The 71875-nt window shown below is 42.2% G+C and overlaps 1 protein-coding gene across 8 annotated transcripts; it reads left to right on the forward strand.

Moving 5' to 3' along the window:
* Positions 1 to 7673: 7673 nt before the first annotated feature.
* On the forward strand, positions 7674 to 41319 carry LOC140690711 (uncharacterized). Of its 8 annotated transcripts, XR_012065978.1 has the most exons (9): positions 7674 to 7947; positions 10345 to 10625; positions 11151 to 11229; positions 34017 to 34075; positions 34308 to 34425; positions 34962 to 35085; positions 39655 to 39714; positions 39813 to 39970; positions 40249 to 40369. XR_012065978.1 is itself a non-coding variant. In XM_072952632.1 (8 exons), the coding sequence occupies exons 1-8, from the start codon at positions 7875 to 7877 to the stop codon at positions 40341 to 40343; spliced, it is 921 nt and encodes a 306-aa protein (XP_072808733.1). In that variant the 5' UTR covers positions 7674 to 7874; the 3' UTR covers positions 40344 to 40369. The 8 variants fall into 8 exon arrangements, 1 of the variants encoding a protein (XP_072808733.1); XM_072952632.1 differs by lacking the exon at positions 34017 to 34075 and having other exon boundaries at positions 39880 to 39970; XR_012065980.1 differs by lacking the exons at positions 7674 to 7947; positions 11151 to 11229; positions 34017 to 34075; ... (1 more) ...; positions 39813 to 39970; positions 40249 to 40369 and adding an exon at positions 35367 to 35638 and having other exon boundaries at positions 10440 to 10625.
* The last annotated feature ends 30556 nt before the right edge of the window (positions 41320 to 71875 follow it).

Genomic DNA, 71875 nt, shown 5'->3' on the forward strand with positions numbered 1-71875 from the left:
CGACTTCCACGCTCTGCCTTTAGCACGTTGCTTTGCCTGTCAGGGTTGCCACCCTTTTAACTATAAGGTGAGGAGTCTGGAGTAGATGATCCACCCCAGCTCTGCTGTTTTGCAAATTTCTGATTTCGTATTCGGATGAGTCTGGGATACACCCAGAGCAGTATAAACCAGGCCCTACCTCCTGCCTATTGCTGGGGCATCCCTCAGGTCTGTGCCTTCTACTCAACCCTTTACTGAGCCCAGCTTTTGTCAGGAGCCCAAGTGCCTACCGGGATGGCAGGGGACTTGTCTTTCGTGGTCACGGTGGCCAAGAATTCTATTGGTGTGCTGAAACAACTCTTCTGAGATCCTCCACCCACCCCTGCTCAAACCTAATGACAGCACTACAGTTTCTTTCCTAGGAGGAGAATCAATCCATGGTGCATTTTATGACAATCCTGTCCCCAGGGATGCACGGAAGTTTATCAGCTGAGTGAGGGGAGGTGCCTCTGTGTCCCTGTATCTCTGTCTGCTCACAGTTCGCTGCCACCGGCTACTGAACAAGAAAAGTGCTATTCACCATGTTGTGTGTTTTCCAAATGTGTAGGTGATGGTCTTGTGGCTCGTGCGTGGGCTTTGATTTGGGATGGTGAAGGGCTTATAAATACCTCATCAACATGTATTCGAGGTGGCCTGGTGCCACACAGATTTGATTCATGAAGGCATCAAGCCTGCACACTGGTTTGGAAACAACTTGGTTTTGATCATTCACACTGCATGCATGACTCGCTGCTAATCTCTGGGTGGTTTTTTCATTTCAGATTTATTCACCCCATGTCTTGCTTAAGCTGAAAAATACATTTATTTCACCAGAATATTCTCTGATTCTTTGTTTACACAATCCAGTTTTTTTAATTCCTTTAAAAATGATTCTGTGTTTATAATGCCTCCTAATTTCTATCATCTCTATGTTGCCAGTGGCCTGAGACATGCACCAGATTTGATGCCGGAACAGTTCCACCAAAAGAAATCCCTTTGCCGTAATATCTTTTGAGGAAAATATTATTCTTTAAGGCTCTAACAGTAAATCGTAGAAGAAAGCATGGAACATTTCTTGTAGTTAATACATGTTCATGCGAAAAGAAATGATATTTTCATTAAACAATGTTGATTTTAATAACTTTTACAAATGTGAACATTATTATTCATAATTTAAGTAACCAGATAAAACCACAGTTATTTATTATGAAGATTGAAAACTATTTACACGGTCTCTTAATTAGAAGTAGCTTTATTAGAAGACTGAAGGGTATTTAAAAGATGGAAAAATACCCATGATGACACCATCATTTTTATTAACTAAATATCAAGAACTGTGCAGGGATAAGATTTAACCCTCTGCAAACTGCCAAGTTAGCATGAGGTAGTTTGTGGATGCTGCCAGAGGACAGGACACTCCCCCAGGATCAGAGACAAAGGACTTCCTGCCAGCACAGCAGGCAGCCTGTGGTTCAAGTTCATATTGGTTCCTGAGTTCCTTTCCTATTGCTGTTGTAACAAAGGACCACAGACTCAGTGGCTTAAAGCAATACACATTCATCTTCTCACTGTTCTAGGGTGCAGTAGTGCAAAGTCAGTGTCAGTGGGCTAAAACCAACGAGTGGCCAAGGCTAAGTTCCACACCGAGGCTCTTGGGAGGGATTCGTCATCCTACCTTTCCCAGCTTGCAGAGGTGCTCACACTCCTTGGCCCAGGGCCCTGTGTCACTGTGACCTCTGCTGCCACTTTACATCTCTGTCTCTGACTATATAGATATAGAGGAAGAGTCTTCTACATCTGGTATGGACCCTTTTTCCTACATGGACATTGTATCCCTATTTATGTGCAGATGAAAACCCCTTCCCTCCAGGTTGCGGTGGCATCAGCTCACAAGATGACCACTCTGGGCTTTAAGTGTCCACTTTGTATTGTCATCAGGGAACTTCTCTCTCCATAGTTAGCTCTGTGTTAATTTGTTGTTATATTTTACCCAGAATTACTGAAAGTTTTACTTAAAAGGGATCCTAATTAGCTCTGTTTACCTGTTTCCAGAGCTGAAAGCTTCAGTTCTAGAGTATCAGTTTGATTTTTCCTAAAAATACATTCCAGTATATTTCTCTGGTGAAAGTCTCTACCCTGTTATCTATTCTCCCATCATTTCCTTATTTTCTTGAATATATTAAAAGTATTTTATAGCCTTTATTGGTAACTCTGATGCCTACATCACCTGGGGTTTGCATCCTTTGTCTAATGCTCCTTATTCTCATGTTATCTGTCATATAGTCTGGACATGTTGCATGTCTAGAAATTCTTTATTACATGGCAGACATTGCAAATGAAAAATCCATGTTATCTTCCGTGAGAGCTTTTCTACCTTCCCGTTAGGCAGACAGTGTGAGGGACTGATCATGTCACTCCAATCAGGCGCTGAGGTGGATCAGGACTAAAGTGCCTTTTTTCTTAAAACAGCTTTGAGGTATACTTGGCAAAATAATTTTCACACGTTTAAAGTGTACAGCTTAATACGTTTTGACGTAAGTATATCCCCAAGGAACCATGACCACACTCAAGACAGTGAACATACCCATCACCCACAAAGCTTCTCTCCTGCCTTTTGTTGTCCCTCCCTCCCTCCCCGTCTCTTCCCCTGGGAACCATTGATCTGCTTTCTATCACAACATATTGGTTTGCATTTTCAAGATCCTTATATGAATGGATTCATGCATTATCTACTCTATGTTGTCTGACTTCTTTCATTCAGTGTAATTATTTTGAGAATCATCTGTGTTGCTGTATTAATAGCTTATTTGTCTTATAGTAGAGTATTGTTTAGTGCTGAGTTTTTACTGAAGAATTTATTGTGAGCAGTGTTTGTATAGACCATCATTTCTTTCTGCATTTACTTCTTGATGGGTGCATGGGTTATTTACAACTTGTGCTATTATAAATAAAATAGCAGTGAATATTTGGTTACAAGTCTTTGTATGGACATATGCTTTTCCTTTCTAAAGCACCAGATGAGGAATGTCTGGATTATATGGTACACAGGTGTTTACCTTTTTAAAAGAATCTGTTAAAGACTTTTCCAAAATGGTTGTACTATTGTAAATTCCTCGTGGTGTGTATCAGTTCTGGTTGCTCTACTTCCTTGCCAGCACCTTGTAAGGTCAGTCTTTCTAACTGTATTCATTCTAGTATGTATGTGAACTAGTATCTCACTGTGGTTTTTAAAAGTATTTCTCTAATGACTAAAGACACCTTTAATCAGCATCTTTTCATATGCTTATTATCCATCTGGATATCTTTACTGAAGTGTGTTTTCTGGCCTCATTCATTCAGGTGTTTGAATTATTATTGAATTTTGAGACCTCTTTATTCTGGATCAGATACAAAGAGAGACCTTTATCAGATATATGATCTGCAAATAGCTTCTGTCTATGGCTTGTCTTTTCATTTGCTTAGCAGTGTTTAGAAGAGCATTGAAGAGTCTTCATGTTCATAAAGTTCACTCTATCAGTTTCTTTTTAAAATAGATGATACTTTTGGTGTCATAGCAAAGAAAAATTTGCCAAACCCAAGGCCATAAACCTTAAGCCTATGCTTGTTCTCCTAGCTGTTTTATAGTTTTAGATTTCCTATTAAGATCTATGATCCATTTTGAGGTAAATTTTGTATATTTTGTGAGGTGTGGATCAAAGTTCATTTTTTTTTTTTTGCGTATCACGATCTAATTGTTCCAGCACTACATGCTGAAAAGATCCTTTCTCCACAGCATCCTTTTTGAGAATCAATTGTCTGTATAAGTCTTGGTTTAGTTCTGAACATTCTATTGTGTTCCATTATTCTATTTTCCTGTTTTACACCAACACCATAATTTCTGATTACTGTAGCTGTATAAAAAAAGTTTGAAAATCAGATAGTGCAAGTCTTCCAACTTTGTTTTTCTTGTTCAAAGTTGTTTTGGATTTTTGGGATCCTTTGAATTTTTATATGAATTATAGAATAAGTTTTTAAATTCCTTACATCCTGTTCTGCCAAAATTCCACCCATGTCTTTGGCTGTCTCCAAAGCCACATTTTCTGAAGAAGTCTCTCTAGATCCCAGGTGAAAGGAATTTCTCTTTCGTCTGTACTCAAATCACATTTGATATTATTTGATTACATTTAATCATATTTGCCTGTATGTACTTGTCTGATCTTTCCAGCCATTTAGTAAATCTCAAAAGATTAGGAATCTTGACTTGGTTCCCTCTGTGTGCTGAGAAACTAGTTCTATGCTTTGCAGGAGTGAGCTCTGCAGTAAGAGGTATCTGCAGCACACATCTAGCTCATTGCTTGAATATTGTCAAGGAATTCTGCAGATTTAGAATTGTTTATTGATTGTTGTCTCCAAGACGGCTCAGTCTTTTTTATTTCTATTGCTACTGCTGCAGTTTCAAAGAACAATGGGCTAGTTATTTTCCAAATATCAAATCATACTCTAATTGTGTTGTCACGCAAATTATGTGCTGCTGTGTCTTAACAACCTGCTTAGTGTTCACAGGCTCCTTCACTCATGGAAAATTTGGGAGAATGTCATATCCTTAGAGATAGCAATGCTGTCTTTGGCGACCTGAGCAGCAGTATCTGAATTCACTCCTGCTGTTTTTCCAGTGTCCCCTCTAGACCTCCTCCAGCCCTCCATGGGGGGCCCTGCAGGTCTGCCCTAGAAAAGCCTGTTGCTTCTCAGGAAGACTTCCCTATGAAACATAATCATGTCCTTCTTGTGGGGACATTCAGTCCAGAGACCTGAAAGCAGGGGAAAATATTTAGCCTGCTTTTGGTAGAACCTAAATTCTTCCATACTTGTTAGAAGCAATTTCAATGAGGAAACTGTTTTGGCATCTAACAAATCAGCATAAATGACTGATGAGGAAGATCAGCTTCCCCATCCCACTCAGTCGTCATGTTGATGTGACACACACATTGGCAAACATTTTCTCCTGTGAGCAACATAAAGTTCAAGACGTTATGAATGGCTTTTTGTTTTTATTTCTTAGTCTTTCCACATTCACTGTGTCTCGTGAGATTATATGAATCCTGCTTATTTTCAGCCCAGCACTAAACTTTTTAAAAGGATCACGTGTTTAAAAGGCTAGTGGACAATTTTTTAGAGGACAGAAATCCTTAGATTTTGGTCCCAGAGTTGAATCTTGGTTAGTGGTGAATGAAAATTCCCGTTAAAATTTTAAATTCAGTGATATAAAGTCTTAAAAATAGTTAAATATTAGTCAATTTCATTAAACACTATAAGAGTTATTTACCTTTAAGCCTGTTTCTGGGGCAATTTTGCAATGATTCTCTCCCTTTATCGATTCCCTCTTTATCAGAATCCTTGAGAGGCCCCTGTCATCATTGTCAGTATCATCATCATCATCATGGAACTGATTCTTCTGGAAGATTCTAGGAAAATAAACAGATGGACGGGATTATGTGTAGGTCAGTGTGTGCATATACAATAAGAACAGCTGTCAGACATTAGATGCAAGATACCCATTTCATTTAGGGGAGAATGTGGTCATGAAATCCTGATGTGGTGAATGAAGGAAGCGGTGGGAACAGGATAGTCAATGGAAAGGAGGAGGAAGTGAGTGAATTGGAGAGCATAGATCCTTGGTTAGTTGATCAGCACATTGGTGAGAATGAGGGGAGTGTGATGGCAGAATCATGTCCCTCCCCGGCCACAGGGTAGCCACCTGTGACATGTTACTGTACATGGCAAAAGGGATGACAGATATTTTAGGATTAAAAATCTTAGAGGATTTCTGTCTCCTAAATTGTCTATTAGTTAGCCTTTAAACCCATGATACATTATTATAGATTAGTGCAGGGGCACAAATAAAAAGGATTCATATAATCTCACCAGACAAACTGAATGTAGAAAGGATAAGGAAGAAAAACAAAAAGTCACTTATAAGTGCCTTGAACCATAAATTGCTCATGAGGAAATGTTACACAAGGTGAATGTCACAGCCACATACATACTGCCTGAGTGGGATGGGACAAGGGGATCCTGAGATGAGACAATAGGGTGAGTAGTCTGGATTGTCCAGGTGCGCTGAATGTAATCACAGGGGTCCTTAAAATGGAGGATATTTCCCAGCTGAGTTTAAAATCAGAGGGAGGTGTAGCGATGGAGCAATGTTCAGAAAGGCTGCTGACCATGAAAATGGAGGAAGTTGAGGGGCACAAGCTAAGGAAGGTGGGTGACCTCTGTAAACTGGAAAAAAAAAAGGAAACATTCTCTTCTAGACCCTCTAGAAGGAAGGAACCCTGCTGGTATCTTGAATATATCCCAATGAGAACTGTGTTGGATCTCTGACATCCACAGCCATAAGCTGATAAGTCTGTGCTGGTTTAAGCTATTAAGCTTATGGGAATTTGTTACAGTGGTAATAGGAAAATAACATAGTGAGCGGTAGTGTAAGGGATTAAAGGTCTAGGATGGGGTGTGGAGAGAATTCTGACATTTACACCTAAAAAACAACCAGGTGAAGTGGGAAGGTGTTTTAAGGAAGACCTACCTGGCAGGGCTGTCAAGCAGACTGGAGTGAGTGAATCCTTGGAGTTAGAGGAATCAATTAAACCTCACAAGGAAAATAAGAAATAAAATGTAGCAGGGCTTCAGTGTTAGTAGATGTAGGAATGGAAATGGGCAGAGAGATATAAACATTATTTTGAAATTAGCTACAGGTTTGATGACTGCATGTTTGGGAGAGTTAGCTGATGTGTGGACTGAATGCATCCCCTCAAAATCCATATGTCGAAACCTCATCTCCCAGGGTGATGATATAGGGATGCGGGGCCTTTGGGAGGTGATTAGTAGGATAAAATGAGGTCATGAGAGTAGAGCCCTCATGAATGGTATTAGTGTTCTTATACAGGGCCCCAAAGTGCTTGCTTCTCTCTCCTCTCTGGGCCATGAAGATAGTGGGAAGACAGCCATCTTCGAGCTGGCAATCCTCTCCCAGATACATTGACCTTGAAAGCCTCAGCCTCCAAACCATAAGGAATATGCTGGTTGTTTAAGCCACCCGACACACGGTAATTTGTTACAGAATCCCAGACTGACGAAGACAGTGGAGAATGCCACTGCGTTTTGCACTGATTGTCTGGAGAATGCTGAAACCCAGGGAAGTGGGCAGCACAGACGTTTACTCATTTAATCCTGCCAACACTGTAGGGGATAGAGTCTACATTTTCCTCGCTATATAAAAGGTAAGGAAAAAGAGGCACAAATAATAACAATGACAACGACAACAACAACAACAGCAACAATAATTTGTCCAAGATTCACACAGAACTCCCTGGAGGGAGAGTGAGAATTAATACTTATGCAGGCTGGCCCCAGAGCCCCTGCTCATAACTACTAAGTCAGATCACCTTGCTTATTTAATCAGTTTTTTTCAACTGTGATATGAGTGTACTGTGTCCAGTAACTTATAATTTCAAAATACCTCACTGTAAGGCAAACATTAGTCGCAGGCATTACAACCCACAGAAAGCTAGACATACAAAAATAACTTGTTAGGGCAAGATAACCAATAATGTTTTTAAATATTATACCTGCTGACCCTTTGCAATAAAGTGTTTATTTATAATTCTGTCTGGCTACAGAATAACATCATAATCCTGCATGTGGCTGGTGGCTCCCGTGTTGGACAGCACGGGTCTAGAGAATTTAAATGACTTGCCCAGCCTTGCCCAGGAAGCTCGTGGTGGGATCAGAGCTATAGTCTGGGACTGTTCCTTCCTATCCAAGTCCCTCATGGAAGTTTAGAAGCTTCTCCTTTGGTGCCCAGCTGTCTATCCGTACTTATGACATCTTGTCAGGTGCCCCGGCCTGCTCCTGAACATCAGCCAGAACCCACTTCTGCTCTTTTTTGGCCAGGTAATACCTTCTAGCAACTTCCATTGCCTTCTTGGCATCAGTTTTTACATGGAAGGGTAGTGGCTAGAGAAGGAAATGTGTCCACATGACAGGTTTTTCATAAATATAGTAGGAGTGGTCAAGAGAAGAAAACCTCAGGAATACGAGTGGAAGCAGGTCATTTAATATACCAAATGCGTACTTTCAATGTATGTTTGTGTTTCCGAGTCCACGCTTGTTCTACTCGTGCATTATAGGCCAACACATCAGGAGACAAGGATTTGGGGCAAGAAATAGCGGCTTTAATTTGTAAAGCCAGCGGAGAAGATGGTAGACCAATGTCCTGGAGAACCATCATCCCAAGTCAGAATTCAGGCTCTTCTTATATTAAAAAGGGGAAGCGGGAATGCTTGGTTGTTGCAAACTTGGTGTATGAATTCTTTGTTGTTAGAATCCTTTGTTCTTGCAGCTCTTCACCTGGGTCAGATCCGTGTAAACCTCCAACAAGCAAATGTTATTTTCTATTCTGTATCTTGTTATCTTTATACGAATGGAAAAGTGTTAATATCCTTCAAAGTCAGAGCCTTGAGAATAGGGTCTCCTGTATATTTCAGGATCTAGGCAACATTGTTTCACAAAAGGTGCAGAAACAGCAAGACTAAGCCTAGGAAACAGGGCACAGGTTTAAAGTCAAAGGAACAGATCTAATATGGAGTCAGATTTGTTCTTTCCTATTTCAGTAGTGCCATGGAGAAGGCACTGTGGGCAGCTTTCTGTAGGGTCCTGGAGGCTTTCTCTCTCAGCCTCTGTGCGCCTCTATTGAAAACCCGTCATCGCTATCTGGCCTGCTGGAAAACCAGTCCGCCTGTTTTGCCCTGAAGTTGTGTTCTGTTTATAACTCATCTCTACTCCTTGGAAAACAACTCAATAAAAACTCAGTTGGTTTCCCACCAGCCCTGAGCAGGGGTGAGGGATAGCATGTTATTATTTTATAAAAAAAAATATAAAAAAGTTTTAAAACAGCACTGGGCACATAGGAGAGAGACAATCAATGCTTCCTGGCTTAAATCGAAAATGATGACTCAGTGAGTCTATGGCTGCTGTATTTGCTGAACTAGTTACTCCTTTGCTCCATTACACATTTATTTTAACTGAAAAAGAAATATATGCATATGGTTAAAAAAATTCAAACAGAGCAAAAAATACTCAAGTGAAAGAAGTTTTCCCTCATCCTCTGTTCTTACACGCCTCCCTGGAGATGCCAATGTTTACAATCCTTTGTGTGCTTTTCCAGATATGCTATGCAAGTTCCCACCAATGTGTGTAAATTCCTTTAAAGTTTTACTTATTTTTAACTTAAAGGGATTTAAATCCTCAAGTGGCTTCTGCCACAGTAATAGAAAAGAAGAAATCTGACTCCATATTAGATCTGTTCCTTTGACTTTAACCCTGTGCTCTGTCTCCTAGGCTTCTTCTTGCTTGTAAATCAATGTTGCCTAGAGCCTAAAATATACAGGAGAGCCTATTCTGAAGGCTCTGACCTTTAAGGGTATTTAACACTTTTCCAATCATATAAAGATAACACGTTGCAGAATAGAAAATAACGTTTGTTTTGTTGGAGGTTTACGGGGATCTGACCCAGGGAGATAGCTGCAAGAACAAAGGATTCTAACAAGAAGGAATTCCTACACCAAGAAGTTTGCAAAAACCAAGCACATAGGAAAGCAGCCTGAATTCTGACTTGGGGAGATGGTTTTCCAGGACATTAGTTTGCCATCTAGGTCTACAGAAACTTGCTATTCCATGCCCCAACACTTGGTCTCCCAACTTACTGGCCTGTCCTGCACTGAGGAGAATGAATTTGGACTCAATAACACTTCTACCTACCTAGCAAGTTGGACACTGGGACTGAGGGCAGCTCTCCCACACACAGGGGCCTACGGTGAGCCCTTGATTATTCCCCGAGGTTGGGGTGTGGTTTACCCAGGAGGGATGGGGACTCTACACCAACACTCAGGCAGTCTGCTCCTTCTGGGGCTCTGACATTTTACCTCCCGCTCCCTGCCAGCCCAACATTTGGGACAGTGGAGCTAAGGCAGAGATCGTGCCTGCCTGTTTCCCAGCGTGTAAAAGGGGAATATGTACTCTTCCCAAGGTAGTTCTGAGAAACAACACCTGCGGGTGCTTGGTTCCCTGAGCAACAGTAAACCTAGCTCCTTGTGGGGGCAACGGGTATGATACCCGTAGGGTTTCTGCAGAGACCTTAGCTGGAGGGCTGGGCCAGGGACGTAAAATATGAGCTGTGGGCAATGACGGGTAAGAGAAGGGTGTATAGGCAGGACTGCTGCCTCCTTCGGGGTGCCACAAGAGGTAAAACGCTTCTTCTCCCCATCTCTGTTACTCCCCTCCCAATTCCAGATAACTGCCTTCCCTCTGCTCCTCCTGTCCATGTGTCTCCCTCCATTTTTCCCCGCCTCCCCTCCTCCTCCCCTATTCTCCCTCCCTCGGTTCCCCTTCTCTCTCAGGACCCAGAGCGGATCGCTGGCCCTCCTGCGCATGCGCAGTTGCTGCCAGCTGGACCGCGGGTTGGAAGCTCCAGCTCCGAGCCGGGGATCGGCCCCAATGGCTTCTCAGCTCTGTCGCCCTGTAGGCCTTTGGCTACTGCCTGGGGCCGGGGCCTCTGGCTGTGGAAGTGCAAGGTGAGGGGATATCGGGAAAGGGGTGAGGCGGCTGCGGGAGGGCGGTCGGCGTGTCACAGCCCCCCAGGGCGCCAGTCAGCGTGTGTTCAGCTGGATTGCTCGGGCCAGACCCCTCTGCCCGCGCCACCTGCCCCGGCGCCCCGGCCACAGCTGTCCAGGGCCAGGTGTGCCCCTGCCGCCTCTTGGCCCAGCCGGGCTCCCCTCAGTCCGCGGCTGGCGTCCGCTTCCCCTCTCCCGCCCGCGAGTCCTCCCCTCCCGGGCTTCCTCTCCTAGGCCGCCGACCCGTCCCCACCACTGGGCGGGCTGTGTCCCGGGCGGGCGGGGTCTGCACACCCGGACGGGGCGGGCGGCTTGGGCTGGAGCTGGGGCTGGCCTCCGAGCGGGCTACAGCCCGCGTCCCCCACCCCGCTCTCCCTGCCCCGCGACCCCGGGGCTGCCTTCCTCTCCCTTTCCCGATCCCTGAGGTCCAGATTAGCGGCGTGGGCGCTGCTCCCCAGGCTGAGAGCCCGCGGCTGTAACTCCCAGCTTCTCCTGGTGGAGTCGGGAAAAGGGAGCGGCAGTGCTGAGGGAGCTTCTGTCTCCTTGATCAGGATTTCTGCCCCAGGTAAGTACCTTGAACACTTTCAGGTGTTATGATGGCGGTGCTTGTTGATGTCACATGTTTTTATACTGAGAGGGATTACAGTGGTGAAAGCAGGGCTTGGTTCAGTTAAAAATGAGCTGAAGGCATGAGGCTGTCTCATCCTCCATCATTCACTCTCCCAGGGTGAAACGTGAGACCGTCGATCTTAAAAAGATACTTATAGTCCCTAACTAGTCCAGCCCAGCTATTGTGTGTTAACAGGAACAGCACAACCTGAGGCGTTGGAGACCCAGGGACATTGCACTCCTAAAGAGCTCCTGGCAAAATCTGGTTTGTTTTGTTTTTTTTTGTTTGTTTGTTTTACTTAAATTGTGGGACAGACTAGTAGTATAGAGGGAAAAATAATTGGCAAGAAGGATTTTTTCATATAACAGCTTTATTGTGATATTGTTCACACACCATGAAGTCCACCCATTTGAATGTTACAATTCAGCAGCTTTTAGCATATTCACATTTGTGCAACCATTATTATTCCAGAACGTTTTCATCACATCAGAAAGACCAGTTGAAATGCATGACCTATCCACCCCTTCCCAGTGGTGGTTCTAAAGAAGTTTCTTGGCTGTTCCTGACCATAAATTAACTTGTTACATTCCATGAAATATCTAGGAGGAATTCTAATCAGAATTGCAATGAATCTGTCTATCAAAGCAGGAAGAATTAATGTCTTTATGGCATAAACTTCTTCTACACATGAATATATCTGGGACCCTATCTTTTCATCTGTCCAGAGCCAGGCCTATGGGAAATCCTCATTAATTCTTGGGTTTGTGAATGATGAGATTCAATACATCATTAGATGCAACTGTAGCCTTTCACTGAAGAGAAAAGTAACCTTGTAGAAGCCAAGTGATTCTCTGATGGTTAGAATGAGTGACCGCCAGTGCTGGAGTATTCGAGTGGACTTGGTGCTTGCAGAGTTCTCCACCACCTACAGCTAAGGGGATTACCGTGTTCTTTTACTTTTTTTTTTTATGGCGTTGCTTTTATTTTTACTTATTATATAAAATTATTTTTTATTGAAGTGTTGTAAATTTACCATGTTAGCTTCAGATGTACAGCAGAGATTCAGTTATAAGCTTATGCATATGTATATAAATGTTTTTCAGATTGTTTTTAGTACAACTCATTACAAGAAATTGAAAATAGTACCCTGTGCTATATAGTAGGTCCTTGTCATTTATTTTATATTTATTAATGTGTATCTGTTAATCCTCCCTTTCCTGCCTGCTAACAACAGTTTGCTTTCTATGTCCATGAGTCTATTTCTAGCAGCACCGTTTTTGCTAGCAATATATGCTGGTTGGCTCTTTTCTGTTTCAGTAGTTCCATCTTATGTGTGGGCGTTTTTCTTCTGGTGGGCCTGTGTGTGGTTTGCACACGTGATAATAGAGATCTGTATTTGGGAGAACTCCAGGCCTCGTGTAGTCCCTCGTATGGAGCGCCCACTGAACTGATGCTTGAACTTGGAAAAAAACAGTAAATGTTGGAATTTCCACTATGGTTGAGACTTCCAGGTTTCTATAACCTCTTTAGCCCACCTAAATTTTGGCTGCACCCAATACTGGATAATTTGGTGGAACTTCATGGTATGGTGATGTAGAGACAGGGCCTTGTATGCTTCTTCTCTTTCCTTTTTCTAACAATCATTTTCCTGGGCCTTCCAGGTACTCCCCCAGAAGGGCCCAGGGCTGGCTTGGTGCTGCACTGAGGCAATATTTGTTAATAAGTCCCTTTCCTCATCTCTTCTGAGCCTCCATTTCCTTCTCTGCACAATGAGGGCTTAGACTAGATAAGTGCTTTTCAGTTTCTTTTAAAGCCATGTTTCCTTTGAGAAACAGAAAATTCAAATCTCTCCTCCCATCACAACCCTTTAGATTTTGACACGTCCTCCAAGGAGTCACATAGCTCTTTGTGGTAAATTGACGTGATTGTGATTCCACGTGGCACAGAAAAGACTCTTCAGAGATTTATTGCAGGGAGAGGGCAGGAAAGGGTCAGTATGTCACACTTTCTTGTGTGAGCACTGGAGCAAAGGCTTGGGTTTAAATACAGTGTCTGATGTGGCATCTCTCTAATCTTGCACAATGTGATAAACCTCTATCCCTAGTTTCTTAATGTGTCAAGTTGGGGTGGTAATGTTTTAAGGCTTTTGTTAAACATTATACACATAAGCCATTTGTGTCTCGGTAGATACAAGACCTGCTAGAGAGTTGGAATTTCTTTAAAAATACATATATATTGTCCACATCACTCTGTCTGTGTGTATTTTGAAGTTCCTGGAGGGTGAGGGTTGAGTGTAATGTCCATCGTGGGACAGGTGGCCCATGGGTCTGTGTGCCTCAGATTGCCCCCTCCTCCCCAGTCCTCTTCCTCTCAGTCCAGGATGAAGTTCCCTAGTAGATTTACACAGAGGTCTTGTGGAAATGGCTTTTCATTTTATTGTTTCACCAAGGAGGGTTGCCATCATGATCTCTGTGGTCAGGTTTTGGTGACCTGAAGGCTATGCAATTGGGGATTTCTATTTTATAAAAAGAAAAAAAATTACAAATACAAAATTAGACCTAGGTTGGTGGCAGGGGCTTTTGAAAGTGGGGACCATTAGCTTTTTTAGCTTCAGGTGCAGTGGCCTCTGGCCACGAGGACACATCCTCATGCTCTGAATTTGGAGGGACCAGTGGGTTCAGTGGGAATATTTACTGAGTGCATCTCATGGGCTGCGCATTGTCTTATTTGTACTGTGTGTTCCTTATTTGAGACGGTGAGCTGATTTAAACTCAATAGCCTCTTTAAAATAATAGACTTTTTATTTTTAGATGTAATGTAGATTCCCATGTAGTTGTAAGAGATAATATGGAGAGGGCCTATGGACTCATTGCCCAATTTTCTTTAATAGTTCCATCTTGCAAAGTTGGGGTACTATTCATTCGTGACTCACTAACCCTTTTAGGTTTGTGTTATTGCCCTCATTTCTATTTATGAATAAACTGGTGTTGAGAGAAGCACACAGTTCTGCCCAGGTCACCCACGTGGTTAGTGAAGATTTGGGTGGAACGTGGGCTTGGCATTTCCAAGCAGTACCATTATGATGGTCTGTGGCAGGGAGCAGCATTCACTTTGCTTGTTTATTCATTCATTCAACAAACATTTACTGAATAAACTCTGTGGGTCAGATGCTTTCATAGGGTTATCTGATTCTTCAGCAGTATGGAGAATCAGGTAATGTTTTCTTTTTCTTTTTTTTTTTTAATATGAGAAAAATATCTCTGAGAGGTTATAATCTCCCCAAAGGAAAAATAGCTCATGAATGAGGGATAGTACATTTGTACAGTTCCTTCTTCTTATGCAGGTGGTACCCTAGGCATTTTACATTTGCAAACTTCCATAATCCAGATATATTCTTGTAAGGCAAGTAGTTTTTTTTTAATTGAAGTATAGTCAAGTTTACAATGTTGTGTCAATTGCAAGGTGGTTTTTTTTGAATTTTGAATGGAGAAAATATTTTTTGAGGGGGTTAATTAAGTTTATTTATTTGTTTCATTTTTCTAAAATGAGGTACTGAGGATTGAGCCTAGGTCCTTGAACATGCTAAGCATGTGCTCTACCACTGAACTGTACCCTCCTCCCCAAAGCAAGTTTTCTTACCCATTATTCTGCACCTTAGGAGTTCAAATAAATTGGCGTTGAAATCCAGATATTTTGATCCTACTATGGTTCTTTGCATTATATCCTGCTGAGGGGTGGGGAAGCAGTTCCTTTATTCATTCATTTATTCAGCAGTTTTGAGCACCGACTTTGCATCAGGGCCTGCCTAGGTGCTTGGAAACAGAAAACAAGAAATGATCCTTTTCTGCAGGGGATGGAAGCCTAGACCAAAAGCTGGGTAATGTGATCTGAGTTTCAGTAGCCATGTGCAGACGCTGAGGACAAAATTATCCCCGATTTGCTTGGACTTCCCTTGCCTTCTGGCTGGTGCACACCAGGTTGCCGCATCCCAGTGAGGCCCGCAGCCCACAGCCCATTATGTACATCGATTTACCCTCCCTTCTTGGCAGGGCCTGCAACATGAACGCCCCGACTACGTGCAGTGCGCTGAGGACCACCAGACTCTCCCGATTGTGGTCCAACCCGTGGGGATCATCTTAGAGAATTTCTTTTGCATCTATAATGGAATCTCCTTGGTGAGCCAGATCAGACCGTGCGGCTCCCAGTGGGCACTCTGTATCTACTATAGGTATCTCTATGCGCCCGAGAATGGATGGAGTGACTTCCAGACCCACCGCAATGTCATGGGCCTTGTCACCATTACTGACTGCCTCTTGGCCAAGACCTTCTAGAAGCTCCACGCACAGAGGAGTTGTATGGCACCACGCTCTACGACTCTCAGCTCTTTGTCTTTGTGCTGTATGGGGAGGTGGCCGAGCAGCCGCACACCGACGTGGCCTTCAATCTACGAGGACTGCAGGGTGGTGGAGAAGAGGATCGACGACTTCACTGAGTCACTCTTCATCTTGCCCAAGTCCAAGTGGCTGGATGGGGACCCCGAAAATTCTGGGGAGAAGACCCCCCTCCTCTACATCCTATTTGAGAAGGAGGACTTCGTGGGACTGGACACAGACAGCAGGCAAGTCAACCTGAAGGCCGGGCCACCCTGGCTGTGTGACAGATTGCTTCCCTACATCCAGAATGGGATCATCAAGGAGGAGGGCTTTCTTGTAGCCAAGGCGGGAAGGAGGTGTAGCCCGCCGGTTTTCAGACGTTTAAAACTAAATCCGCCTTTGTTTCAGAGAGATCCTTTTAGGGTTAGTGTGGACACTTACTCCCCCTTTTCAGCCAGGACACTTGGGGGGACCCCTGGAGTTGCTGTCCAATAGAGTAGCCACAGCTACTGATGTTAGCAGTGCTGGGGAGGAGGCCGGTCTGAGCTGAGATGTGCTGTAGGTCAAATGCACATCAGACGCTGAAACTTGTCTAGTAAAAAGAATATAAACTATCTTGTTACTTTCTATATTGATTACACGTCAAAATGATAGTATTTTACATACAGTAGAATAAGTAAGGTCTGTTCTTAAAATCAGTTACTTGGTTTTTTTTTTGTTACATTTTAAACGTGGCAACTGGGAAACGTTATTTACATGACTCTCATTTCATTCCTGTTGGACAGCCTGTCCTGGGACAGTTTCATCCCTTTGCTTATAAATGAGACTCTGAATCCCGAGACGCAGAACGAGGTGCTGGTTGAGCTCAGGGTGGAGCCGATGTCTCCTGCCTCCCAGGCCCAGCACCAGCACGGCTCAGGCCCTCTCCCCTGCCTGACAGCCACCATGCCAAGTTAGGACATCAGAAACACTGCCAGGGGCTTCCGAATTAGCTCCTTACGCAGGGAAAGGTGTGTCACAGTGTATGGGACACAGCAGGGAAAAATTCGTCCTCACTTTGTCCCTGTGATTAGGTCAAAGGCCCCACTCTGCCTTGGAAGTGCAGACGATCTCTTCTGGGCTGCCTAACCCCTCACCCTCTACTATGTTTCCCTGTGTATCTTTCAAGCTGTCCCTCGGGCAGAAGAGGGTGAGACGTCTTTGCCGAGAGGTGGTCCCGCTTTACTGGGGAGAGTGAGGTGAGCTGTGTCCCCCCGGCCTACGGCCTCGGGCCTTGAGTCTGGAGAGCGCTCATGGCGGTCCCACAGGTGACGGTCGGAGGACATGGCACGTGCTGCCGGGCCCGCTGTGCAGGAGGGGCTCTGTGATTCTCTGTGATTCTAAGGTCAGATTCTACTTTCTTGTTGTTGGTAAGATGGAGGAGAAGATGCCAGAGAATTGATAAAAAGAAAATCCATACCAGTCCTATGAATGACAGACACAGGGGATCCGTGTCCCACCTGCGTGTGGTGCCTGGCGGGCTCTGGAATAATTTTCACTTCCTCCCCGGACATTCCTCTATGGCTTAAGGAAGGGGAGAGGCATGTCGTGGCCATGATCTGTACTTGTCCTCACAGGGCCCTGTGATCTACATGCCCACACTACACTTCTGCTCCTTGGAGATGAGGTGTCAGGTTTAGGAAACTGGGCACTGCTGAGGGCATAGCTGCCAGAACCGTGCTACACCAAGGCTGGCTCCGTTCACCTCACCTGTCACCTCCTGTTGAGTCCTAAGGCGTCATTCAAGGTAGATGCATCGGTGCAATGAAAGCAGGGACCTCCTTCACCCCCTGGACAGACTGGTGGGTGATCAGTGGAAGCCTGGAGTCCTGCCCCAGCCCCACGCCAGTGCCTCCTATTTTGTCATAGGAGGCACTGGTGACATTTTTGCTCAGCAACTGCTTGGCTCTGATTCTGCAGAGCCAACAGAGAATGCCAGCTTGTTTTTGCCTTTTGAAGTCTGCCCTTGGGATTTGGCGGAGTAGCTGGATGTGTGCTTAGCCCATAGTGGTTGACACTGTCACCATTGTTTACCCAGAACCTCGTGTACCAGGCATGGCTGCCGGCATCAAAATACAGCAGCGCATTAAACCTCCCTCCTGGTGGGTCTGTCTGTTCTGGTACCATAAGGGCTCAGCCAGCATCTGAATGTCAGTGAGATAACGTGGCCAGTGAGCTCGGGTCAAGCACGTTCTCCTCCAGTGACTTTTACTCCATTGTTGTTTTTACTATTACACAGTCATTAATTTTTTAAACAATGCTTTGGTTCAGGAGCAGAACCTAATTCTCCCCTGTTCCTCTTGGTGGGAGTGAGTAAAGTTGTCCAGCTTGAAATGCGACCACATTTTGTAGCTCAAAAGCTGTCTACACGCATCTAGGTGAAGTTTTGGTTTGGGGCACTGACCACGTTGGGGTCCCCCGGCAGCATCGCTCCCCTCAGGCCCCTGCCTTCCCTGGATCAGGAGGTGAGGGTGGGTCTCACCGTCCCCGCGTCCCTGTCCTCATCACACTGACGTAATTTCTTGTAAATGCTGTCAAAGTCATTTTTGTTCTCGTGTGTTTCTAATTTTGGCTGTTCCTCTATTCCTTTTTCTATTTTCCTTTTTCCCTTATACCACCCCGTGAGCATGTTGTTGGGTCTGAAAATGTGGGCTGTGCACACCCTGCATTGGAATAGCCAGATCGCCCTCTGTGCCGTCTCCATCGCTATAAAAAGCAAAAACTTAACAGTTGCCATGATTCGTATATTATCCTAGTCATCTTATTTTCTACTTTTTTGGAATTTTTGCTATGTTAGCACATCACCCACTGGAGTTTGATATCTGTTAAAGTCCTTGCTTTGAGGAACCTGTTAGTTCGTCCTTATATTTGGTAACAAATGCTCTCTTACTAATTTTGTTTATTTGTTTTGAAGAAGTGAGATGCGAATTGATTTAGGCGGCTGCTGAGGGATTTTTTTCATGGAGTATTTAAACTTGGAAAGTCAAAATCTGCAGCACCTTGCTTGATTCTGGCTTTTACACAAACGTGCTCGGCACACGGTTCCTGGCTGTCTCTGTGTGACGTGCGTGACGGCGCTTCCTGGCCGGCGGTCACTGGTGAGGAAGTGGCCGGCTCGGGGGTGAGCAGCTGCAGGGGACGCTGTTGGAGGAAGCAGTCACCGGTTTTTTGTTTTTTGGTTTTTTTTTTGCATTCACCTTCCCAGTGCCATTTACTTTACTTTGCATTCATAGAGGGGCAGGAGCGGGCCTAAAACCATGCCACTCTTTTGTTCCCTTTATGAGGCTGGTTTTTCTAAGTATCAGGAAAACATTGCCTTGTCCTAAGTAACTGGTTCACTTGGATCTGGTGGACACAGGGACCGCTAAAGGGGACCGTAGCTTCCTCTCTGCTTCAGCCAGTGGGCATTCAGAGCCGGGTCTGTGGTTTGCCTCAGCAGCCGTGCAGGCCTCCCTGCCCCGGCCTTTAATTTTACCCCTTTTTGGCAGTAAATAGCTGACTCTGTGTCTGTTGCAGCTGATGTCCACCACTGACGGCCGTGTCGTTATTTTGCGGTAGTGAGTCTCCAACACCCCTGTCAGCCGTGAAGGGACCTTGCATTCTCACCCCGACCCTGGTTCATCTCACCCAGGGAAAGGGCTTGGCCACCACCGTCATTCTGGACATGAGGCCTTGTTTCTCCTTTCATGCTCTGGTCCAAATGTGGACACTTCATCCTTCACTGACTTGGTCTCGCTTGAGACAGTCCAGACTTTCTGAAAGAGTCCATCACATTCTGGGGGGGAACAGAACAGAAGTAAGAGCCGCAAGTAGGAGTCTAGGCTGTCTGGGTTGGCAAATGCAGGCTGGGATCTGTGATGGCCGGTCTGTGCCCTGGAAACTGGCCTTTCCCGTGGCTCCCGAGAGAAAAGGGGTCGGAGCGAGAACAGACTTGCCTGGGTTCCTACCATCCTCATCTGCTCACTGACAGGAGTGTCAGCTAACTAGGAGCTCCCCCAGACCTCGGGCCCTTCAAACCTCAGATCACGGGAGATCCTTGAGTCCCTTCTTCTGGTCCTTCTTTGTGAGAATCCAGTGCCTTCTGAGGTGACTGGCAGCAGGAGATGCCTCCCCCTCCAGGGAACTCCCTTCGGAGGACTGTGACTCAGTGCACCTTGCTGTGAGCTTGTGGGTTTCCATCGTGCTCCCTGCAGAACCAGACTTGAGACTGGCTTAGCGACAGAAATAACAAGACTGATTCCAGGGCAGGGCCAGGTGGAGGGAACAGTGGAAATTGAATGTGACCTCAAACACCTAGGTGGGTGCTGGGGCTGTTACTAAAATGGGGAGCCTGGGAGGTACCTGCCAGGAATCGAAGTCTAGAGTAAATGGTGGACATAAGGCCTTTTTTTTTTTTTGACATATGGCATTTTTAAGATGCCATTTGTCATCCAAGTTAGGGCTTCCAAGAGGCACTCGTGTCTATGAGCCTGGGGCTCAGGTGAAGGAGCCGGACTAGAGATACACATTGGGATTCGTCATTCTTAGCTGGTGTTCACAGCCGTGCAAGTGGATCAGCTCATCTCAAGAGGTGCAGACTGTGTCTGAGGGGGGGCAGGGCTGTGCCTGGTTTGGAGGAAAGCCCAGACCATGCAGCTTTGGTGTGTCAGTCAGCGGCGTTTGTGATTTTCAGAGCAATGGCATTTATCCTTAAGGTTCTGGGGGGTGGGCAGGGCCACACAGGAAGAAATCTGAAGAGAGGGTTTTGGCCACGTGTGCGCGTCTTGGGACGATCCAGAGGCTGCAGGTTCCAGAAGGGGAAACTCCTCAGAAGCTGGAGTCGGAGTGGGGAGTTGGGAGAATGTAGTCACACTCTCCTGTGATGAAGGGAGGGAGGCCTAGGGAGTCCGCACCCTAGCGGACTCTCTTTCCCACGAACAAAAGGCAATCAGACAGAAGATTTGAGGTAAGAAGGGATGGGCGTTGGGAGAGGAGCCAACCTGGAGAACGGTGGTTGAACAATTCTTGAATAGTCTCCCTGAAACATAGAGTTAAAAAAACCCAGACTCTTAAGAATATTGATAGTGACTGGGGAGGAGGCAGTTGTTTTTCTGACCTCCTAAGGGTAAGGTATGTATCCGGGGATATACAGAAGAATCGGGCAGTCTGTTCCTGGGGCTTCACCCTTACCAGGGGGAACAGTGCAAGTTTAAAGGGGGAGAAGGGCAGCGGAGGGAAACTAGCCAGGTCCCGTGTCACGTACCAGTCGGCCGCCCTACTTGCGTGTTGCATTCACATCCATGCCTCCCAAGTGGGCGGTGGCAGCCCCGTTTTGAAGATTGGGAAGCCTCCTCAGAGGTTTAAGGAATTGGTTCATTTAGCAGCTAGTAAATGCTGTAGCAGGATTCCAGCAGGGCCTTGTCAGACTTCAAGGGCATGTTCTCTCTACTAATTCCGGTTGTACCTGAAATGGTGAAGTGAGTCAGTTTCGGAGCCTTTCAGAGAAAGTACGCTTTAAGTGCCTCAGGACTGTTGCACAAAGCTCAGTGTTCTTTCATGGTTCGGAACCACCGCAGTGCTTTTTGCCCCACAGATGTAAGGTCTTACTCCTTTGACGATGGCGTGGTTGTAAATGACATACAGGTGCAAAACCACACTTAGCAGCTTCTGAAGGGAAACTCTCCTGTTCTCCATTGATCGGCTTTCTTCCACGGGATGTAACTGTGCTGCAGCTAAGGCCTGAGCTTTCCGTATGGAGTGAGGGTTTGATATCCAAATTTAGCATAAAACAGTCAGATGGAGAAAATCGAAGATGACAATATATTTTGGGGTTTCATTAGACAAGACATACTATCTGTTAATGGCTCATAAAGCTAATGAAATTGAGTACAGAACATTGCATTTCTTACTTTCTACTGAGAGCTGTCTTCCAACATAAGGTTCTCTGCTTTGGAACTTCAGCTCAGCCACTAGGGCGCCTGTCATTGTGTTGGTGTGATTGCATTTACACAGTGCATGTAATCTGGGCTTCCTTAGCCCCAAACACTCCAGTGCAGAATCATAGGCTGTAGCCATCACTTAGTTATACAAATACTTCTAAAACTATATGATACCAAAAAAAATAAATAAATAAAAATAAAGAGAGAGAGGGAGATTGCCTTTATCAAAGTTCCTTTGGATTTTAACTGCAAAGTGTTGTTGAGCAGCTCTGGTTTCCTTTGGATATGAATATATACATTTCTTTGCATGTAACTTGGATTTCAGGCTTGAACACCAAGCTCTTGTTTTCCATGAGCCACAAAAATCATAGCCAAATGACACACGTATGAAACAGTTTATTCTTTTTATCTGAGACAGAATCCTTGAATTTGGGACTTGAGCTGCGACTTTCCTGTTTGCTCTTCCCACCCCTCTTGTCACCTCACTCCTTTTTCCCACGTGGCCTCCAAGAGGTCATGGTCTCATAGGAGCAGGTGGACAAATACCAGTTGGTCGCCAAGCAGTGCTGCTGTAGATGGAGCCCAGCCAAGAGCTAAAGGACATCATCAGGGAGGACTTCCTGGAAGAAATTGGCTCTACATTCAGTTCTGGGGACAGAGTAAGAGTCAGCCAGGGGAAGGAATCAAGAGGGTGACTCAGGTGGCAGGAGCAGCCCGGGTAGAGGCCTGGAGGCTTGTGGGGTGGGGACTCGGGGAGACTGCCCTGTGTGGTCCAGGGTGGTGGGTGACCCTGCTTTGAAGGACACTGGAGAGGGCCTAGGGGTGGAGGGCTTTGGAGGAGCTTGGTTTTTACTAGAACTGACACAGAAGAGGCAGTGAAGGGTGTCATCAGGAAGTGACCCTTAGGAGAGCAGCTCTGCCTGTCCTTTTGAGTCCCACCCCTTCATTCTTTTATTCACAACACACGCAATTCTGAGTGTCTAGGGGAGAGGGGGTGGACCCACAGTAGTAAGCAAAATGTACTTGCTTCTTGAGAGCTTAGCAGTGTCAGAAGTTGACTTAGATTAAAATGTTTTATTAACACAGCAGGGCACCTAATCCAAAGTGCGGAGGTTGGAGGGAAGGAAGACTTCCTTGACAAACAGTTAAAATGAGCCTGGAGGCTAGTGGGAAGTAGCAGCAGGTCACGGGGCCCCTGAGGTCACTGGGGACCTGGTACTGAGGTGAGGATGGACAAGCAGGGTCGGGGGTGGGGCTAGAACTCTACCAGGGAGCCTTTGATGGGTTTGAAGTGGGGGAGATGTAATCAAATTTGTGCTTTGGGAAGGCTGCCTTGGCTGTGTGTGTGTGTGTGTGTGTGTGTGTGTGTGTGTGTGTAGCGGGGAAGAGGGGGAGGGTGTCACCAACTGGGAGGGTCATTAGAAGACCATTCACAGGCTCGGAGGCCACCAGTGGGAGAGGGGCGTCGGGACTGCTTGGGGACCGCAGGGGCAGAGTGGATGCCGGGTTTCCTTGTGTGGAGGGCTTGTTAGCGGGGTCGCTCTAGCGACACCTTGTGGCTGGAAGTAAACAGATGGAGGCCGCCAGGTGGACTTACCTCTTCTCTCCTTCCCTGCCTTGTGTGATGATCTTAGCTCTGCCAACATATGGAACAGAAGAGCTAAGTTCCAGAGTAGCCCAGGACTTTGCTGGGCTCGTTCAAGTGAGAGCAGATAGGATTTAGGCTTGTGTTGAGATCTGTAAGTTAACTTAGCTAGAAACGTCCTGTCTTTTGGATTTTCATAGGGGTAGTAATTCTTGATAAAGATTGCTTTCTTGGTGAGAGGAAATTTAATACAACTGATGTCTTTCTCAAAAAAATCTTATCTTTTAAGAAATTTAATATTCAAAATAATAGGAATATTTTAAAATGATAAACTAAGGCTTTCGTGTAGTTTCTTTGGTTTCTGAGTTGATGTGTAGGTAGACCCTTTGCATTACATAATAGCACATCTTTGACAGTATTTAAAGAGCTGTTAGTGAGCGCCCCCAATTTGAAAGCATCATTAAAGCTTGCTCTGAAATAGTGAAGTCATATAGGTCTTGTTTGCAGAAGCCAGATATTTGGTTTATAATCTGCAGCATAGCTCCCTTTATAAAATAATAATAGATTCAAAATTAACAAAGTGGAAAATAATTGATTTTTTTTAAAAAATGAAACATAAACTTTCTTGTGCTATTGTTGCAACTGGAAATTTTGAAAAGAAAAATCCTATTGTAATATCATCTAAGTGAAATACATATATGTCTGTCACATTTGAATAGTAACTGCACAGTGGTTTTTGAAGTCAGGATCATTCCAGCTCAGATACTGGCAGTGATGGTTGCTGGTTTTCAATGGAAGAGCCTAAATTTGCTTTCTTAGCTTTATTCTTTTCTTTTCTTATATTTTCTTTTCTTTTCTTTTCTTCTCTTTTCTTTTCTCTCTCTCTTTTTTTTTTTTTTTTTTTGGGGTAGTGCGAGGGTTGAGTAGTGCTGTGCCAGCATGATTTGGGGGCAATTTGTGGGCAGATGTCGTGCAGCAGCAGTGAGATATTTCCATGCATTTTACTTTCCGGACATCACCAGGGAACATGTGTGGTTTGTGCCTGCAGGATGGGATGCTGCAGGACTCCCTGGTCCATCAATGTTATGTCTTGGAGCTGCTCCGGTCAGTGAATGATTTTCTGTGGCTTGGAGCTAATGTGGTCTGACGCAGATGATCAGATGTGTAACTAAAGTACTGTTACTTGAAATAAGAGAAAAGCTAGCAAAAATGTCTCTAAAATACAGGATGAGGGAGGAGAATTGGCTGAGCTGCTTGCAGTGGGGAATATTCTCAGGTGACTCCCTCACTGTGTCTCCTGTCACTATCCCCCACAGCCCTGCATGGCAGTCCTACTGAAGCAACCATGCACTTTCTCAGAAACGCGCTGAATTTCCTTGTGCCTCTGATTGTTCACTTTTTTTTTCAAAGCACATCTTGCCCTTTGCTTAAATGCCATCCCTGCTAGCCACCACTTACACTCATTCTTCTGGACCTCGTCCATATATAGCTGCTGAATGAAAGAACAAAATGTAGTATCTCCATTTAGTGGAATATTATTCAGACATAAGAGTGAATAAAAAAGAAAAAATAAATAAAGGGGAATATGAAAAAAGCCATCTGCTCTGGGTAGTCCAACCTGACTGCTCAACCCGGCCTTTTCCCTTTGAAACCCCACCCCTTATACCCCACTCTACTATTTTTGATAGTATTTACCACCTTCTAATAAAGTTTAACATTTTCAAAAAAAAGAGACATGCTGATACCACTTCAACATGGGAAAGCCTTGATAACTGCACGTTAACTGAAAGGAACCAGACACAAACGGCCACATATTGTTGATTTCAGTGATCTGAAATGCCCAGAATTGGCTCATGCAGTGGCAGAGAGCAGATGATGGTTGCAAGGGGCTGGGTGGAGGGGGGTTGTGGAGTGACTGCTAGTGACAGGGGTGTTCTATTGGGGTGATGAAATGTTCTGGAAATAGATGGTGGTGAGGGCTGCACAACCGTGAGTGTGCAGAAGACTGCTGAGCGCTGTCTCTGGGAGTGCTTGTTGTTGGGGCGGCTTTATTTTGTTCTCATCCTGTAATGTGAAGGGTCATCTTGTGCTGAGACCATTCAACTCCTGTGAGTGGTAAGTCTAAGAGACTTTGCAGAGTCATGTTTCTTTTTTCCCCCTTGCTGAGTGTAGGCAAAAATGGTTTAAGCCTGAGAAAGTGCTCCATATGCAGAAATGTCTTTCAGTTTTGGCTGGTGTAAAAACCTTGTGAGCTTTTTAATCATTTAGGACAGTCTGTAGGGGGAACAGCCTGTGAAGCCTGGGTGAGACTTGGAAGAGCCGCGCTACCCTCCCAGACATGGGTGGGGATTTCACCCCCATTCAGGCAGTGAAGGGCCAAGACCCGTGAGAGGAGTTGACAGTCATGAATATTTATGTGTATCCGCTGCTTCATCTTGGATATTAATTTCTAGCTGAGTCATTTTGTGGCGGCAGCCTCATCCTACATCAGGAATTTATAGTATCTGCTCTTTGAGGTGAAGAGCTGACAGACTTGATTATTTAACAGTCTATCTTGTATTGATATCTCAGATTCCTTTGTCAATCGCAAAACAGCAGAAATACAGACGTCCTTTAATGCCGATGTGACCTGGAGCAGGTTTAGTTTCTGTACCTCAGTGACCTTATCTGCGTGTGGGGAAGATGATAACAGTGCTTCCCTCAGAGGGGCTGGTGAGAGGAGACTGAGAAGCACAAATGGAAGACTTACACGAGATGCTCATGAATGACAAAATTTAGTGCTCTCAGCCTGGTGAGGCCTCAGGGGCAGAGATGTCAGAACAGAGCAGTCCTAGCCGGAGTTCGATCCGCATTGGCAGGTTTTATGATCACTATCACCACTGTGGGTTATCAGGTAGTTTTAAGACTTGGTAATATGAATTCATGAATAATGTTAAAGACTAGACAACTCAGATCTGGTTTACATAGTTCTCAAGATTTCCTGTGAGAAATGGATATTTTTTCCCCATCTTAAATCTGAGTGGATTCTCTAAAAAAATTCTGTAGTCCTCCATCTTTTTCCTTTAATTCTCCTTTTTTTTAAATAAAAGTTTTTAAATGGAGTTACTGGGGACTGAACTGAGGACCTCATGCGTGCTGAGCACATACTCTCTCAACTGAGGTATACTCTCCCCCATAATTTTTTTAAACTTAACTTTCTTAGTATTCAGAGGTTAGAGGCCTCTATTTCTTTTTTTGGAGACTTGTCCATAAACCGGTAAATCTAAAATTAATGGACAAAATTTGGTTTATTAAAAAAATCATTAGAACTTTTATCAATCCATTCAAAAGGAAATGCTTATTGAGTTAAAATGTTTCTCCTTTATGGTGATTTCTAATTTTTGGTCTAGCTTAACTTATTAAAAGTAATCCTCATCATCATAATGACCAAGCTTGCTGTGAGTGGACACCTACCAAAGGCTAAACTGTTTTTCTCATGTTTTACTTCAAAGCAGGTGTTTGACGGTAGGTATCAATGTCTCCTTTTTGCAGCTGAGGGATTGAGAGGTGGGCAGCTTGTCCCAAATCAAACGCAGCTGGCGGTGCCTAGCTCGGTGCTGGAACCCAGGCTGCACAGGATGCATTCTCAATTTCTCCTCTGATCAGCCTCCTGTTGAGTGGTTTCCCGAACTCCTGTGAGTCCATAAATGACCAATTTTGGCGATCTCAGCCTGATGAGGCCTTCAAAGGAGAGACACCAGTGAGAATGTGAAACAGAGTGGCATAAATTAAAATTGTACATTTTCACAAATGTTGCATTCTCAGGTAATGACTTAAATAGTTTATGTTTTCTTTATATTAGTGCTATGTAAGCACTAAAAACAAAACATTAAAAATGATTATAGTGCAAAATAGGAGTGGGCTTTGAAAGTCCAATCATTGCTAATGATGTTGCTTGTTTTTCTCTAGTGGTGCTTATTGACAGAATAATTTACAAATGACTGAATTTGTTTTATGTATGTAGTCTTAGTATGGAGGAAAAGTTTGTCAGTGCATATTGAAAGTAAAATCTTTACTCTTTTCTTTCCTGATGATAAATATGTACGTTGTTTCCATGGCTTAAGTATATTTCCTCATTTGTGAAATTTGAGTGATGCCGTTTACCATGTCTGACTGTGAGAGGTAGACGCCTTGTATACAAAGCATCCAAGAGCTGCTTAGTAAAAATGTGCTGTCACAATGACAGATAGTTTAGAAGGATCAACTGTGAATACTAAAGAGGGTGGCTTGTTTCTGATGCATATTCAATATGGATATATATGAATATGGCTTAAAGTAACAAGGATTCAGTGTTTTTTGTGTGTGTGTGTGCGTGCAGTATGAAGTTTTAATGAAATCTGTATCATTCTATTGAGACAGGGACTAGTTAAATTGACTTAAGCAGACGACCTTGAAGATTATTTACACAGAATGTGTATTGTTACAACTCAGTGTTCATGCTGCCGTGTAAATATACACTCAGACATTTAAATTCGTAGGACTCTGACCAGAAGCATTAAGTTTAGAAAAATCCACATTGATCATTTTCAGGGAATAAGCTTCTCTCTTTTGTGATTAAAGAAAATTTTGATTTATTTTTCTGCACTCTTAATAGGTTTTAAAATATCAAAACATTGATTTGACATGTCAGCTTTTTTAATAGAAAAAAGCTCATGCTGTTTTAATATGTAAATAAATGTTTTTGTATTTCAATACACTTCTATGATTTCCTGGCTCTTTGAGAAGTATTTTGCAAGATACTTAGATTACCTCCTGTTGGAAAAATACAGACATGACTTTTATGAATATAGGTCTAGTACAGGTCTGTTGGTTTTTGCTACAGTGCAAGACATGAGGACTAGGAGAGCAGTATGTGCTACATAAGCTTTTAGTTATCTGATTCTTGTTTCTGATCCACAGGCAATTTTTGTGTTGCACCTTTCCAGGCAACCAGGAAGGCCTTTTAAGCCATAGGTGGCGCTGTTACACCTTCTTACAGTCTTAACTTTCCTGTTTGTAAAGGAAGTCTTAAACAACGTTTTTTTTTTTTTTTGATTCCTTTGCTTAGTGCTTCAGGGTAGCACAATGTCCATTATGTCTGACTACCTGGAACTATTATTCTGCTTATGTCTTAGTTTTATTCTATCATCTCGCTGTGAACATTTCAGACTTCCTGTGCAAACAGTTGCAACATCGGACTTTTCTTGCAGTGTTAGAAACCAGTGAGCCGGGATTTTATAAAAGAGCTAGAAGCGGCCTCTGGAGCACCTTAAAGCTGAAAAGTGTACTGAGTTCCCTAAGTATTATCCCCACCGCTGTGTGTCAATGGGTGGTAGGAGATTTGGTACATATACAAAGGGGTGTGGTGTTTTGACTTGGGTTTGCGTGCACGCGCTGCCACTGAGCTACGTGATCCTGAGTCAGTTCTTTCTGAGTTTTTCCCTCATCTGTGAGATGGGGACACTCATTTCTGCTTTGTAGAATTGTGAGAATTAGAAATTATGTAAAGTGTTTAGCACAGTGTGTATGACAAGAGGGCTCATAATCTTAACTGCTGTTTGGTGTGAAGCCAACATTTGATAGTCTTTGGCAATTACTGAGAAACAGGAAAATAAGAAAAGCTGGTTTTATGATGAAAGATATTTGAGGAGGTTCCATAGTTCCTATACACATAATTTAGCATCAGCAGAGTCAGGACAGTTACACAGTCGCCCTGAACCAATGTTAAGCCACAGAATTTTTATACTTCATATATGTTGGGGCTTAAGGGGACCCAATACTTATACACATGTTGTGTCCAGCAGCCAACTGAGAGATGACAAAGAAGAACAGGCAGGCGATAAATGTCTCCTTTATTACTGATGAAGCCACGTTCTCCATGAAATTCAGGGCTGTGGGAGAGTGAGTGTCATGACACTATGTCCCAGAATTAGAGACTTACGCAGTCCCAGGTAACTCTGGTCCACAGCGAGCATTCCCTTGAGAGATTCTGACCCATAATGCACAGGACTGTCTTGCCATGGAACTGAGCATCCCGGCTGCTTCCTAAGGGTGGCCAACACTGGAGGGGAAGGAAAGCTTTCATATGACCTGCTTGTCTCCCCGGACTCACACCTCAATCTGTTAGTGTGAGGAGGGCTAGCCGTGGGCCAGTGGTCAGGGGTGTGAAGGGAGAAGCAGTCTCCCATGGACCAGAGGAGTGGGGAGGAGGGAATCCCCCCTCAGATTAAACAGGTGGTGGCTTGAAACAGAAGGGTGCTCCTCAAGAGTTTATAAGAGGGGAAATAAGGATTTCCTTTGGGACTCAGAATAGTCATGAAACACAGAAGATGATTAGATGGGAGACTTGTAAATCACTTTCTTATTAAATTGAAATTTGTTGGGCACCAAAAATGTGCTACATTCTTTTCTGAGAGTTTTACAGAAATGAATCCTCCAATTTTCACAACAAGTGAGTAAGATTTGATTGTTATCCCAGGTTTACAGTGTGGAAATTGAGGCACACAGAGGGTAAGTAATTTGGCCAAGGTAACAGAGCTAGTAAGTGGCAGAGCTGGGATTTAAATCCTGGCTATCTGGTTTCCAGGCTCCCAGGGATGGGCTTTGGGTGTTTACAGGTATCTGCATCCCTGGATCTCTGTACCTCTGCATCAGTTAGACCAGAAAGGACAGGGAAAGTGGAGTTATACAGGTACTCACAGTCGTGTTTCAGCCACTGTCCATGGAGTGTGCCCCGTGATTGGCATTAATTGTTTTCCAGGCAGTAGATCTGTTCTTATAACAGAAATTTAGTCCATTGAGTTAATCTAGAAACCCTTCCTGCTCTGCTTCTGTCCACGCTTGCCATGTGACTGCCTGCCCGAGATTGGGCCATGGAGGAGAATCTGTACTCATGGTTGAACTCTGATATTTCAATCTGGTTTGTAGTTTCACATCTCCTGTTACATTAATAAATTAAATTTCTGGTTTTCTTGCATCAGTGTGTCATAAGTTTGCTTAATGTGAAACCAGTCCATGGGAGCCGAGGGGTGCTGACGGTATAATTTCTGAGCATGTGGCATTTCTACCCGTGCAGAAATGGCTGGAGGATGTCCACCTTCCTCACTGATTTCTCCCAGCAGCAGGGTCCTCTCCCACCCCCAGATGTGAGGATGGGATCTCTCTGAGTAGGCCATTCAGAGGCCGAGTCCACCAATCAGATGAAGTACCTGGAAGTGGGTTTAATAGAAGAAAAGGGCTTCCAGGTAGTCCGATGGGCTGTTTGAGTCCGTTTGGTGAAAAGATGTCCACTGTCTGTGGTTGAGCTGCTTCTTTGCTGTTTAAAAGTCTGTATTACATGAAGGGATTTTAAAAAGCAGAAAGGTGTGATTTCAGGTGGTACATCCGCACCGGTGAGTAGTGCTGGATGACCGCCTGTGTGAGGAATAGACAGAGTCTTACAAACTTCATAAAACAGCTTTTAAAGCTCTTCCATCTGAGTGCACTTCGTATGGGGTCCAGTTCATGACTGGTCGCGCTGAGAGGGCACGTAACTGATGATGGCAGAAAGAACACGGAGGCATCAAAAAGGTCCCAGACATGTTCTGTGTTTAGAGGATGGGGCACAGAGTAACATATTTGAGCTGGTTTTTCATTGAACACTTTTGAGTATTTTCTAGGACTCCCCAATCCCCCATGGTTCCATGCAGCTGGGTGTCCCCTCAGTGCAGCTCTGTCAGCGCTTGCCCTGGGCTGACGCGGTGTCACGGGGAGCAGGACGGTCAGTGTCCCCGGCTCCTCCGAGCCCCGTCTCCTCATCCGCAGAGCCGGGTTTCTCATCCGTGTCTACTTAGTAGGATTGCTGAGAATCACACGTGATGGTTGTCAGGTGTGATTTGTGGTTGTCTCTGTGATTGGCGTATAGTCAATATTTGATAGAAACACTTGTTTTTTATTATAATTGTGGCTCCTAGATTGCAGTGGTTTTTAGTCTGCATTTATTTTTTTATATAAATTTATTCTTATTTTTAAGTAAGCACTTGTATTTATTTATTTTCATGAAGGTACAGGGGATTGAAGCCAGGAACATGTGCGTGCACAACAGGTGCTCTACAATGGAGTAATACCCACCCTCCTTGTCTGCACTTAAAAATAAATATTTCAATACACAAAATATTTCTTAAACACCATCATGGGTCCTATTTTCTGCATAGACAATTGAATACATATGCCATCTCAATAAGAATAAATGTCATAGGGACATACCTTTCTAAATCTGTTTACGTGTTTTAAAACGATCATAGCTAGTGAAAAACACGAGTCTTGGATCCACTACTTCTTAGGGTCTGCTTTGCCATCATGGGGAATTACATTCTACAGAGAAGGCTAATTGGATCTCATTGATATTTGGATGATTTTGCAATGTTCAAGGCTTTCAAAAGCTGACCGTTTTGTATTTTAAACTAACTACAAAGTTATCTTCTAGAAGTTGTAAGTCCTTAGCTTGTGAAGTGCCCAGTAATTCGTTTGTATATGTCTGTGTCTCTGTGAACGTGTATGTGTGTGATTTCAGGAATGTAGCAATAAGTTCCATATAGCCTTCTGAAATCTTTCTCCTCCAGTTCAAGGTGTAGGTATATATTTACACAAATAAATTGATACTCTTTTGTGATTTGGCATATTGGTGGGAATAAGAGGTTCTCATAATTGTTTCAGAAGGGTTGGGGAGCATGAGCTTAGAAAATGGGAGGAGATAGAGGCAGGGAGGTTCTTTAAACTTTGTGCAAGATGAGAAACAGTAGCTTTTCTTTTTTCTTCTAAAGCAAACTGGCACTGAATTGTAACATACTAATACTCAGAATTGCTTTTCTGATCAGAGACAAGTGCCTCAGATTTTTCAAGGCAACATGAATGATGAAATGTGTTTTAGCAGTTATCTTTAAAAGTAGTTTTATTTTTCAAGTATAAGTCTATAGACTGTTCTTTTTTTCCAGCTGTACAAGAATTTCTCATTGATCCAGGTACGTGATCAATGTGTTTAGTTTCTTTGGGTTATTTATTTTTTTTAAGTGCTTGATTCATTCTGGTGTGAATGAATGTTTAAAATTTCTGGATTTTGATCTTTAAAACTTGCTGATTTATCAGAACTGCAAAAAACCTGATGTTTGTTCCTTGTTTGGTGGGGCAACCTATTGATTTATGTTGTCTGTTATAGAGGGAAATTCTTCCTCTAGCCTGTAGATAATTAAGTGAATGGTTTGCAGTGTGCCTTAAAAATTATTTGAATGCATTGAGCATGTTTGTCCAGTGAATTTTGGATTGAGTCATAATAATGACTTTGCTTTGATTCTGTGGCTTTTGTCCTCTCCACAAGAATTTGAATTCTCTGTTGCATTTTGTATTCGTGTTCTTAACAGGGGAAGGAATTTTGCATTTTTTACAGAGGTGGGTTTTCCTATCCCCTCTGAATTCCTTCTGTAATTGATACAGCGAAAATCTGTTATTGCAGTGCTTAATTATTTCATAAAAAATTTTTTGGCTTAATCAGAAACAATGACAAAGAATGATAATAAAAAATACGAAAACCTTCCTTCCTTTGAAGAATAGAAATGAGGTGGTCAGGCTCACGCATGCTTTGTACCTGACACACTTACTCTCATGTCATTGTGTATCATGAGTCGGAGATGGAGTTGCTTCAGGTTTATAAATTTTTGTTTTAACATTTGTGTTGAATTCATTCTCTAGGCATGATGATTCCTGTTGCCTTTGTGGAAAGTGTAGATGAAGGGAAACAAATGCTTTGTTTTGTTTTCAGGAGGCCTGAGATGCTGATGAGAAAAGAGTAGAGGGTGGGCTGAGGAAAATAGTGACAGAACCTCACCTCCAGGCTGAAATTGATGAACAAAGAAATCAATTAAGTGTATTGGTATTTGACTAATAGAAGTCAGACAGCCCAGACTGTCTAGTTATGCCCAAAGGAAAGTACTGAATTCACCTGCAGAATTAGGTGCTTTACCATGTAGAAGCAGCTTAGAGCAATCAGAAAAATCAGTCTTATGATGAGATATAAAAAGAATATAATATCTTTTATTTCTGAAACTTTTCTACATTAAGTTGTGTAGAGCTAAAATTAAGTTTCAAGCACCAGGAGTTAAGAGTTTAGGTGGTTCTGTGGGATCGTTATTCAGGGATGTGTCTAGACCCTGCTGGAGTGGCCGAAGCTGGCAGGAAAAGATCCAGAGCCAGGATTTGTCATCCTAGAGTGTCCTCCATAATGGTTCCATGTGGGAGCCCATGATTGAGTTAACAAGTTGTAACACATCCCAGCCGCCTGTCAACTTTAAGAAGAAAAAATGTGCTTATTAACTGCTTTAAAGCAAACACCTGTGCATCCTCACTCCTGTCTCCTTGCCATAAAAAGCAGAGACAATGCCTTGCTTGCATATTTGAGGTTATAGATAGCACACTGCTTATTGCACAGCAATGACCCAGGCCCTCAGCTATAAACGCCAGGCGTGCGTGGTGTTAGATAGTCTATTATCCCCAAAACAGGGACCAGGCTGGTCTGGTGTTCTGCTTTGTAATGAACATGTCTAAAAAATGTATCTTGTTCCCCTCAGCCCATGACTTCCCTAAAGGTAAACTAAGCCTTAGTACTCATGGTGGAGTCTACAATCTCTGTCTCATCCCTTCTTTCCCCAAGTTCCTGCCTACTATCTCACAACTGTTATTGACTTTTTCCTTTGATTATACACAATAAATATGGGAGCATTTGAGAGACTCGTGGATTTGGCTCCCTAATCCCTCTCGCTTTCTTTCCTTTTTCCGCAGTATTGAGAAATTCATTCCGTGTTGGTAAGACTTCCGCCAGCCAGAACCCACAGTTCCAGGTGAGGAGGATGCAGGCTTTATCCCTCCTACCCGAGGGAGAGAGAGGAGATAATTGAGATATGCTCCCCTGTGGTCCCTTCATGCCCCAGGGCCACTCCAGTTCACCTGCAGCCTTCTGGCCTCTGCTCACAGGGCCTCTGTCCCAGGATTGACCGCAGCCTTTTATTCCCTTGTCAACATTCCCTGTGCCTTTCAGAGGTTGCTCTCTTCTCTGCAATTCAACCCTGGCAGATGTGATGGTGGTCAGCGTGCTGATGGGCAGTTACTTGGGGACTCCCAGGAGCCATGCTGATTCTCCTGAGTCATTCGGGGTTACAGAACTGTCAAGCACTGCAGGAAGCCCATTCACGTGAGTTCAACACAGCATTACATCACTTTCATTTTATTTTTGAATTTTCAGTGGAGAAATTATTTGTAGCACACTGTTCCAGATTTTAGGCCGCCTGCTTTCCTCACCACCATTTCCTTGTTGGCTCTGGTGCTTGTTTTAAGAACCAGGTTTCTTCTCTGGTCATTTGTAGCAGCTGGGCTTGCCGAATCCTTGATTTGCATTTGAAGCAGAATGCTTCTTCGTGATGTCAAACTGATTTTCCTTGTCATGTCTGAATATTTCTTGTACACTCAGCAACAGTTTCAAGTGAAATGCTCTTGTCCAATTTCGGTTAACTAATATTTGCTGATCTCCTGCTTTCATGCTGAGGGCAGTTTCTTCTTCCTGTAATAAATGTTAGCAATTTGCATTTACTATGGAAGGTACTAATCCGAGGTGCTTTTGTTCTTAACAGTTTTAATACAAATCACCCATTAAAATGTACAGCGGATTTTACTCTATGCCCAGAAATGTGCATCCCAGTCAATCTTAGAATATTTTCTTCCCCCCAACAGGAAACCCAGTACGCATAAGCAGACATTATCAACTTCCCCATCCTCCCCAAGCCCCAGGGAGCCACTCTTCTGTCTCTGTGGATTTGCCTGTGCTGAACATTTCATGCAAATCGAGTCACTTCATGTAAGTAGAACCGTCTATTTTGACTGACTTCTTTCACACTGAGTAACGTTTTCAATGTTTGTCCACGTTGTGGCCTGGGTCAGTACTCTATGCTTTGCTATTGCTGAATAATATTTCACTGTATGGCTGGGCCCCTTTGTTTACCCATTCATCACGTGATAGACATTTGGGTTGTTTCTGTTTTTTGGCTCTGAAAATTAATGGCGAAAAGTAATGGTGAATATTCCTGTAGGAGTTTTTATGTTAACATTTGTTTTCAGTTCTCTTACTTGTGTGCCCAGGAAGCAGAATTGCTGGATCATTCAGAAGCCAAATGTTCAACTCTCTGAGGACGTGCCAGGATGTTTTCCAAAGTGGTCACGCTGTGTTACATCCTCACCAGCAATGGCTGCGGGCTCCGCTTCCTCTGTGTCCTCATTAGTGCTTGTTAATCTTTTTTTGATTTTAACCTATTGTAGTGAATGTGAAGCGGTTTCTCCTAGTTGTTTTGACTTGATTTCCTTTAGAGCTAATGTTATTGAACACCGTTTCATTGTGCTTATTGGCCATTTGTATATTTTCCTTGAAAAATATCTTTTCAGATTCTTTTTTCATTTTTTAATTGAGTTGCCTTTTTATTGTTGAGCTGTGGAATTTTTTTTTTTGATACACAAATTCCTTATCAGATAAATGATTTGAAAAAATTTTCTCCTGAGTGTTGTTTTTTCACTTTCTGGATGGTGTTTTTGAAGCAAAGTTTTAAAGTTTAATGAACTCCAATTTATCTCTGTTTTCATTTTTCCTTGTGCTTTTGGGGTAATACTTAATATCTGATGTATTTTATTAAAACTTGTATATATAAAATAACTTAATTCTTAGGACCGTTCTAGGAGATGGGTGCGGTTGTTGTCCCCAGTCTATGCATCGGAGACTGAGATGCAGAGAATTTGACTGACATATTAGTGTCAAAGCTACCCAGTGCTGTGGGAATTCAGACCCTCATGTTTTTCCCTAGCATCTGAGCTCAACACCACCATGCTCCAATCTTTCCAGGAAACGTTAATGAAAAAATCTTTACTTTTTTGATTTCTTGTTAGATTTTTTTCTTATTGGGGACCTCAAATTCTCATTTTCTTTTCGGATATCAGTGTCGATTTATTTTAGGTCTCATGTAGGGAGAAGCATTGCTATCAGTTAACTTCTTTATTACTCACTCTCCAGTGATGATTGTTGCTAGTTGATCTAATCAAGTCATGCTTAAGTCTTTCCTGCTCATGACACTAACAGCAGAGTCATGACTTATAGAATGCTCAAAGAAGAAAGTACTTGATTGATTTTATTTTGCCAACCAATCAGACCATCAAATAAAACCCTGGTGTTGACACAGACTATAAGCCCTCCAAAATAGGGTCACTGTCTTCATTGTGTTTCATTTGTTGGGTCACAGTGTCTGGATAGTGCCTTGCTGTCCAGCAGTTTTGTGAGGATACGGTGCTCGTGAATCATTGTAAGGACAGAAATTTGACAACAGACTGTGTTGTTCATTTCACGACGGAAAAGGTAATATAGAATTACTGTTCAGATCTGTTTTAAAATTAAGCTTTGAATTTTGAGAATAGTTCAAGAAGCCATACAAAGCTCTTTTTCACTAATTTTAGATCTATCTTAGACACATTATGTTTACATAGCAGAGTAACTTATCAAGTAGATTTGACAAAGGAGTGTTATATTGATTATTTGTTTTAGTTGAAATATTCTACCAGGGATAAAGTCATAAGTGCCCATAAATGAACAAATATATTTGTATTTAAATGCAACATGGGAGCAGACTACATATGTTTCTATATAATATATATGACTGTGTGTTTTAATCTTTCTGTCAGTGTTTTAATAGTTTTTCAGCAATTTTGTAACTTTAGAATTCTTCTAAAAAAATCACCCCCAATTCTAGTGCAGTTTGTACTGTGTATCCTGTCTTATGCATGGGATTCCACTGTCCCCTCAGTGAGGAATTTCCTCTCCTATTGTGTTAGGAGCAGAGTTAAAGGAACTGTGATTTCTAGGCCTTTGCTCTCCATGTGTTTGCAGTTGGCTCTCAGTCACGATTTTCCCTTTCCAGAGTTTTCATTGTTAAATTAGAATTTCTGAAAATAACTATTAATATGTTGCATTGGTCTCCCTAGAAACTTGACGTCTTTGTGCTTTTCAGTTTTCAATTTATGAAAAATGCAAATGCACTCTTGTTTTTAAGTTGTCCTTTTTCAATAGATATTTATCTCTTAATTGATAGAATAATTTTTCCCAATGAATGAATCGGTGTGCATGTTTTAAAGGATAACTTACTTTTTATTTTTCTTATTGTAACAGTAATATTCATTGTAGAGAATTTAGTAAATAAGGATTAACACAGTAATAACTTCACAATGGCCTCTAATCTCACCTGGAGATACAGTTGTAAGGTTTGAAATTGAGAATTATAAGTCCTCTCAAATTTTTCTTTTTCAAGTACGTATAGGTTACTGAGATCCTCGAATTCCCATATGAATTGTAGCAGCAGATAGTCAGTTTCTGCAGAGGAGCCCGCTGGGATTGTGATCGAGACCACGTTGAATATACGGATCGCTCTGGGGAGCACTGCCATTCCAAGAACACTTTCTTTTGATAGGGGAATGTGTGTGGAGTGTCTGTCCTGGTATTTAGGTCTTCTTTAACTTTTTTTTTCAACAATGCTTTGAGTTTACAGAGTATTATTTTACTTTAATTATCTTTGCCTTTATATTGAGGACAAGTGTGCAAGGTACCGGGATCAGAAGTGTATTTGAGCTCCGCAACTTGCTGCCACCATGGACGCTGCGCTCTTGCTTCACCCGCTGTACAATCTTGCACAGAATACGACCTCAGTAACTCTCTCTTGAATGAATGATTATATGATTGTTGGATGATGCTTGAGAGTCCTTGTGATGATTTTTTTCCCCAGCCTTTCCCCAGTTCTTAACTATGCCCTTTCTCTTCCTAAACTCCAGCCTGGGTTTCAGCCTGCCTGTGGCATTGATTTTCCTTGTCTGTGGACTCTTCCTTTCACTGGTTCCCGATAATGTTACATGTGGGCTGTGGAAACTTGCTAGATGTCAAGAAAGAGCTAATCCATTGTAGGCCAGTATTTTTAGAGTTTGTTATTGTTTTATTGATTGAAATTAAATGAGGCTGCCCCCTGAGCCCTCCCGTGAGCACTTTTGACCTTCCTACAGCTGATACTGCTCTAGTTGCTGCATGTGCCCTTTCCCCAGCCTTGATTTTGTAATTGAATAAGTCACCATCACTGGAGCCCTCTCTTTAAAAGATAAAGAGAACATTTGCTCCTTTTCCCTGTTTGGGGACTTCGATGAGATGAGATCCCAGATAAAGAATGGAGCCCCACCTCTTTCTGACCCCCGCTGTTTCCGTTCCTTTCTTCAGGGGAAAAGAGTACAATTCAACAGTATAAAGATTGATTGTGAGCTAATGAGATAGACAAGACAACCGATCATTTATTAAATAACCTTTCATGATAGAAACAAATGTATTATACACACAAACAGCACACAAAGCACTGTAGTACCATGGTTACAATCGTGGGTCCGAGTTCGTGTCCTGCTCTGGAGAGACCAGTCCTGTGAGATGGAGAACTGGTAAGTCGGCTTAGCCTCTCCAGAACTGGTTTTCTGTCCTGCAGAGACGGAGCTCGCTAGGCGTCCCCCCCGTAGAGGTGCTGTGGGGTGTAAATGACGCGCGTGGGCAGCCTGAGCACAGCTGCTCATTCCTCGTAAGTACAGGGTAGCATAGCTTTTGCGGTGATGGCTTTATGACCGCCCCATGTAGACTGTCAGTGCTCTGAAGGGATGCCTTGTGGTTTGGAGATGGGATTCTCACTTCTGTAAATACCCAAGTATAGTGTTATTGGGTCCTGCTGATTTCAGTCTATTCTTTAGAAAGTACATATTGTAGATATATTTTTCAAGCATGCGTGCTTTTTTTCTTTTACTATTTAAAGTTCTACCCTCTCATCTCTTGGTGTTACTTTTCATGGAATCCAGGAAACAGTCCTAAGCTACCTGCCTCTTCACACTTTTCCGTGGTGGTTTCCTTCCCTGATTAGAAGAGGGTTTTGCATAGGAAATTTTATTTGTTCCCCCTTTCTTGGAGTCTCTTTCTCTGTCTGCCCATCTCTCACCTCTCAATCTGTCCATTTCTCAACCCACTGCTTCTTCTGACATGTTCCAAAACGCATTTCAGGTAGCTTACAGAAGAACAGATACCAAATAAACAGGTGAGAAAATGGGGCCCAGTTCAGACAGTGAGGCTAGGAGGCGAGCCTGTGTGAGGGTTGCAGGCGTGAGACACATGCCTCTGCCATGTGACTTATAAGATCGACAGCAGCAGTGTGCTTCAAGCTCCCAGCAGACACAGGGAAGCAGGATTTGAGGGAGATGCTTACTGGCTGTGAAATAAATAAGTGACTTAGGAGAAGCCCAGCCTTTCCAGCTACTAAGGCTTAGGAGAATATTTTGAGTGTCTTCCAAAATCAGAGTATGGCATCTTTTCTTTTTTCAGAGTTCTATGTATAGTTGGTTACATTCTATACCTGGAAATTTCTCCAAAACTGCTTCCCACGTGAGTCCCATGGCTCGGGGATTGGGTGGTTCTGCTCATTGATGGGGGTTGGCCAGAAACAGAAAATGAGAGCCTCAAAGGGGCCTGGGATTTGTCAGTTATGTTTTGTCAGTGCTGTAGGGTTCAAGAAATGCTTTCACCGTTTCTCTCCATCTGAGGCGGCAGCGTAATCTCTTACCAGCATCAGGAGCTCAGGGCCACGGGATGGTGGGGGCTGACTGCACTGCCGTCAAGACAGCTGAGCTAGTCACTGCAGGTGTGGTTCTTTTACATACTGCATTTCATGTTCTTTACTAGAATGTTTCAACAGGGAGTTAATTAACTGAGTTAATTAACATTTAATAAATATGATCTTTGTTGAAAAGACAGTTATAGGCAGAATATAAGCTGTGAAGTCTTTAAAAACGGTTTCATTACTGAAATTTCATTTGGGGGGATACACGGTTTATCTTATATATGGCTCTCTTTTAAAGTAACAAAGAAACAAGACAGAAAAGGCAGAGGATGATTTCTGTTCTTCCTCTCGGCTTGCAGGTGCCCTCACCCCCAGTAGCATCAATCAAGACACCAGCACTGACACTGGCCGTGCTCAGAACTGCCTCAGCCCTGAAGACACTGCTGACAAATAGAAGGGGGCCACGCCCTGTTACAGCAGGTGCTCTCACTTTGTGGGTCCTTATGTAACTGCGTGGTGTTAATCAGGATCGCCCGTCCTACATTGTGTGATGCTGCTGCTTTGTCTCCTAGTTACTTGTTTCTCTAAGTATTCTTGTATTATTCTCCAATGCATAGTACTACACACCTAAAAATCTTTTTTCAGATGAAAAAGAATGTGCATTTAAAATAATAACTCTGAAAAAGGGGGCAAAAGAGGCTATCCTTGTCCCACTATTCAAAGATAATAATTAACACGTTAACGTATATTTTCATCAGTGTGGATCACCTCTGTCATAAAAAACCAGAGAGCACTCTGTGACTGTTTACTGTGTGGACACCTCCATTTTCCATTCGGCTTTTTATATGTTTTTCTACAATATTCTATCTCCTCTGGCATGATTTTTGATGACCAGTATAGCATTCTGTCTTGTGGAGGCATTGTCCATTTTACTTCGGACTTAAATAAACTTTTAAATTCCAAGTATACTTAACTGAAATACTGAAAAGAGAACTGTGGTGGTAGAGGAAGGCCCTACCTCCCTTCCCCTTATTTCCGAAGAGTAAAAACTGTTGAAAATTTGATATATATGTTTCATGACCTTTATGCCTATGACATACATATATACACACATATGAGAATTCCATGTATACGTGTGTGTATATATGCTTTATTTAAAAATGAGACCATACTATATGTTTTTCTGCAGCTCGCTTTAATCACTCAGGTGTATATCATAGACGTCCTCCCACTCCAGACTCACCCGGTCCTTTCAGATAGAGTGGAGGGGTCTCCTGATTTGCGGGTGTGGTCTCTTTCCCACGCACACCTTTGGTGAGAGAATGCTGTGGACAAGGCCCTGGACCACGGCGAAACGCCGGCTCCCTCATTGCTCGCAGCTCATCGTGATTTACCGCATCATTGTCTTGATGGTGGACAGTTAAGTTTTCTCCATTTTCCACTGTCAGAAAGGATATTTGACTGGCATCCTTCTTGTACAGACATTCCTGTGATCTTTTATGAGTATTCCTTTAGTTAAGGCTTCTGGAAATTTAGTCCCTGGATGTGACATTTACATTCATCAGACTCCATTCAAGTAACTCTAGAAATTCCTTCCATAGGGGAATGAAAAGATGCACAATTACTTATGTAACCAATTCTCTATTGCTGGATATGATTTCACTTCAGTTTTTCTTCCCACCATTGTAAACAGTGCTGTGTAAATGCCCTGATGGGTACATCTTTTTGGACTAAATTTGTTTTTTCCTAGAGGAAACGATTCGTAGAAGTGGTGTTGAGTCAGTGTGTACGTACGTTTTTCAGAGTTTACATATCCATTGACATGTCGTCCTCTGAAAATGTCGCTCATGGTTTCTTCTCCCACAGATGGACACTAGATAGAATATCTTTTAAAAATATTTGCCAATATGATGAGCAAAAGTGCTTTTTCATTGTTTTAGTTTGCATTTGATGACCAGTGAGGTATTGAGCATTTTTCACTCATTAGCCATTTGACTTTTTTAAAATGAATGATTCCTTTTATCCTTTGCACACATTTAAGTGGGGGAGCTTCTTGTTGCTTTGTGACAGCTCTTTGTATGTTATGAACATTAACTTCTTGTCTTCAACAACATGTATCACAGAGCTTTTTCTTGTCATTTCTTGCCTTTCATTTTGTTTAGGAGGATTTTAATTTTGGTAGTGTCTCAAAATATTCTTATGATAATAAATGTATTCCTTATGTGTTTTATCTTTGAAATTATTCTTAAAAATAATTTCTTATACTGGAATAAATCTCCTCTGTAGGTTTTTTTTAATCTCTAAGATGGAGATGATAATAGTACTTGTTAATGTAAGGGTAAGTTGAGTTAATAAGAGCAAAGTGTTGTATTTGCTGTTATTAGTACTTTTTTATATTTACATCACTGTCTGTAAATTATCTTGTGGTCCTTATGAGAGGAATAGTATTTATTCTTTCTAGGTGATTGTCTGATTGTCTCAGGACAATTACTGAAGTCATACTTTTCTCTTTGATTTGAAATCCCACCTTTACAAAATACTTATGTACACTAGAGTCTCTTTTTGAGCTCATGGTTCCCTTCTGTCAATCTGCCTTTCTTACTCCAGCACCATAACTTACATATTGTAAAAATTTATTTAATAATTGGCAGTCTGAATTTTTTTTCATTCTTTTCTTCCATCCCAAATTTTCTTGTCTAATATTATGATTTTATTATTCCTGAAGAATTCCAAAATATTTTGTTCAAGTTAAAAAAAAATCAGATTGGAGTTGTCATGGGAGTTTTCAGTAAGTTTTGAATTATTCTGATGAGAACTTACATCTTTACAAAACTGCTTTCCTCCATGAAATTTGTTGATGTCTCTACATTCTCACCTCTTACTTTACCCCTCAGTACAGCCCTGAAGTTTCTCCATTTAGAACATGGGCATTATTTTTTAACTTATTCCAGATTATTGTTTATGTTTTTGTCAATTTTGTAAGTGAAAATTTTTTGCTATTATATTTTTAAACGCTTAAAACTGAAATTTAGAAAGGAAGATTCGGTTTGTAAATACTCACTTTGTAATTTGTCATTTAAAATTGTAAGTATTAAGTAGTTGTTCCAGAATCCTTTCTTTTTTGTTTTTAAAAATTTGTGTCGAAGATTCTCAAAATGTTCATAGCTAAGTAGTATAGGTGGGGAGACAGATGGAGAGAGGTAGTGTGGCTCATGTACAAACTGTGAGCAGTTTCATGGCTGCCTTTAGGCTGGAGAAACCACAGAAGAGCCCAGGTTAGACAAGGAATGGCTTTGTATGCACTTGAAATCCAGCTTTCCTGCCTGTATGGTGAAGCCTGGTGGGCGTGGCAGGTAGATGATCAAGGTCTGATCAAGGTCATTTGCTGCACAGAGCGCTGTGTCTGTGAGAAATGGTGACCATTGCCATGGCAAATGCTTGGTGCCAGGAACAATGCAGGGGAGCTGGGGAGCCTGTGTTAAGGATTTTCCAGTCCTGGGAGTGGGAAGATCAGACTCTGCATTCAGATGTGAGTTTGAATTAATCCTCTTTAGTTTACTGGACCTCTGACTTTTGTCAAGTTATGCATCCTTTTTGAACTCCTGCTTTGTTGTCTCTCAAAACAGAAGAATTACAGCCTGCTGCTAGAGTGTTTGATCAGGGTAAATGATTTGTGTCTATAAGATGCCACGTACAGTCACAAGCTCAGTGAGCAATGAGCTGTCCCCTCTTCTCCTGCAACTCAGTGCTCGATAAGTCATCAGCAGAAAGCGAGTCCCTAATTTTTATGTGGTGCAAGGAAGAACAAAACTAACGTCTTGCCTTTCCCTGGCAGTATTCTTACTTCTTTGCTTCATGTACCTCTTTCCTCCTTCACTCTCCCCTTTCACATCCTCCACCAAGAGCCCGAGACTCTCTCAGAACACTAGATTCAAATTATTTAAATGTTGGCTCATTCCCATGAAATGACAGTGACTTAAAAAAACTGTACACATCCCAGAATTCATTGTATTTGATTTACACACACACACACGTGCACACACACACACACACACATCAGGCTACCTCCCATTTGCTGAGGGAGAAGGGCCACTTTTTCTGAGTTTTCATTTACTCAGTGTGAGAGCAGTCTCTTAAGCAGAGTTTCACCTGGCTTCGTGCATGGTTTTTTAAATTGGATTTCTGCTTTTTGTCCATAAAAATATTCTCCTATTAGAAGACAGGAAGTGGAGACATAGATATTCTGCTGAGATATTGGTGTTATCATATTTGAGTTTTAATGGACATAAGGCGGCATAGAGTCATACATTATTATGGATGAGAATCCATGATGATGTAACTTGGACAAGAATCTGGGTCTCCTGCCATCGTGTCCACGCGGGTGAAGAGGCAACTGGGTGGGGGATGGCAGGGAACCTTCTTGCTTGAGTTCCAGGTTCTTGTTAGTTTTCATTGCTCAGCTGCCTTTAGTTTATGTCCATGAGGCCTCTCATGGGAAGGTCACTATGTCCTGAGAGACTGAGTTACTAATCAGCAGAAAGCTCTGGACCCACTCATATTTGCCAGAGTTTTTCTGCTGACCTGCTGACACTTTATATAAATGAGACCTAACAAACTACTGGATATAAAATCCTTATTGTTATCATTTGCCCTCGAGTTCCATAGGAATGGGGTGCTGTCTCAGGCTGTCTAAGGCTAGATCTGAACAAAGATAGGGTGATAGGCTCTGCTGCTGGACCCTCCCCAGTTGAATGGGATTTCCACCTTAGTTTTTAGAATCAGGCAGATGAGTTCAAATCTTGTCTTTACCAGTTATTAGCTTTGTGACCTTGGGGAAATAACTACTTTTTTTGGTTCCAATTTTCTTTATCTGTAAATAAGTTCAGTATTTATTTTAGGGTTTTTGTTTTAGAATTGAATGTGCTAATTCCCTAATTTATTCCTAAAATACTGATCACATGGTTCTATGCTGGTGCCTTAGTAGTTGATTGCTAAGGGACTCAACAGTGAGAATGGGGGTGGGGCCCCCTGGATCATACAGCTTATATTCCAGGATATGCTTGTAAAAGACAAGATTGCAGTGGATTTTTAGTAAATGTCCATTCCTTTCCTAATCCCCATTGATTGTGTATATATCTTTATACTAATATATGAACAATTTTTTTTGCAGTTTAAATCTCTTTGTAGTATTTAAAGAATGTAGCTATAACAAAAATACGTGAAATAAAATGACTTGACTTTTATTTTCCTTTCAATAAGCAAAACAAAATAAAATAGAAAAGAAAAGAAAAAGTATTGAAGGAGTAGAAATAATTTTATTTCCGTGGAATCAACTCCCTATGTTAGGTTTTTCCATTGTGTTGTTCAACATCATATAAAATTGACAGGTTGTGACTTCAGTGTTGATAGCTAGGTGAGTATAGTTTCTTTTTGTGGTTGTCTTTGATGAATTATTTGCACTAGATCATAAATGATGTGCATGTTACATATTGGAAACGAGGAAACATTGGAGACATACTACCTCCAATGCAGTCATTTTGTTACCGAGTCCAAACTCGTTCTGCTCGCCGCATGACAGGCCAATAAACCGGGAGATGAGGTGTTGGAGCAAGGAATAGTGACTTCACTTGCAATGCTGGCAGACCCAGAAGATGGCAGACTGATGTCCTGGAGAACTATCTTCCCCAAGTAAGAATTCAGTCTCCTTTTATACTAAAAAGGGGGGGGGGTTGTGGTTGGTTGTTGCATACTTCTTGCTTTATGAATTGTTTGTCCTTTGAATCCGCTGTTCTTGCAGCTGTCCATGTGGATCAAATCATGGTACCCCTGTAAAACCTCCAAAAAAACAAAGGCTATTCTCTATTATGCAACTTGCCATCTCTACAGAAGTGCAGATGAGCTAACATTTTTAAAGATCAGGGCCAGGAGAATAGGCTTTCCTGCAGATTTCAGGCTAAAGGCAACTTTCTTTTTCAAATGGTGCAGAGCTACCAAGTCTGAGACTAGGAAACAGGGCACAGGTTTAAACTCAAAGGAACAGATTTAACATAGGGTAAAAACTGTTACATTTTATTACAATTCCGTTTCCAGCTTCATAGATAATATTAGTAAGAAATATGAGCAATTTTGTATTTTTGCTTCTTAATAACCGATAAGTGTACCAACTATATTTTGTGAGCAGGGATGCTGTGCAGGCATTGGGGTGACAGCAAACTCTTGTAGGGGGTGGCCGACCCTGCAACATCTCTGATGCCCCGTGAGTGTTGGTGAGGGTCCCCGTAGCCAGGGGCTCTCTTCAGGAACCAGCATATGGGCATTGACCTCTGGAGACATCTTTTTCGGCTGCAGGAAATTTTTTCAGATATTGAGATTGAAAAATCACTCCAGCTGGGAATAATTAGGGAAAAAAAAGAAAAGGAAAAGGGTTTGGAGTAGAGTAGAAGAGTAGGACATAAGATCAAGGAGCCTGAGTGCTTGGCAGCGGGGCCTCGGGAGAGAGGGGAGCAGAGGTGGGGAGGGGCCTGGCTCTGGAACCAGCTCCTGTAATTGTCCCTGCACGCAAGCCACATAGCTTTAAATTGGCCTGGGCCACCTCTCTGGGCTGGATATCACCCTGGGCAGAACCGTGGTATCTGTAAAGTAAAATGACTTCACAACTATTGCACAGAGCTGCAGGTGTAAGAGAGCCTAAGCCTGTCTCAGAGTGCAGGGGACAAGCGGAAAGGAATGGCAAAATTTCCACTGACAATTGAAATTTTGTTAAATAGCCTGCTACAGTTGTTTGCATCACTTGAATGAATGCAGGCATATTTCTGTGGGCATTTATAGGTTCACTGAACCCCACCAGCCCCTCTTGCCCCCATCGGAGATGAGCTTTCTCAAGCACAGTGCCCCTCCTGCTTGGGTGGAAAACGCTGCTGGTCCTTGCCTGGGGCCGGGCTGCTGCAGGGCACTGAATCTCCGAGGCACGGCCTGTGAGACACGACAGGAAAATCTCTGCTCTTGACTGGGTGCCTCCGTTTCCCCTGCAGTGTAAAAATGCCAGTGACTGAGTTAGAAGCATGCTTCCAAGCTGTCCATGTCCTTGGCATCCAGAAGCGGAGCCTGGAAGCTTCAGAATTTATCCAGAATGCGGTCTACATTCACCTTCAGCAGGTGAGTGTATGTCCTTACACAAGTGGAGGAATTACTGCAGTTTTCCTGGAACTTTCTCACTACAAGTCCATTTGATTTTTCTGTGCTAGGATTCAGTATGACCTGCTAAAAACTCTGGAGTGAGATCTTGAAACCCTGATGAAGAGCATTATTTATTTCATTTCTCTATATGATACTCTTTTACTTTTAAATTTCAGAATTTTTGGTTGTTTCAAAAATTTTTGGGGGGGTTGGAGAATCATGTTTGCTCTTACCATCTTTGCAACCTGTTGCTTTGTGCCTCTCACCTGTCTTCTGTCACTTGTGAGGCAGTTCCATTTGTGACCCTGTCAGGGTTGTTCATGTTATAAAACATAAAGCCTGTAAAAGTACAGTCCCTTTTCCTCCGAAGACATTCCACAAATACTCCTTTAACCTGGGTGTGGTTTTAAGAAGACAGAATCTTTAGAACATGTCCTTGCAGGTTGCTAGTGCAAAATCCCAAAATCAATAGTCTAGCTCAACATCTAAAATCTTTCTAATTTACCTTGGAATTGTATGGATAAGTGAAGCAGTTTGCTAAGAACTCAGACCAGGTTTAGAATACAGGCTGGTGTAGCTCAGCAGGTCCTCCCAAGCTGATGCTCTGCCAGAGGGCGGGGCCGAGGGGAGAGGGCGGGTCCTGCCCTCCCTGAGGTGACAATTTCATGGCAAAGACTTTCACCTGGTGAAGAACTTGGAGTTTCTTCTAAGAAGAGTGGGTCTTAAAAGAGTCCAAAAAGCGCGGGAGTGGCACAGTCCCATTTGTCTCAAGTAGGGGAGAGCGGCTGTGGGGCCACTTAGGAGACTCGTGAGTCCAGGTGGGCAGTGTTGGTGGCTTCCACTTGAGCGGTGGGACGGTCAGTGTTTAAAAGCGAACATATTGAAGGCATGTTTAGATGGTAAAAAGGAAAGGATGAAGGCTGGCTGTGAATGCAGGATGGAGTAAGGCCCAGGTTTCTGGGTGGATTAATGAGGTAAATGATGGTCCTTCTGTGCTCTGAGGGAAAGCTGCAGAGGGAGTTCTGCGGAAAACTGATGAGTTCAGCTGTGGGTAAAGTGAAAGGTTGTTAGATGTGTGGTCTGGGAGCTCAGGTGAGAGGGACTTTCAAATAATTTTGTATTATGAACATACAAATAAGTATGAGTAATGACACATTTAACACCTCTATATTCTGGATTTAAAGCCCAGTAACATTTTGCTATACTGACTGCAGAGGTTCTTAATATTTTTTAATAGAAATAAGTAGAAACAAAATAGTGGAGTTAGTGAGCATCTTAGAGTAGATGTGTGTCCTTGTATGTATTTTTATACCTCATCTGTTTATAACCATAATCTACAAAAAGTTATCTTGCTTAGCATAAGAGTTAAACACAGGGACGTGACACACATTGTTGGGGGTTGAAGCTGATCTTCTCGGGCAAATTATGGACCCTCTCTTTGCCTTAGTTGCATCGTCTGTGACTGCCCCAGGGCCCCTCATCACAGCTGATTTCCTAGACTAGATGTTGGGAGGGAGGCTGCTGAAGGGAATAAGAATAGGTAACTGCTAGGGATACTGAAGAGAGAGACAAAAACAGATTAAAGCCGATAAACTGAGTACAAATACCCTCTAAATAGAAGGAATCCCGCAGTGTTTTGAGCCGCTTATCATAAAGGAAAGAAAATCACGTGGATCCAAAGCTCTTGAGCATATGAGTATTGTGGGTGGGAGGGTGTCATTATAAAAGTGTTGAGAAAAGGCCTCTTTGTTTTCCTTGACATTACCAGTAAGGATGGGGAGCAGAAGCGAAACCCTCTGCTTCACAGTTGAAGGTGCTGTTTTGTGCAAATCTGACCAAAGTTTGGAAACCAGTCATCAGCGATGCTGGCAAATGAAGAGGCTTCTGGATTGGGTGGGGCACTTGCTGTGACTTCCAGGTGACCTGTTGGCTGGGGGCTGTGTGGCGGGCAGTAGTTTTGCAGGGTAGCCCGGGCATAATCCCTAGCTCTGATGCTGCTGGTCTGATTAACAGACCTGGGCGCACACTGTCCTAATGGGGCAGCTCGGGATGTGGCCCTGCCGTGCTGAGAGCGAGAAGAGGGCTCCCCTGAGGAGGTGTCCCTGCGGAGAGTGGAAACGTCCTCCTGCAGGGGAGGAAGAGCCTCTGAGCAGCGGGCCGGATGCACAGGCAAGACCAGCATGAGCACTGATGTTTCCGGGAGCCGGAAGTCATACAGTGGCCCAAACGGCCTTGTTCCTGAGAGACTGGAGGGAATAGATGCTGAAAAGGCAGGCTAGGGTCAGACCCTGTGGTGGGTTATGAGTGACAGGAGAGGATTGTTCAGGCAGGCATGAGACAACCCTGTGGGCGTCCCAGCTGGGGCGTCACGCCGAAGGGAAGAGCAGAGTTATAGACTTTGCCACTTATTAGCTGTGTGACTTTGAGCAATATCACCCCACCTCTCTCTATATATATCTTCATCTGTAAAGTGACACAGTGACAAGGTCGTGTCATCAGAAGTATTAGCTTAGCTCTGATCCTCTTTGTCGACTCCTGTCAGTGCTTCCCTGCAAGGTTCTGCAACGGCTGCTTTTACCCTGAGACGGGAGGTCGTAGAGGGACACTGTAATACCCGAGGGCAGGAAAGGGTTGCTTTAAAAGCAGACATGTAACAGCCTGCAGCTGCAGACCTGCAGGCAGTTTGGTTGACGGTCCTTGAGAGGACTTTGGAGGCCTTAGCGTCGTCTTAAGTCTTGTTTCCCCTTGGGGACCGGATTTGCCTTTGGGGATTGATGTTGAAGATTTGAGCTTCTGCAAAGCTGTTTTCAGAGATGTGTATATACGTAAAATATCATATAAAATAAAATGATTTATTTAACGTGTGCGAATTTGTAGCTGTTAGGAACAGCTCTGTTGGCCTGGTCTCCACGGAGGACACCAAGGGTCAGCAGAGCATGCAGGAGGGCAGGCAGCCTGCAGTGCTTCTGCGGGGTGTTCTCCCCAGCAGGGCGCTCTGCTGAGTTGAGTCTTCTATGAGTTTTGTTGCCAGAGGAGCAGACAGCAAATTAATGAGTTCTGGAGGGATTGTATAATGACAGGAAGAAATAGGAACCCGGAGATTTTCCGGACTAAAACACGCTTTGGTTCCTGATTCAGTGTGTTCCATTACAGAATTGATGAGTTGTGTCTATTCTGGAACGTCATTGAAATAAACGTTCAGCCTATATGTTAAGGGCTTTGTTTATTTGGCTGGAGGACTCGAGCCGGGATGACAGACTCTCAGATCACTCTGAGGGACTGCTCCCAAGAGGTAGGGGAGGAGCTAGGATATATAGAAGCTTACAACAAAGACCAGGTAATTGGAACAATAAAATATTGCTTGTTATCTAAAGAAAACCAGATAACTCAAGTTCAAGTATTTAGTGGTTTTCTATGTATGGTGGGAAGCAAACATTTGGGTCATTGAATTCATTCCTTTGGCAAGCCCCTGACTATCTAGGGCCAGTATCCTGTCCTTTCTTACTCTGAGTCTGCTCAGAGGGCACCACTGTGAGTGGCTGAGAGGCCGGGCTGTAGGCATGTACTCGCTGGGGGTTGGCAGCAGCCGCTGATGACTCGGATTCAGCATTCTTTGTTTACTGTCATGGTTGCAGTATTTTCATTCACATTGTAGTATTTTCATTCACAGTGCTCCCACTTGGTCCTAAATCCGACCAATATTTTGAGAGACATTTCATGACCAATTTTGTCCCACGGTGCTAGGATGGCTCATTCCTAGTTCAGGTGAAGAATTTTCTAAGTTGCCATTCAAGGTGTAAGTTTTTTTTGTCAGGCCCTGTTGATACTAAAAGTTCTCTGGATCACCTGTCTTACTAGTCTATTATGATACAGAAAGTATTTACCCATCTTTTCTCATTCCCATACCTAGAATCACACTATTATATTTATTTTATTCAGGGTTATAAATTTTATCTGTTTCTTCAAGATGTTTAGCCATCATCAATCTTGTGGGCCTAGTTACAAATTGGGAAATGTAACAGACAACAATTTTATAAAATAGACAGGATATAAGTAATACAGCTAGTAACGTTAATAAAGTCACGAGTAAGAATTTAATAGTCGAGAAGTTGTATTTTTGGGTTAAAATTTTGCTTGTGTTTCTGAGTTTGATCCTATGAGAAAGTTCATATTTATGGTCAGGGTCAGAGCAGGTATTAATTGGCCAGTTGAAATCTCCCACCTTGTAAGATCAACAGTGGCCTAAACAGAACTATAAATTCTTTTTAGAATAACGTTTCTGAGGGCTATCTAATTAGAGCCTTGGAGTAGGGAAACCCACCAAGGTAACACAGAAGTACTAGACATAGGTAATTTATCATAAACTTAACAAGTGGAGTAGTTCATAATCAAAGTTTGGAGAAATTATCAAAGTAATTGGTATACAGTCCTGGTCCGGTGTCTTGGGTCAGCTGTCTAGCTCAGATGTCGTCTTCTTCTCATCCTGGTCTGGTAGCTTTTTCTCCATTTGGGCATTGTTTTAAGGTGAGCAGCACTCGATAGGCCAGTGCACTGCAGGGGATGTTTCAGATAGGAAATGAATCCGAGACTCCGTTTCCTTCAGCTTTGGTGTGTATGATCTGGTAAAGAGTACCTGAAAAAGGGTCCTTCCATTCAGGTTGGAGACAGTTCTTTAAGTCATGCCTGTTGCAGTATGTATAATCCCCTGGCTGCAGGTCATGGGGCATTGGAACTTTACCCAAGGATAGATTTCTGAGCTTCAGAAACAAACCTAGAGTATCCTTTTCATAATTCAATTAAACCGTACAGTAATGTGACATAACAGCAAGGAATGATCTGGGAAGTGTCTTAGTAAATATGGACCTCAATTAACAAAACTAGAATTTAATATCCACTAAAATATAATTTATTTTCTCTCTTAAGTTACCCTCAGTTTTCTCAAATATAGCCAAATCAAGATTAATTTTTTACAAGTTAAGTCTGATTATTTGATCATATAGGCTTTTTTAAATTGGCTGTGTTGGAAGTTTTAATACGGAGTCTCAGGGTAGAATGTTAAGGTTTGCTAAGGCCAAGAAAGCCACGTCAAGGCTTTTCATGGGTTTCTGCCTTACAGATTTAGGTAAATTCTTTTCTCTTTAAAATCCTTAAAATATCTTTATGCTCCTATATCTGTTAGGAGATGATCTCCCTAATTTGTTTGATAGAGCCACTGGGGACCTAAGTGTTTTTAGTCTCTTGAGGGATCAGATAGAGAGAAATGATAAGTGTTCCAAGTGTGATTACATAGGTATAATTTATCAAATTGCTGTGAACCATAACTAGCTTAAGGAGAAGAGATTCTTTCCGTCTGGGAAACAGGTTAAAAGCCAGTAGTATTTCAAACAATATCAAAAATTATAACCATATTCAGCAGGTTAATCAGTCCCATGTAACTAATTCTTTTAATGAGAGTTTTCATTAGAACTTTAAAATGTCTTACCCAGTTTAGTTCAGTGCTATAGTGTGAAATTTATTAGAAATCAGTAAATCTCCTTGAAAAGAAAGCATTTTGCAAAACCATCAGAAGAAAACAATTAACTGTCTATAAATGACAAAAGATTTAAAAGCATGGTTAAACACCGTTACACTATAATCAATAAAGAAATCTGTTCACTATACCCATAATTATCACTGGTAACATTTCAGATATACCAGAATTTTAGGGAGTCCATATAATTTCTACAATATCTATATTAATAATATTGTCTCATTCAATATAACCTTAGAAGTTTTATGATTCATTTGACAATTCCATGTTATTTAAAATGCCAAATGAAACTTTATAGTTAAAAATCTCTCTTTGGGATGTTTCAGGGGCCTTCTGTAGCATTCCAAACTTAACTGGAGATTAAAAGAATTTTAATTAGTTAAATTAATTTTTATTTAATTAATTAGAATTTTATATTTGGGGAGCTTTTGGAAAGATTTCAGAACACTTGATCAGATAAACATATAGATCACTGTAAAGTAGTACTAATTCATTAACAAGAAAATACGTCAAAGGTAAAGGCAGAACAGATCAGCTAAGTGGTATAAGAAGTTTTACAATCTGTTACTGAAGGAGGATTAACATTTTAAGAAAATTTTTTCCTCTTAACAGAGAGAAAAACAATTCTAATCTTGTACCAGCTTACTTCTAAGATTCATTTACGTTGCCCAATTTGTTTCTAAACTTAGCCAATTCTGACCATGTACAAAACTCTTCCCTCAGGGTTCCTTTTCCACAAGCCTTCCACAGCTTTCTATACTTATATTAGTGTGTCCCTTATTTTTCTTCTATTCAGAAGTAACCAGGTTCAGGAGAAAGTCACTATTTTTCATTAACAAAATATAATTCCATTCTTATATCTTCCTTTAGCATTTATATTACTTTCCTAGGATACTGAGATCATTCCCTTACTAATAGAGACTATTTCAGTGTGGCACCAACCATTTATTAATATTTCTATATACATTTAGTTTCACTGTAAGAGGAAGTTAAATGTTAAGTAATTCTTATTTCAATGTTATTTTATCTGAAAATGGCATAGCTATTTAATAAAATCTTGTCATTTAACTTAATTTAGCACAACACTAGAATTTAAAGATACCAAACACTTAGAGATTATCTTAAACATACATTTTAAAAATATATTTTAAATATTTACACAAAGCTCTCATCTCATTTGCATTTAATTTACTTAAAATTTTACCACAGCACATTACTTTTATTTTTTTTTGACAAATCTGCAACAGATATAACAGGATCTTATTTGACTTTCATTAAACCTAGGTACAGTAAAGGTATTATACATAATATTGATGACTTTAAAGATGTCTATATTAATTAGAACATACTTAAACTAAACAATATCAAATATTATCTTAATATTGAATATTTTTCATTTCACATGACGCTGAAAGTCAATTTGTTCAGTTGTTATTTTAAAAATACTTAATGTTTAAGCTCTTATATTTTTACATCAATTAAGCAGAGCTGTATGACTTTGAATTTTTTTTCTTTAGCAGTAGAAATATCTCACTTCTATAATGTGTACACAGGCTTATAATCAGAAAAAAGCTAGAGATCTCATAGCTTCACTTTAAAACTTACTTATAAGATAGGTATAATAATAGTTGGAGTAAGCTGAATTTGCTTGCTCAAATCACTAAGGCTTACTATTTATGAAACAGACAGTTAAAATTTCTTCACAATGTCTGAAGGACCCTTCAGAGTTCTGAGTTCTAATATGCCAAAAATTTCTTGGCCTTAAGGTTTATTTCGTTGAGCTAATTAGACTCAGTCCTAGGTCACTGTTTGTTGTATTTATATTTCTGATGTGCAAGACAAAGACACTGTCTTCCAGGTCCCCAGAGAACTACTCTCTCACCCAGGCCGTATTTTATCTCCTTAAATGGCATTTTTGTATCAGTGAGAAGAGCTGTAAACAAAGAATTCCATGTTTTAAAACTTTAAGGCTTACTTAAATATGTCTTCCAAAACTTGCATAAGGCATTTAGTAAGATCTCTTTTCCTTGTGTTATAAGTTAAACCCAGGGTAAACCTGTATTTTTTTATTAGCCACTCAAATTAGTTTTTAGTTTTACATTATATTGGATGGCTTATGTAACTATATTGGTTTATTTTAATTTGTTCCATTAATATTTTCAGAGGGACAGATATGTGCCTAGCCTTATAATACCAAGAAGGGGAAGTGTTTTTCCTCTTAAACATATGTATCCCACAACATAAGCAAAAGTTTTGTATAAAGACCATTTAAATATACCAATTTCACAAACTTTTATCTCAATTTTATTAAATCTTATACCTTTAATTTTTATATTTATTAAATTTAATCAGTAATTCTTATTTCTAGAAGGAGTGCCAGAAACCTTTTTGTGTGTGTGTGTGCATTGTATATAATTTTATAGAAGTCTGTAGGATGCCCAAGTTTCAGCCAAAGAGCTTAGGCACTTCTCAGTTTTTAATTTCATTAATTGGTCTGTTATCCCAATTATTGATCAAGTATTTCAGTCTATATATACATATATTTCAAACTGTGGTAAGTAAAATGGGCTTGTTTGAACTTTAATCTTGGGGGGGAGTAGGTGAACTCTTTGGCCCTTTTTTTTTTAACTTTACGTTGTGTAGTATCAAAAACCTGTATGTAAATCCAAAAATGTCCATTTTATTTATTTGATTCAAAATAACCATATAAAAATATTTATCCTTTTGGGATAAGCCACTTATTTTTTTTTTTGACATTTTTACAATCATTTTTCCAGTTATTCAACCTAATTAACATTAATTATTCTAAGTTTTTATTAGCATATCTAGAAACATTTATCAGAAAGGAAAAACACAAACGTAGCTTTTCAAACCAGTTTTATTTTTTTAACTAAGTTCTTAGGTTAACCATTAGATATATTTTTCTACATTTAAACTTGATTTTAATAGAAACCATAAAACAACTGTTTATAATGAGATCTCTTTAATCTTTCACCAATTAAAAAGTTTTTCCAAATTAAAAAATCCATCATATGGCCGTCAATTTATATACAAATATAATATATATATAGTGATTTTAAACCAATAAGATGAAGAGGCCCTTCCACATGAGAGTCGGGGTGTTGCCTAAATAAAATTCAAAGGTTTACTCTCCAAAAGCTAAAAGCCTTTGTGGTCCAGGCTGATGCAGCAAAGTTTAAGATGGCAAAATATCTGAAAATTGGTAAAATCAAAGAATTGCTTAGAATCCCAATTTATTTGCGTGGCCACCATATGTACACAACACTTGAAACTTTTGTATGGTGGAGTCCAAGGTTTCCTTTAAAAAATAAACTAAACATACATATACATACATACACACACTTAAAACACCCAGAGAAAGATAAAACATTTACATTTCAAGGACACAGGAAGAGAAATCCAAGTTACCCCTAAAGGGGATTTTGTTTTTATAAGTTCAGAATTCCAAAAAATGTTTTTATCAGGCCTGGTTAGTTATTTTCAGAGTGAGTTTTTTTTTTTCCTTATTCCCAGTTAATGTTGTAAATTTTGTATGTACATAAACCTGGCTGGGGTAATAGTTGGAGACTGGCAATCTGTCATTTCTTTTTCTTTTCTTTTCTGTTCTTTATTTTTTTTTTGAAAGTTCTATTCCCCATTGTAAGGTCGGGTTCTCAGAATAAATTTGCTAGTAAGATTTCCCACAGGGACAACTCTGTGGCATGAAGTCTTTGTGTCTACCACTCCTGGAAGATTCCCTGTCACCCGAGAATGCTGTTACCAGCCAGGAGGATGGTCCAAAATTTGGAGTTGAAAGTTTCCTCATAAGAGTTTTACTTTTATCCTGAAAAATTCAATGGAGGTAACCAAATTGAGGAAAACATTAGACCAGCCTCTTACCTAACCACTCAGTCCTGAACCCAGTGTCTTTCAACTTGGACTCACTCAGGATGTCTCCACTGGGTGAGTATTTTCCTCATATGTTTCCACCAGCCCCACTGTGGACATATCCTCAAGGTGGATATTTCCTGTTATCTTTCAAACAGGCCCCACCCAATATGTCTCCACTGGGTGGGTAATTCACCTCAGTTTCTTTCAACTGGAGGGCCACGTACCTGGATACACCGCCAGATAAAACTTAGGATCATCAACCAATATGTGAGATCCGAGAACCAGGAGAGACTCAGCCAAATTCATCTGGACTCCCCGAGGAGGTGGATGGGCACAAAGGGCCACTGCTGGTACCAAGGCTCTGGTTACTTGGAGAGTTCAGGTGGAGAGAAATCTGCTGTGGTGCTTCATGGTGTCCAAAACTGTTGACTGAAATACATGTGCAGCCTAAAAGTTAAGAGTTATGTTTCATTTGGCGGGAGGACTCGAGCCGGGATGACAGCCTGTCAGAACTCTCTGAGGGACTGCTCCCAAGAGGTTGAGGCAGAGCTAGGATATATAGGAGCTTTACAACAAAGACCAGGTTGTTGGAACAATAAAAGATTGCTTGTTATCTAAAGAAAGCCAGGTATCTCAAGTTCAAGAATTTAGTACTTTTGTATGTGTGAGAGGAAGCAAATATTTGGACTCACTGAATTCATTTTTTAGACAAGCACCTAGCTATCTCGGGCCAGTAGCCTGTCCTTTCTTATTCTGAGTCTGCTCAGATGACACCATTGTGAGTTGCTGTAGCAGCTGAGCTGCAGGCCTGTCCTAGCTGGGGGGTGGCGGCAGCCTTTAATGACTTGGTTTCAGTATTCTTTGTTTACTGTCATGGTTGCAGTATTCTCATTCACATTGTAGTATTTTCGTTCACAGACTGATTATGGATAATCTGCAACCTTGGAAAGCAACCGAGATGGAATTACTGCAGGTACCTTCTGCTTTAATAAGCCGTGTGCAAACATAAACAGGGAGGAAGCATACACTTGGATTTGGAGGTGTAGGAAAGGGATCCTGCACATTGCAGGAGAACGCAATGCAGAATTCCTTAAGTCCACCTTTCTTTACTGTAGTGGTTTCTGAGAACAGTTTATGGTAATTAACCAACATTGACAAACTGCACAAATTGCATTTAAGAGCTGGCCGGCTGAAACTTGTGTATTGGAGAGGTGGAATTCAAAGGCAAGTGGTCAGGTGGATTGGAGAGATGGAGCCAAGGCCTGGGCCCAGATTCCGGTTTAAATTGCCATTTCTTCACCATAGGGCCTTGGAATAGAATTCAAAATTTCTTAACCTGTTGGTGAATCTGTGAAATGGGCATAACATTCGTTTCACCCTGGGATTGTTGTAAGATCTAAAGAGTATTATAGCACACATGAAGAACTTAACCCACTGGCACTTAGCAGTGTTCACTGTGTGGGGCCGCCCCGCTTAGCATGTGTCAGAGCCGTAAAGGCAGCATTTGTCTGTTGAGGATGCACTTGCAGCCCCTTGGCTAGGTTATGAATTTGGTGATTTCCTATAATCCTTGTAATTCTATGTGCCATGGACAGTTATTTTCATGGACAGATGAGGAATCTCATGGTAAAAAGACTGTATAATTTGCCCAAAATCAGACCATAATTTTGGGTGCAGAGGCCTCGGTTCAGCATGGGCCCCTGGGCCTTCTGCCCTCTCTGTTCAGCACCAGAGCCAGATATGGAGTCGGCTGTTTCCCTGCCCAGAATATCCGGCAGGCCGCAAGACACATCTGGCCCTGTGCTGCTTGAGCAAAAACTCCGAAGGAGAGACAGTTACAAAAGGGATAAACATAAAAACAGACGACAGCAAATTGTGATCAGCTCTGAGAAGGAAAGGAACATGTCTCGCCATGCAGAGCTGGGAGCTTTCCCGTCTGGGCTGCTCTGGGGGTGTTCATCTCAGCTAAACAAGTTCTGCTGCTGCACCAAGGCAGGAAGGCAGGGCGCGTGTGGCCAGGTAGACAGGGCCTCATTGATTGTACTCATTCCCCATTAAGCGACAGTTGTCTCGGGCACTTAACTAATAAACAGATGTTGGCCATAATCATCACGCACTTTGCTTGGTAGTTTTATTGGCCCCAGCATTGAGATGAGGTCATTGAAGCTGGGGAGTTTGCTGCATGCCCGTGATTACCTTGCAAATACCCCGACTGTTCTTTCAATCTAGACTGGTGTGGCTGTCATGTCCCAGCCCTGTGAATGGCATCGTGTAGCTTCTCCCAAGTGGCCCAAATGACTGACATTGATATGCTTAATTCGTTGGAAATAGTATGTGACAATAATAGAAAAAGGTAGTAAGAAATTGTTTGGAAAACTGGAAAAAACCTTTTCTTCCCCAGCTGGGGGAGCGTAACCTGTATCACTCACCCTACTCACTGCCTGTCACCTCCTCCCCGCCGACTCCGTGTTCATAAGCCACACTGAGCCTTGGGAGAACATTTTACCTCATGACACTTTTGATTAGGACCTGCAACTTCTTTGTCCCTGGTTAACTCTCTCTTCAAAGCCATGTAAATTTTTTGCAGGCTCCTCCACTCAGATGTAAGAATAGCCTCTTTAAACTTCTTGATGCAGCTCCTTTATGAAGATCTTGTGATGGAAACCTAGCCAAATCTGGGATGTATGCATATAGTGAATGCAAACTCAGCACTTTGTTAGTTCAGAATCAGAGGGGTGAGTGACTCAGGAAATGCTTTTTTAAGGTAACAAGGGGAAAGTGAAAGGACGCTTGCTGTGTGAGAAAGAAACATCTCAATCACAGCCAGTAAGGCACCTGTGTTCAGGATGGGGTGTGGCGAGTGCAGAGTTCTCACAAAGAAAATAGTGGTGTGATGGGAGCAAGGACAGTTGGGTACTTTATTGGGGAGGAAAATGTGGGCTGAACATTTCCTTGTTGAACAAGAGGATTGTGACATGATGTGCTTGTATTTTGGAGAGAAGGGTTTTGTGGGGACAAGCCTAGGAGTACGCTGTATGTCTGGGGAGTCAGCACAACAGAGAAACACAGAGAACCGGGCAGACCCCAAGACCCATGCTGGGGGAGAGACTGCCCACCAATTGGAGCCCTGGAGGCTGCTTCTGTCCCTTAGCTGTGGCCTCAGACCTCCCTTCACAGCCCAGTCATGTTGATACAAGAATAAAAAACGTTGGGCATGAGAAGGGCTGTGTCCCAGGCTTTCATTGAGCCCCTGGGATGTGCCCCACCAGATTTTGTTCCTTAACTTCATGCAGTAAAGAATTCAAGAGCAAGCCAGTGTTGAGTAAAGGTAGATTTATTCAGAGAGATACATTGAAATGCAAGAGAAACGTCACTAGGTGTGGGGGTTTGATGCTCATATTAGAAGTAGGTACACACTCCACAGATTGTGGGCCTTCCCCAAAGAGGGAGAGAGAGTGGTGACCGCGAGGTGGCACTGTGTTGCTTGTTTTCTTGGGCTTGGTGGTTTCGTATGCTAATAAGTAGAAGGACCAGCCTTAGGGCAAGGGGCTGGGATTTCCAAGGAGTTGGCCATTTCCCACCCTTTGACCTTTTGTGGCTAGCATTGGGACTGCCATGGTGCCTGGGGCATGTTATTCACCAAGTTACTATTACAATGGATGTTTACTGAAGCTCAAGATCTGCTAGAAGTTAAATCTCTTCATCCTGAGCCTCAAGGCCTATTGGGGGTTGAATCCTTTAACATTTTGATGTTAATTGCTGTGGCCTTCCTTGAATGGCTGTGCTCTTCCCCCTTCCATCCTGTCTCACTGTGATGACACAGAGACAGCAAAGGTCAGGCCCTACCTGTGCTCCTGCATTTAACGGTGGGAGGTGTGAGGTGGGCTTATGATGACCCTGAATGGTAAGAAAAATGTTTCAGATTTTCCTACGTGAGAAATGGGGACCTGACAGCAACCTCCGCAGATTTATCTCACGGGCATTATCGCTTGTGTTGTTATAGAAACAACAGGCAAGCCAAGAAACCAGTATAACACACAAGGTTGTAGTACCGAGATTTATTACGCTGGCACGCTCAGAGGGGCTTCTTTTCCAAAGCTCTGAGCACCTCCAAGACGTGCACATGAGGTTTTATAGGGTTAATTACAAGTATGGGGCTATTAGCCAATAAGGCTCAAACAACAAAAAGCAAGGAATCAGTACACTGAAGCTTATCAATTTGGAAAAGATCCCGTTACTGACAATTTTTGTCCTTGGATTTACCTGTTAGCTTATTAGCCCATTAAACTGACACTAAACTTCAGGTTTACCAGGTAGCTCAGCAAAACTTAGATCAGTAAACCGACACTTATCACACTTAGATTTGTGACTTAGTTTGTTAGCCCAGCTGGGGTTTTCCTTCACAGTGTCACTTATCTTTTTTATTTTTCTTTTTATCTTTTTTTAAGTATTTAACCCAAATTTAATATCAGGGTTTTTTGGGAAAGAAATTTCTCTTTATCTTTTCTTTGGGGTTCTTTTGGGGGGGAGGTAATTAGATGTACTTATCTGTTAGTGGAGGCCCTGGGGCTTGAACCCAGGACCCCGTGCACGCTAAGCACATGCTCTACCACCCGCCCCTTCATCATTTTCTTTTTGCTTTAGCTGCCAAGAATCTTACAGCTGAATTTGTAGTCGGCCTTTAACACTTGCCCTGACTTCATGGAATCCATTTTTATGAGTTTATCTCCCCCTGGTTTCATTTAAGTATTGAATCTCCATTTTCTCTTCACTCTCCGTTTTGCCTTTTTGTTGTTATGGTTGTTAAGCTGTGTTTAACAGAATTGTTTAAATTCTCTTTTAGCAAGAGGCTGAATGTAAATAAATATGTAAGCAAACAGCACAATTAAATGCTTTTATACATTCTGAGCTGTTTAGTAGTAACTTAAAAACCGAATTGAATATTAAAGTGATAGCATTTTAAAAATATTTTTTAATTTTTCATAAAAATATAGCTGATTTAAAATATGATATTAGTTTCAGGTGTACAATAGATGCTCCATTTATAGTTACTGTAAAACATTGTCTGTATTCCCTGTGTTGTAAGATACATCCCTCTAGCGTGTTTACATTACATGTTGCAGTTTGTATAAGAAAGTTGGGTAACGCAGAGTCTGGAACGTGGCTGTGTATGACTCAGGTTCACGCTCACCCTGCCTGTCAGAGCTCAGGCCTTCACTCCTTTCTGCAGGGGAGCGAGTGGAGGCAGCTCTCATCAGCGCTGGCACCACCCTCTGAGTGGCAGTGACAGCAGTCACTGTGTGTGGACGTGCAAAGTGTTTTTCCAAGAGCTTTATATGCGTTTCTGAATTTAATAATAAAAGCCCTCCTGTGAGGAAGCGTTTTAAGCTTTTAATGTATTATACATCTTATTTTGATATTGATAGATTTCAAACCACCAGAAAATTTAAAGGAGTAGTACAATAAACGCTTAGATACAGTTCACTTTAAAGGGCACTATTTGACTTTTTGTGTCTGGCTTTTTAGCATAAAGTTTCAAGGTTCATCCATATTGTAGCCTGAATTAGTACTTTATTCTTTTTGTTTGATAATATCATTTTCCTTTTTTTCGTTTTTGGTCTATTTAAAAATATTTTCATTGAAGTCTAGTCAGTTTATAATTTTGTGTCAGTTTCTTGTGTGCAGCACAACATTTCAGTTAATTAGGAACATACCTGTATTCATTTTCATACTCTTTTTAAACACAAGATATTAAATATATTCTCCTGTGCTATCCAGTATAAACTTGCTGTTTATTTGTTACATACTCAGTATCTGCAAATCTTGAACTCCCAATTTATTCCTTCCCACACCCTCCCCCCTCTGGTAACCACAGTTTGGTTTCTGTGACTCTGTGTCTGTTTCTATTCTGTAGAGAAATTTATCTTTTTGTTTCTTTCTTTTTTTTTTTTTAGATTCCACATGTCAGCAATCTCATGTGGTATTTTCCTTTCTCTTTCTGGCTTACTTCACTTAGAATGACATTCTCCATGTCCACTGATGTTGCTGCAAATGGCATTATTTTATTATTATTTTATGGCTGAATAGTAGTCTATTGGACAAATATGCTACAACCTCTTTATCCAGCCATCTGTCAGTGGACATTTCAGTTGTTTCCATGTCTTGCTATTGTAAATAGTGCTGCTGTGAACATTGGGGTGTAGGTGTCTTTTTGAATTAGGGTTCCTTCTGGATATATGCCCAGGAGTGGGATTGCTGGGTCATCTGGGAGGTCAAGGTTTTGTCTTTTGATGAACCTCTATACATTTTTCCACAATGGCTCCACCAAACTGCATTCCCACCACAGTGTAGGAGGGTTCCCAATTCTCCACAGCCTCTCCAGTATTTATTGTCTGTGAACTTCTGAATGATGGCTATTCTGACTGGTGAGAGGTGATAATTGATTGCAGTTTTGATTTGCATTTCTCTGATAATGATATTGAACATTTTTTCATGTGCCTACTGGCCATTTGTGCGTCTTCATTGGAGAAATGTTTCTTTAGGACTTCTGCCAATTTTTGAATTGAATTGTTTGTTTTTCTTTCTTATTAACTGTAAAAGCTGTTTACATATTCTGGGAATTAAGCCCCTAGCAGTTTCATTTATTGCAAATATTTTCTCCCATTCCATAGGTTGGTTGTCTTTTTGTTTTGCTTACTGTTTCCTTAGCTGTGCAAAAGTTTGTAAGTTTAATTAGATCCCTCTTGTATATTTTTGGTTGTTTTTCTATTGCTTGAGTAGACTGCTCTAGGAAAACATTGCTGAGATGTATGTCACATGTTTTGCCTATGGTTGCTTCTAAGAGGTTTATCGTGTCTTGTCTACATGTTTAATTCTTTAACACATTTTGAATTCATTTTTGTGTATGCTGTGAGGGAGTAGTCTAACTTCATTGATTTACATGCAGCTGTTCAGTTTTCCCTGCACCATTTGCTGAAGAGGCTGTCTTTACTCCATTGTATGTTCTCACCTCCTTTGTCAAAGTTTCAATGACCAAAAGTTTGTGGGCGTATTCTTGGTAATTTTGTTTATCCGTTCATTGATGGATGGATATTGTTAGTAACTTTTGGCTACTCTGAATGATACTGCTATGAATATTGATGTGAAATTTTTATGAGAATATGTTTTCATTCTGTTGGCTGTACAGTTGGCCCTCCATATCTGTAGTTTCCACTACATGGATCCAGATGGCTGATTGTAAAGGGACTCGAACATCCTTGGACTATGGTATCCAGGGTGTGGGGTTCCTGAAACCACCCCCCGAGGATATTGAGGGATGACTCTTTATGTAGGAGTGGAATTGCTGAGCCATATAACTCTAAGCTTTTGAGGAAATACCAGACTTCTCCAAAGAAGTTGCACCATTGTCCCTTTCCCCTGGCCGCATATGAGGTTTCTCTGCCTCCTGAACGACATTTGTTATTGTCCATGATTTGGTAATAACCATCCTAGTGGGTGTAAAATGAGATCTCATTTTGATTTTGATTTGTCTAGTGATGTTGAGCATCTTTTCATATGCTTATTGGCCATTTGTATATGTATCTAAATTCGTGGTAAATTTAAAAATTGGGTCTGTTTTATTGTATTGTTCAGTTGTAAGAATTCGTTATATATCCTGGATGCTACTCTCTTATTAGATACATGTTTTGCAAAATTTTTCTTCTATTCTGCACATTGTCTTTCACTATATTTTTTTTAAACATTAAAACAATTTCTTTACAGGGGAGGTAGTTAGATGTAATGATTTATTTTATTTTTCTTGCTAAGCACGCACTCTCTGACTTGAGATACCCATTTCCCCTGTCATTTCACTTTCTTGATGATGTCCTTTGTAAGAAAAGGGCTTTAATTTTGATGAAGTCCAGTTTATCTGCTTTTTCCTTCTATCACTTGTGCTCTTGGTATTGTATCCAGGAAACCAAAGCCTATCCTAGGCCCACAAAGATTTATACTGTGTCTTCTTTTAGAAAGTTTATAGATTGAATTTTTACATTTCTGTCTGTGATCTACTTTGTTTTAATTTTTATTTGTTATATAAAATATGGGTGTTCAGATTCCAGATTGATTCTTTTGCCTGCAGATGCCCAGCTGTCCCTGCACAATTTGTTGAATAGACTATTCTTTCAATGGGGTGTTTTTGGCCCCCTAGTGGAAAACTGTCTGTAAATGTAAGTTTTTCCCCGTGGGTTTTTATTGTGTCTCATAGATTTATTTATCCAAACTTATGCCAGCATCATACTGACTTATTACTATAGCATTTTAGTACCTTTTAAAGTGAGTCCTCCAACTTTACTCTTCTTTTGCAAGGTTGTTTTGGCTATCCTGGGCCCCTTGCACGTCCATATTAATTTTGTGATCAGTTTTTCAATTTTTGCAAAGAAGTCAGCTGGAATTTTGATAGGGATTCCACTGTATATGTAGATCATTTTGAGGAGTCTTAATATTTTTAATAATACTGTCTATCATTCCATGGAAATGGGATGTCTTACATATATGTAGATCTTTTAAAACTTATTTTGGTGATACTTCAAAAAGTTCAATGTACAAATCTTGTAAATTTTTGTTAAATGTATCTCTCATTTTATTTTTAATGCTGCTGTAATTGGAAATGCTGAGTTTCTTATGGGTGGGATTATATATCAATCTTCTTATTTCTAGAATTCCTTAACAGCAATTACCCTAGTTATATATTTGCTACTTAAATCTATCCACAACTATTCCCCACCCCGTAATATAAGAAACCAAGACCCAAGTTAAGCTACCTGAACACCTATGTGGAAATGTGAAATGAGACCCTTGGGTGGGGCTTTGTGCAGATGATACTGGAGCTTATTCAGGATGGCTTCATCGTAATTTCTTTTAAACAACCCTTTCGGTGTATTTAGTCAGATACATTAAGAACATGCCCTTTTGATGTGCGGAGTAGCTAAGACTATGATTTTCAAATAATTTCTAGTGAGAGTGTTGTTCTTGAAACCTAATTTGCATCAATTTTTGAAGATTTATGTTTCAGGGACTTTGACTAAAGAACACCTGTCTTTAATCAATAACGACAACTAAATGCTCAAGCAACATGTAAGAGTTTGAGCAAACTGCCCCCGCCCCATAGTGCTGGGTGGCTGCAGCTGCAACTGGAGTCAGCGCTTACCTATCCCAGTACGCTTGTGCTGATCTGCTCAAAGGGGTTCGTCCAACAGTTTGTCAGTAGTCTGTTGGACAAAGTCATTAAAAATTGATTGAAGGTTGCTGGAATGCAATATATTCTTATTAATATTAAGTAAGCACATATTGAGTGCTTATTGTATGATGGAATTGTCCCTCAGCCTCACATGAATATTATTTCTCATAAAACCTCACATATTTCCTTGTTAATCTCACTTTACAGATAAGGAGACAGACAATTAGGTCTTCTCTCTTTTGGGGGAGCTCATTATCAATGATGGGAAGTTATAAAGAAAAAGATATTGATTCATCATGAGAAAACATTTTTCTGAGAGTCAGCAAAGAAGAAGATGAACACTGAAGAAGGTGATCATTGTTCAAGTGAGACAAGCCCTGGGTTGTGCGGAGTCAGCATCCCTGTCCTAGAGAAGGCACGTGTAGAGCTGCGTACTGGGTGAGGCGGCGCGGCCGCACAGGGAACACGGATGCTGGGCCGTTGGGCTGTGCTCAGGCCCGGTGGGGCTTTCTCATAAGGGCAGTGGACCATCTTTGACAGATTTTATGTTGGAGAGTGGGGTGCTCTCGTAGTTCACTTTTGTCTTGTAGAATGCTTGGAAACATTTAGAAGGCTTGGCAGGAGGTGATGTGATGAGTCAGAGTAGGGTGGCTGCGAGGTGTAGCAGTGTTCAATTTTCAAGTTGTTTTCAGGCCCAGGCTTGTGGCTCAGTAGCCGTGTCAGTTTGAATGATGCACTCAAGGAAGTGAAATAATTTATCTAATCAATTGAAGCAGTGATGTACCCAATTCCCAGGACTGTTGTGGAGATCCAGTGAGATAACGTTTGCAGTGTGCAGCATGGTCCCAGCACAGAGTCAGTGCTGAGTGAGTGCCAGTGAGTATCTGGTAGGTCAGGTGTGGGTGGTGGGACTTGGTGTCTGAGGATATCTGGTCCCTGAAGGAGGGGTCCATTCACATCTGTGAGTGATGGGTCTGAGTTGGGAGAGGCACGGAGAACTTAGCCCCGGACCAGAGGCCCTGGGCAGGATGGCTATTGGAGGAGCACCGTGAAGTCAGCTCTTTGCAGGTGGAGTTGGAGGTGCCCTTGTGACATCTAAGTGCAGTGTCACGAGCTGAAAGAGGAGGTCTGGGCCCAGGCTGTGCATTTTCGAATAATGTCAACTCCTGAGGACACCGAAGTATTGATCACTGAACGGAAGTCATACTTTACAGGACAAATGAATAGTAGTATCACCTCTGTCATCAAAGTTCACGTCTATTTATTCATCACTCAGTTTGCTAATTGGGTACTTACAGAGCTCACTTCACCGTCCTCCCGTGGGCTCAGGCTCCACAGAAAAGAGCTGGTGTGTCTTCCTCTTTTCCAGAAGAAGACACATTTAGCTTGTAGCCTTCTGTACCTCGCCAGACTTAGGATATTAGTTTGTTGGTTTAATTGTATTTTCTGTTGGCCATGTCCTGACAGGAGAGAAATTTTACCTCATGGTCGTGTTTCAATTAGCTGTTACTGAGAATTGCTGATCTGATACATAGTTTATGTATTATATTAACTTTGTAGAGTAGTTATCATTTTTCTGTCTTTGCCCTTTAATTTTGATTGCCCCTTCAGTGTTCTATCCTTTTTGGGGCCTTATTTTTTTTTAATTAAAAAATGTCTGTTAACAGTTAAGAAAATAAAAACAAAGAAAAAATGCACATGGGAGCTAAATTTAGAAAATGTCTAGTGTGTTTTCTATCTCGGCAATGGAGGGTTCTAGAAACTCGTGAAAACTTTCATTACACAAGTTCCTTAAAATGCTGATTAAGAAATAAAACCTTCCTTCCTCATCTTTCAAGCTGCACAACTAATTGTCAAGAAAGTGAGGGGAAGTTCTCAGAAGCCAAAACAAATTAGAAAGCAGGGTTTCTGGGAGATATGCGAGCCTTAGAATCCCTGGAGTGCTGGTTCGATCCTGAACTGATTTTCAGTTGCCTTGACAGGAGGGCAGGATGTGAGCCCCAGGCCTCTGACACTAGGAGTTGGATGGGGGATCTTATTATGGGCCAAGCCCATCCTGAGGATCTTGGTTTACTAAAGGGTGAAATAGGAAAAAAAAAAAAATTCCTCAAGGCAAGAAAATAAGGAAAGTCAATTTTGTTGGAAGAGGGGAAAAATAACAAATCCAAAGTAAGGATATAGTTTAAAGTTGTTCTGGCATTAGAGTGACCACAAACACCTGGCAGAAAAGCACAGCTACTCCTTGATTGATAAGTTGTGTTTTGAATGAATCAGTGAACAGCCATTCTGAAAAAGGCCTCCAGAGTCTTGTGGATCAAGATACTGGACAGCAAACACCTCTCTTCCAAGGTCTCATTCAAATAACCAGAAAGGTTTTAAAGGAAAGAAGCCATGATCATAGTTCTATTTATTAACATTTCTATATGCTACGAATTCAGAGGTGACTATGTAGTTGTCTCCTCTATTATGGACCTTACTTTCTCTTTGGGGAGACAAAATGACATAGTTGGTAATCTTAGTGGAGGGAGGTGTTAGTCTGTTGCAATTAGCCAGGAGAGGAGATTAAGAAAACAGTGAAGGGTGGGTGAAATTTTTAGCTGAGGACAGTCTTGTTCACTTGGCTTTTAATTGCAGGCTCAATGAGCTGTCACTGGAGGGAATAGATCTTACGGAGGATGGACTTAGCTCAGGCCTCATTGGAATGGACAAATGAACCTGGAGAAAGACAGTCAAATCTGTGCAGACATTAAAGTTCACTTGAACGTGCTGCATCCCTGAGCCAAAGATAGGACAAATATGCAGCAATTCTTGAGGACAGAAGAGTGGTTTTTAAGGTTCTCCAAGAATGAATCCCATGGAACCGAGATGGCCAGTTGTCAAACTGAGACTTTGTTCTTTGGACGGTGTACCCAGCAAGGGTATTGGCCTTTTATATGTTTCCATTTGTCTTTAATACATGTCTGTTGATGAGGACATGGGCACAAATGTTTGACACCTTGTCGAGGCGATTTTGGATACCTGCCTAGAAGCACGGGCACAGTTGTGGCTGCTTCATACATCTTGCAGCCCATCCCTTTCCCCAGCTCCGTGATCACGGCAGAGTGGTTCCTTGTTGACCTGTCCGTTTCCTCTGTGACATCATAACCCATGAAAAGACCGGAGCATATTAACTTGGCTTTGTTAAAGTCAAAGAAACAGATCAAATATGGAGTCAGATTTGTTCTTTCCTATTTCAGTAGTACCATGGAGATGGCAGTTTGGGCAGCTTTTTGTAGTGTCCTGGAGGCTTTCTCTCTCAGCTTCTGGGCGCCTCTATTGAAAACCCTTCATTGTTGTCTGGCCTGCTGGTAATGCACACTGCCTGTTTTGCCCTGAAGATGTGTTCTGTTTATAAACTCATCTCTACTCCTTGGAAAACAACTCAAGAAAAACTCAGTTGGTTTTCCACCAGCCATGGGTAGGGGTGAGGTATACCATGTTATTATTTCATAAAATAATAGTAATAATAGTAATAGTAATAGTACTAGAAATAATAATAGTATAATAATAATAATAATTATTATAATTATTATTATTATAATAAAAGAAGTCTTAAAACAGGACTGAGCACATTGGAGAGACTCAATAAGTGCTTTCTGGCTTAAATCAAAAGTGATGACTTAGTGATTCCATGGCTGCTGTATTTGCTAAGCTAGTTACTCCTTTGCTCCATTACACATTATTTTAACTGAAAAAGAAATGCAAGCAAATGGTTAAAAAAAACTCAAACAGAGCACAAAAATACACAAGTGAAAGAAGTTTTCCCTCATCCTCTGTTCTTTCAGCCCTGTCTGGAGATGCCACTGTTTACTATCTTTTGGGTGCTTTTCCAGATATGCTTTGCACATTCCCACCTATGTATGTAAATTCCTTTAAAATTTTAGTTATTTTTAACTTAAAGTGATTTAAATCCTCAAGTGGCTTCTGCCCGGGTAATAGAACAGAACAAATCTGACTCCATATTAGATCTGTTCCTTTGAATTTAACCCTATGCTCTGTCTCCTAGGCTTCATCTTGCTTGTAAAAAATTGTTGCCTAGAGTCTGAAATACACAGGAGAGCTTATTCTGAAGCTCTGACCTTTAAGGATATTTAACACTTTTTCATTCATTAAAAGATAGCGAATTGCAGAATAGAAAATAACGTTTGTTTTGTTGGAGATTTACAGGGATCTGACCCACGCAGATAGCTGTAAGAACAAAGTTTTCTAACAAGAAGGAATTCCTACACTAAGAAGTTTGCAACAACCAAGCGCGTAGGAAAGGAGCCTGAATTGTGACTTGGGGAGATGGTTTTCCAGAACATTAGTTTACCAACTAGGTCTACAGAAACTTGCTATTCCAAGCCCCAACATCTGGTTTCCAAACTTATTGGCCTGTCCTGCACTGAGGAGAATGAATTTGGACTTGGTAACACTCCTATCTACCTAGAAAGCTGGGCACTGGAGCTGAGTGTTATGGAAACAGGCCAGCCAAGAAACAAGCACCAATCGGAGTGCTGGAGTACTCAGAATTATTATGCCGGCGGGCTCAGAGGGGCTTCTGCTCCGAAGTTCTGAGCACCTCCAAGACGTGCACATGAGGTTTTAAATACTTCAATACAAGTAAGGGTATATTAGCCAATAAGACTTAAAGAACAAAAAGCAAGGAATCAGTACACTGGAGCTTATCAATTTGTAATAGATCATGTTACTGACACTTGTTGAGCTTGGAATTACGAGTTAGGTTGTTAGCCCAATAAACTGACACTAAACTTCAGATTTACGAGATAGCCCAGCAGAACTTAGATCAGTAAACCGACACTTATCACACTTAGATTTGTGACTTAGCTTGTTAGCCCAGCTGGACTTTTCGTTCACATGAGGACAGCTCTCCCACCCCCAGGAAACCACTGTGAGCCCTTGATGTTTCCACTAGGGTGGGGTATGGTTTACCCAGGAGGGATGGGGACTATGCACCAACACTCAGGCAGTCTGCTCTGTCTGGGGCTCTGATCTTGTACCACACCACTCCCCCCAGCCCAACACCTGGGACAGTGGAGCTAAGGCAGTGATCCTTCCTGCCTGTTTCCCAGCGTGTAAAAGGGGAATATGTGCTCTTCCCAAGGAAGTTCTGAGCGACAACACCTGCGGGTGCTTGGTTCTCAGAGCAACAGAAAACCCAGCTCCGCATGGGGGCAACGGGTGTGATCCCCGTAGTGTTTCTACAGAAGCATCTGATGGAGGGCTGGATCAGGGAGGTAAAACATGAGCTGCGGGACTTGAATGGTTACAGAAGGGTACAGAGGTAGGTCTGCCATCTCAGGGTGCCCTAGAGGTAAAGCTTTTTCTCTCCAACTCCGCTACGACACTCCCCTATCCAGACCCATCCCTTCTCTGCTCTTCCTGTCCATCTGTATCCCTCCACTTTTCCCCTCTTCTCCACCCGCTCCCATCTTCTCCCTCCCTCGCTGTCCCACCTTCTCTCGCAGAATCCAGAGAGGATCCATGTCCCTCCTGCGCATGCGCTGTCGGTGCCTGGTGGTCCGCTGGTTCGAAGCTCCATGTCCGAGCCGGGGATTGGCCCCAAATGCTTCTCAACTCTGTCGCCCGTTAGGCCTTTGGTTCCTGTCTGGGGCCGGGGCTTCTGGCTGTGGAAGTGCAAGGTGGGGGGTTCCCGGGAAAGGGTTCAGGCGGCTTCGGGAGGGTGATCCGCCTTTCACAGCCCCCAAGGGCGCCAGTCAGCCCGTGTTCAGCTGAATTTCTCTGGCCAGACCCTTCTGACAGCACCACCTGCCCCGGCGCCCCAGCCACAGCTGTCCAGGTCCAGGTGTGCGCCTGCCACCTCTCACGCAGCCGGGATCCCCTCAGTCCACGGCTGGCGTCCCCTTCCCCTCTCCCGCCCGCGAGTCCTCTCCTCCCGGGCTTCCTCTCCTCGGCCGCCTGCCCGTCCCCACCAATGGGCGGGCTGTTTCCCGGGCGGGCGTGGTCTGCGGACCTGGACGGGAGCGGGCGGCTTATGCTGGTGCTGGGGCTGGCCTCCGAGCGGGGCTGCAGCCCGCACCCCCCCTTTCCCTCCCCCCTAGGGCTGCCCTCCTTTCCCTTTCACCCTCCCTCAGGACCAGCTCAGTGGCCTGTGTGCTGCTCCCCGGGCTGA

The sequence above is a fragment of the Vicugna pacos genome, chromosome 31, assembly GCF_048564905.1.
Source record: "Vicugna pacos chromosome 31, VicPac4, whole genome shotgun sequence".
NCBI lineage: Eukaryota > Metazoa > Chordata > Mammalia > Artiodactyla > Camelidae > Vicugna > Vicugna pacos.

Coding starts and splice junctions, on each gene's coding strand:
- LOC140690711 (XM_072952632.1), top strand. CDS start 7,875: ATGACATCTTGTCAGGTGCCCCGGCCTGCTCCTGAACATCAGCCAGAA. Junction 35,086..39,654: donor TGCAAATCGAGTCACTTCAT/GTAAGTAGAACC, acceptor TTCTTTTTTCAG/AGTTCTATGTATAGTTGGTT. Junction 39,715..39,879: donor TCTCCAAAACTGCTTCCCAC/GTGAGTCCCATG, acceptor CTGAGGCGGCAG/CGTAATCTCTTACCAGCATC.